The sequence below is a fragment of the Spermophilus citellus genome (genome assembly GCF_964194105.1).
Source record: "Spermophilus citellus genome assembly, chromosome: 7".
Lineage (NCBI taxonomy): Eukaryota > Metazoa > Chordata > Mammalia > Rodentia > Sciuridae > Spermophilus > Spermophilus citellus.
In genome coordinates this window covers 2,412,448-2,484,536 of record NC_138188.1, presented here as the reverse complement: position 1 = coordinate 2,484,536, position 72,089 = coordinate 2,412,448, and positions in this window count along the sequence as shown.

Below are 72,089 nucleotides of genomic sequence, written 5' to 3'. Positions count from 1 at the left end.
TTCACTCTGTTTTCTCCTATATTGATAGATGTATTTGGAACTCTGAATCCAACAAGGTTTGTGCTAGGTTCTTGAAACTTGACACAATAAAGTAGTTTCACGTTCTATCTCTATGTTTTGTTTCCTCTTGATGTAGCCCTAACAGTGACTGGCGAGAAACACTTTCATGGAAAGGGGTTGCCAGGCTTCCCAAATATATGAATCTCCAGAAATCTCAGGAAATATTTTTTTCACCCAAACAGGATGATACTTTCAGGTAATGATCAGTACACTAAGGCGACTTGGTTCACCAAATTTCGTTTTTCTATGTTAAAGCGTTCGTTTCCAGTAACAGTTTGAATTTTTAGGTTTCACTCTGTTTTCTCCTATATTGATATATGTATTTGGAAGTCTAAATCCAACACGGTTTGTGCTAGCTTCTTGAAACTTGACACAATAAAGTAGTTTCACGTTCTATCTCTATGTTTTGTTTCCTCTTGATGTAGCCCTAAGCAGTGAATGGCGAGAAACACTTTCATGGAAAGGGGTTGCCAGGCTTCCCAAAAGTACGAATCTCCTGAAATCTCAGCAAATATTTTTTCACCCAAACAGGATGATACTTTCAGGTACTGATCAGTACACTAAGGCGACTTGGTTCCCCAAATTTCGTTCTTCTATGTTGAAGCGTTCCTTTCCAGTAACAGTTTGAATTTTAGGTTTCACTCAGTTTTCTCCTATATTGATAGATGTATTTAAAACTCTGAATCCAACAAGGTTTGTGCTAGGTTCTTGAAACTTGACACAATAAAGTAGTTTCACGTTCTATCTCTATGTTTTGTTTCCTCTTGATGTAGCCCTAACAGTGACTGGCGAGAAACACTTCCATGGAAAGGGGTTGCCAGGCTTCCCAAATATATGAATCTCCAGAAATCTCAGGAAATATTTTTTCACCCAAACAAGATGATACTTTCAGGTAATGATCAGTGCACTAAGGCGACTTGGTTCCCCAAATTTCGTTTTTCTATGTTAAAGCGTTCGTTTCCAGTAACAGTTTGAATTTTTAGGTTTCACTCTGTTTTCTCCTATATTGATAGATGTATTTGGAACTCTAAATCCAACACGGTTTGTGCTAGCTTCTTGAAACTTGACACAATAAAGTAGTTTCACGTTCTATCTCTATGTTTTGTTTCCTCTTGATGTAGCCCTAAGCAGTGACTGGAGAGAAACACTTTCATGGAAAGGGGTTGCCAGGCTTCCCAAAATTACGAATCTCCAGAAATCTCAGCAAATATTTTTTCACCCAAACTGGATGATACTTTCAGGTAATGATCAGTACACTAAGGCGACTTGGTTCCCTAAATTTCGTTCTTCTATGTTGAAGCGTTCGTTTCCAGTAACAGTTTGAATTTTAGGTTTCACTCTGTTTTCTCCTATATTGATAGATATATTTGGAACTCTGAATCCAACAAGGTTTGTGCTAGGTTCTTGAAACTTGACACAATAAAGTAGTTTCACGTTCTATCTCTATGTTTTGTTTCCTCTTGATGTAGCCCTAACAGTGACTGGCGAGAAACACTTTCATGGAAAGGGGTTGCCAGGCTTCCCAAATATATGAATCTCCAGAAATCTCAGGAGATTTTTTCACCCAAACAGGATGATACTTTCAGGTAATGATCAGTACACTAAGGTGACTTGGTTCCCCAAATTTCGTTTTTCTATGTTAAAGCGTTCGTTTCCAGTAACAGTTTGAATTTTTAGGTTTCACTCTGTTTTCTCCTATATTGATAGATATATTTGGAAGTCTAAATCCAACACAGTTTGTGCTAGCTTCTTGAAACTTGACACAATAAAGTAGTTTCACGTTCTATCTCTATGTTTTGTTTCCTCTTGATGTACCCTAAGCAGTGACTGGCGAGAAACACTTTCATTGAAAGGGGTTGCCAGGCTTCCCAAAATTACGAATCTCCAGAAATCTCAGCAAATGTTTTTTCACCCAAACTGGATGATACTTTCAGGTAATGATCAGTACACTAAGGCAACTTGGTTCCCCAAATTTCGTTCTTCTATGTTGAAGCGTTCGTTTCCAGTAACAGTTAGAATTTTAGGTTTCTCTCTGTTTTCTCCTATATTGATAGATGTATTTGGAACTCTGAATCCAACAAGGTTTGTGCTAGGTTCTTGAAACTTGACACAATAAAGTAGTTTCACGTTCTATCTCTATGTTTTGTTTCCTCTTGATGTAGCCCTAACAGTGACTGGCGAGAAACACTTTCATGGAAAGGGGTTGCCAGGCTTCCCAAATATATGAATCTCCAGAAATCTCAGGAAATATTTTTTCACCCAAAGAGGATGATACTTTCAGGTAATGATCAGTGCACTAAGGCAACTTGGTTCCCCAAATTTCGTTTTTCTATGTTTTCAGCGTTCGTTTCCAGTAAGAGTTTGAATTTTTAGGTTTCACTCTGTTTTCTCCTATATTGATAGATGTATTTGGAAGTCTAAATCCAACACGGTTTGTGCTAGCTTCTTGAAACTTGACACAATAAAGTAGTTTCACGTTCTATCTCTATGTTTTGTTTCCTCTTGATGTAGCCCTAAGCAGTGACTGGCGAGAAACACTTTCATGGAAAGGGGTTGCCAGGCTTCCCAAAATTACGAATCTCCAGAAATCTCAGCAAATATTTTTTCACCCAAACTGGATGATACTTTCAGGTAATGATCAGTACACTAAGGCGACTTGGTTCCCCAAATTTCGTTCTTCTATGTTGAAGCATTCGTTTCCAGTAACAGTTTGAATTTTTAGGTTTCACTCTGTTTTCTCCTATATTGATAGAAGCATTTGGAACTCTAAATCCAACACGGTTTGTGCTAGCTTCTTGAAACTTGACACAATAAAGTAGTTTCACGTTCTATCTCTATGTTTTGTTTCCTCTTGATGTTGCCCTAAGCAGTGACTGGCGAGAAACACTTTCATGGAAAGGGGTTGCCAGGCTTCCCAAAATTACGAATCTCCAGAAATCTCAGCAAATATTTTTTCACCCAAACAGGATGATACTTTCAGGTAATGATCAGTACACTAAGGCGACTTGGTTCCCCAAATTTCGTTCTTCTATGTTGAAGCGTTCGTTTCCAGTAACAGTTTGAATTTTAGGTTTCACTCTGTTTTCTCCTATATTGATAGATGTTTTTGGAACTCTGAATCCAACAAGGTTTGTGCTAGGTTCTTGAAACTTGACACAATAAAGTAGTTTCACGTTCTATCTCTATGTTTTGTTTCCTCTTGATGTAGCCCTAACAGTGACTGGCGAGAAACACTTTCATGGAAAGGGTTTGCCAGGCTTCCCAAATATATGAATCTCCAGAAATCTCAGGAAATATTTTTTCACCCAAACAGGATGATACTTTCAGGTAATGATCAGTACACTAAGGCGACTTGGTTCCCCAAATTTCGTTTTTCTATGTTAAAGCGTTCGTTTCCAGTAACAGTTTGAATTTTTAGGTTTCACTCTGTTTTCTCCTATATTGATAGATGTATTTGGAAGTCTAAATCCTACACGGTTTGGGCTAGCTTCTTGAAACTTGACACAATAAAGTAGTTTCACGTTCTATCTCTATGTTTTGTTTCCTCTTGATGTAGCCCTAAGCAGTGACTGGCGAGAAACACTTTCATGGAAAGGGGTTGCCAGGCTTCCCAAAATTACGAATCTCCAGAAATCTCAGCAAATATTTTTTCACCCAAACAGGATGATACTTTCAGGTAATGATCAGTACACTAAGGCGACTTGGTTCCCCAAATTCGTTCTTCTATGTTGAAGCGTTCGTTTCCAGTAACAGTTTGAATTTTAGGTTTTACTCTGTTTTCTCCTATATTGATAGATGTATTTGGAACTCTGAATCCAACAAGGTTTGTGCTAGCTTCTTGAAACTTGACACAATAAAGTAGTTTCACGTTCTATCTCTATGTTTTGTTTCCTCTTGATGTAGCCCTAAGCAGTGACTGGCGAGAAACACTTTCATGGAAAGGGGTTGCCAGGCTTCCCAAAATTATGAATCTCCAGAAATCTCAGCAAATATTTTTTCACCCAAACTGGATGATACTTTCAGGTAATGATCAGTACACTAAGGCGACTTGGTTCCCCAAATTTCGTTCTTCTATGTTGAAGCGTTCGTTTCCAGTAACAGTTTGAATTTTAGGTTTCACTCTGTTTTCTCCTATATTGATAGATGTATTTGGAACTCTGAATCCAACAATGTTTGTGCTAGGTTCTTGAAACTTGACACAATAAAGTAGTTTCACGTTCTATCTCTATGTTTTTTATCGTCTTGATGTAGCCCTAACAGTGACTGGCGAGAAACACTTTCATGGAAAGGGGTTGCCAGGCTTCCCAAATATATGAATCTCCAGAAATCTCAGGAAATATTTTTTCACCCAAACAGGATGATACTTTCAGGTAATGATCAGTACACTAAGGCGACTTGGTTCCCCAAATTTCGTTTTTCTATGTTAAAGCGTTCGTTTCCAGTAACAGTTTGAATTTTTAGGTTTCACTCTGTTTTCTCCTATATTGATAGATGTATTTGGAACTCTAAATCCAACACGGTTTGTGCTAGCTTCTTGAAACTTGACAAAATAAAGTAGTTTCACGTTCTATCTCTATGTTTGGTTTCCACTTGATGTAGCCCTAACAGTGACTGGCGAGAAACACTTTCATGGAAAGGGGTTGCCAGGCTTCCCAAATATACGAATCTGCAGAAATCTCAGGAAATATTTTTTCACCCAAACTGGATGATACTTTCAGGTAATGATCACTAAACTAACGCGACTTGGTTCCCCAAATTTCGTTCTTCTATGTTGAAGCGTTCTTTTCCAGTAACAGTTTGAATTTTAGGTTTCACTCTGTTTTCTCGTATATTGATAGATGTATTTGGAACTCTGAATCCAACAAGGTTTGTGCTAGGTTCTTGAAACTTGACACAATAAAGTAGTTTCACGTTCTATCTCTATGTTTTGTTTCCTCTTGATGTAGCCCTAACAGTGACTGGCGAGAAACACTTTCATGGAAAGGGGTTGCCAGGCTTCCCAAATATATGAATCTCCAGAAATCTCAGGAAATATTTTTTCACCCAAACAGGATGATACTTTCAGGTAATGATCAGTACACTAAGGCGACTTTGTTTCCCAAATTTCGTTTTTCTATGTTAAAGCGTTCGTTTCCAGTAACAGTTTGAATTTTTAGGTTTCACTCTGTTTTCGCCTATATTGATAGATGTATTTGGAACTCTAAATACAACACGGTTTGTCCTAGCTTCTTGAAACTTGACACAATAAAGTAGTTTCAAGTTCTATCTCTATGTTTTGTTTCCTCTTGATATAGCCCTAAGCAGTGACTGGCGAGAAACACTTTCATGGAAAGGGGTTGCCAGGCTTCCCAAATATACGAATCTCCAGAAATCTCAGCAAGTATTTTTTCACCCAAACTGGATGATACTTTCAGGTAATGATCAGTACACTAAGGCGACTTGGTTCCCCAAATTTCGTTCTTCTATGTTGAAGCGTTCGTTTCCAGTAACAGTTTGAATTTTTAGGTTTCACTCTGTTTTCTCCTATATTGATAGATGTATTTGGAACTCTAAATCCAACACGGTTTGTGCTAGCTTCTTGAAACTTGACACAATAAAGTAGTTTCACGTTCTATCTCTATGTTTTGTTTCCTCTTGATGTAGCCCTAAGCAGTGACTGGCGAGAAACACTTTCATGGAAAGTGGTTGCCAGGCTTCCCAAATATATGAATCTCCAGAAATCTCAGGAGATTTTTTCACCCAAACAGGATGATACTTTCAGGTAATGATCAGTACACTAAGGTGACTTGGTTCCCCAAATTTCGTTTTTCTATGTTAAAGCGTTCGTTTCCAGTAACAGTTTGAATTTTTAGGTTTCACTCTGTTTTCTCCTATATTGATAGATGTATTTGGAAGTCTAAATCCAACACGGTTTGTGCTAGCTTCTTGAAACTTGACACAATAAAGTAGTTTCACGTTCTATCTCTATGTTTTGTTTCCTCTTGATGTACCCTAAGCAGTGACTGGCGAGAAACACTTTCATGGAAAGGGGTTGCCAGGCTTCCCAAAATTACGAATCTCCAGAAATCTCAGCAAATATTTTTTCACCCAAACTGGATGATACTTTCAGGTAATGATCAGTACACTAAGGCGACTTGGTTCCCCAAATTTCGTTCTTCTATGTTGAAGCATTCGTTTCCAGTAACAGTTTGAATTTTTAGGTTTCACTCTGTTTTCTCCTATATTGATAGATGTATTTGGAAGTCTAAATCCTACACGGTTTGTGCTAGCTTCTTTTAACTTGACACAATAAAGTAGTTTCACGTTCTATCTCTATATTTTGTTTCCTCTTGATATAGCCCTAAGCAGTGACTGGCGAGAAACACTTTCATGGAAAGGGGTTGCCAGGCTTCCCAAAATTACGAAACTCCAGAAATCTCAGCAAATATTTTTTCACCCAAACAGGATGATACTTTCAGGTAATGATCAGTACACTAAGGCGACTTGTTTCCCCAAATTTCGTTCTTCTATGTTGAAGCGTTCGTTTCCAGTAACAGTTTGAATTTTAGGTTTCACTCTGTTTTCTCCTATATTGATAGATGTATTTGGAACTCTGAATCCAACAAGGTTTGTGCTAGGTTCTTGAAACTTGACACAATAAAGTAGTTTCACGTTCTATCTCTATGTTTTGTTTCCTCTTGATGTAGCCCTAACAGTGACTGGCGAGAAACACTTTCATGGAAAGGGGTTGCCAGGCTTCCCAAATATATGAATCTCCAGAAATCTCAGGAAATATTTTTTCACCCAAACAGGATGATACTTTCAGGTAATGATCAGTACACTAAGGCGACTTGGTTCACCAAATTTCGTTTTTCTATGTTAAAGCGTTCGTTTCCAGTAACAGTTTGAATTTTTAGGTTTCACTCTGTTTTCTCCTATATTGATATATGTATTTGGAAGTCTAAATCCAACACGGTTTGTGCTAGCTTCTTGAAACTTGACACAATAAAGTAGTTTCACGTTCTATCTCTATGTTTTGTTTCATCTTGATGTAGCCCTAAGCAGTGACTGGCGAGAAACACTTTCATGGAAAGGGGTTGCCAGGCTTCCCAAAAGTACGAATCTCCTGAAATCTCAGCAAATATTTTTTCACCCAAACAGGATGATACTTTCAGGTACTGATCAGTACACTAAGGCGACTTGGTTCCCCAAATTTCGTTCTTCTATGTTGAAGCGTTCCTTTCCAGTAACAGTTTGAATTTTAGGTTTCACTCTGTTTTCTCCTATATTGATAGATGTATTTAAAACTCTGAATCCATCAAGGTTTGTGCTAGGTTATTGAAACTTGACACAATAAAGTAGTTTCACGTTCTATCTCTATGTTTTGTTTCCTCTTGATGTAGCCCTAACAGTGACTGGCGAGAAAAACTTTCATTGAAAGGGGTTGCCAGGCTTCCCAAATATATGAATCTCCAGAAATCTCAGGAAATATTTTTTCACCCAAACAGGATGATACTTTCAGGTAATGATCAGTGCACTAAGGCGACTTGGTTCCCCAAATTTCGTTTTTCTATGTTGAAGCGTTCGTTTCCAGTAACAGTTTGAATTTTTAGGTTTCACTCTGTTTTCTCCTATATTGATAGATGTATTTGGAACTCTAAATCCAACACGGTTTGTGCTAGCTTCTTGAAACTTGACACAATAAAGTAGTTTCACGTTCTATCTCTATGTTTTGTTTACTCTTGATGTAGCCCTAAGCAGTGACTGGCGAGAAACACTTTCATGGAAAGGGGTTGCCAGGCTTCCCAAAATTACGAATCTCCAGAAATCTCAGCAAATATTTTTTCACCCAAACTGGATGATACTTTCAGGTAATGATCAGTACACTAAGGCGACTTGGTTCCCCAAATTTCGTTCTTCTATGTTGAAGCATTCGTTTCCAGTAACAGTTTGAATTTTTAGGTTTCACTCTGTTTTCTCCTATATTGATAGATGTATTTGGAAGTCTAAATCCTACATGGTTTGTGCTAGCTTCTTTTAACTTGACACAATAAAGTAGTTTCACGTTCTATCTCTATATTTTGTTTCCTCTTGATGTAGCCCTAAGCAGTGACTGGCGAGAAACACTTTCATGGAAAGGGGTTGCCAGGCTTCCCAAAATTACGAAACTCCAGAAATCTCAGCAAATATTTTTTCACCCAAACAGGATGATACTTTCAGGTAATGATCAGTACACTAAGGCGACTTGTTTCCCCAAATTTCGTTCTTCTATGTTGAAGCGTTCGTTTCCAGTAACAGTTTGAATTTTAGGTTTCACTCTGTTTTCTCCTATATTGATAGATGTATTTGGAACTCTGAATCCAACAAGGTTTGTGCTAGGTTCTTGAAACTTGACACAATAAAGTAGTTTCACGTTCTATCTCTATGTTTTGTTTCCTCTTGATGTAGCCCTAACAGTGACTGGCGAGAAACACTTTCATGGAAAGGGGTTGCCAGGCTTCCCAAATATATGAATCTCCAGAAATCTCAGGAAATATTTTTTTCACCCAAACAGGATGATACTTTCAGGTAATGATCAGTACACTAAGGCGACTTGGTTCACCAAATTTCGTTTTTCTATGTTAAAGCGTTCGTTTCCAGTAACAGTTTGAATTTTTAGGTTTCACTCTGTTTTCTCCTATATTGATATATGTATTTGGAAGTCTAAATCCAACACGGTTTGTGCTAGCTTCTTGAAACTTGACACAATAAAGTAGTTTCACGTTCTATCTCTATGTTTTGTTTCCTCTTGATGTAGCCCTAAGCAGTGAATGGCGAGAAACACTTTCATGGAAAGGGGTTGCCAGGCTTCCCAAAAGTACGAATCTCCTGAAATCTCAGCAAATATTTTTTCACCCAAACAGGATGATACTTTCAGGTACTGATCAGTACACTAAGGCGACTTGGTTCCCCAAATTTCGTTCTTCTATGTTGAAGCGTTCATTTCCAGTAACAGTTTGAATTTTAGGTTTCACTCTGTTTTCTCCTATATTGATAGATGTATTTAAAACTCTGAATCCAACAAGGTTTGTGCTAGGTTCTTGAAACTTGACACAATAAAGTAGTTTCACGTTCTATCTCTATGTTTTGTTTCCTCTTGATGTAGCCCTAACAGTGACTGGCGAGAAACACTTCCATGGAAAGGGGTTGCCAGGCTTCCCAAATATATGAATCTCCAGAAATCTCAGGAAATATTTTTTCACCCAAACAAGATGATACTTTCAGGTAATGATCAGTGCACTAAGGCGACTTGGTTCCCCAAATTTCGTTTTTCTATGTTAAAGCGTTCGTTTCCAGTAACAGTTTGAATTTTTAGGTTTCACTCTGTTTTCTCCTATATTGATAGATGTATTTGGAACTCTAAATCCAACACGGTTTGTGCTAGCTTCTTGAAACTTGACACAATAAAGTAGTTTCACGTTCTATCTCTATGTTTTGTTTCCTCTTGATGTAGCCCTAAGCAGTGACTGGCGAGAAACACTTTCATGGAAAGGGGTTGCCAGGCTTCCCAAAATTACGAATCTCCAGAAATCTCAGCAAATATTTTTTCACCCAAACTGGATGATACTTTCAGGTAATGATCAGTACACTAAGGCGACTTGGTTCCCTAAATTTCGTTCTTCTATGTTGAAGCGTTCGTTTCCAGTAACAGTTTGAATTTTAGGTTTCACTCTGTTTTCTCCTATATTGATAGATATATTTGGAACTCTGAATCCAACAAGGTTTGTGCTAGGTTCTTGAAACTTGACACAATAAAGTAGTTTCACGTTCTATCTCTATGTTTTGTTTCCTCTTGATGTAGCCCTAACAGTGACTGGCGAGAAACACTTTCATGGAAAGGGGTTGCCAGGCTTCCCAAATATATGAATCTCCAGAAATCTCAGGAGATTTTTTCACCCAAACAGGATGATACTTTCAGGTAATGATCAGTACACTAAGGTGACTTGGTTCCCCAAATTTCGTTTTTCTATGTTAAAGCGTTCGTTTCCAGTAACAGTTTGAATTTTTAGGTTTCACTCTGTTTTCTCCTATATTGATAGATATATTTGGAAGTCTAAATCCAACACAGTTTGTGCTAGCTTCTTGAAACTTGACACAATAAAGTAGTTTCACGTTCTATCTCTATGTTTTGTTTCCTCTTGATGTACCCTAAGCAGTGACTGGCGAGAAACACTTTCATTGAAAGGGGTTGCCAGGCTTCCCAAAATTACGAATCTCCAGAAATCTCAGCAAATGTTTTTTCACCCAAACTGGATGATACTTTCAGGTAATGATCAGTACACTAAGGCAACTTGGTTCCCCAAATTTCGTTCTTCTATGTTGAAGCGTTCGTTTCCAGTAACAGTTAGAATTTTAGGTTTCTCTCTGTTTTCTCCTATATTGATAGATGTATTTGGAACTCTGAATCCAACAAGGTTTGTGCTAGGTTCTTGAAACTTGACACAATAAAGTAGTTTCACGTTCTATCTCTATGTTTTGTTTCCTCTTGATGTAGCCCTAACAGTGACTGGCGAGAAACACTTTCATGGAAAGGGGTTGCCAGGCTTCCCAAATATATGAATCTCCAGAAATCTCAGGAAATATTTTTTCACCCAAAGAGGATGATACTTTCAGGTAATGATCAGTGCACTAAGGCAACTTGGTTCCCCAAATTTCGTTTTTCTATGTTTTCAGCGTTCGTTTCCAGTAAGAGTTTGAATTTTTAGGTTTCACTCTGTTTTCTCCTATATTGATAGATGTATTTGGAAGTCTAAATCCAACACGGTTTGTGCTAGCTTCTTGAAACTTGACACAATAAAGTAGTTTCACGTTCTATCTCTATGTTTTGTTTCCTCTTGATGTAGCCCTAAGCAGTGACTGGCGAGAAACACTTTCATGGAAAGGGGTTGCCAGGCTTCCCAAAATTACGAATCTCCAGAAATCTCAGCAAATATTTTTTCACCCAAACTGGATGATACTTTCAGGTAATGATCAGTACACTAAGGCGACTTGGTTCCCCAAATTTCGTTCTTCTATGTTGAAGCATTCGTTTCCAGTAACAGTTTGAATTTTTAGGTTTCACTCTGTTTTCTCCTATATTGATAGAAGCATTTGGAACTCTAAATCCAACACGGTTTGTGCTAGCTTCTTGAAACTTGACACAATAAAGTAGTTTCACGTTCTATCTCTATGTTTTGTTTCCTCTTGATGTTGCCCTAAGCAGTGACTGGCGAGAAACACTTTCATGGAAAGGGGTTGCCAGGCTTCCCAAAATTACGAATCTCCAGAAATCTCAGCAAATATTTTTTCACCCAAACAGGATGATACTTTCAGGTAATGATCAGTACACTAAGGCGACTTGGTTCCCCAAATTTCGTTCTTCTATGTTGAAGCGTTCGTTTCCAGTAACAGTTTGAATTTTAGGTTTCACTCTGTTTTCTCCTATATTGATAGATGTTTTTGGAACTCTGAATCCAACAAGGTTTGTGCTAGGTTCTTGAAACTTGACACAATAAAGTAGTTTCACGTTCTATCTCTATGTTTTGTTTCCTCTTGATGTAGCCCTAACAGTGACTGGCGAGAAACACTTTCATGGAAAGGGTTTGCCAGGCTTCCCAAATATATGAATCTCCAGAAATCTCAGGAAATATTTTTTCACCCAAACAGGATGATACTTTCAGGTAATGATCAGTACACTAAGGCGACTTGGTTCCCCAAATTTCGTTTTTCTATGTTAAAGCGTTCGTTTCCAGTAACAGTTTGAATTTTTAGGTTTCACTCTGTTTTCTCCTATATTGATAGATGTATTTGGAAGTCTAAATCCTACACGGTTTGGGCTAGCTTCTTGAAACTTGACACAATAAAGTAGTTTCACGTTCTATCTCTATGTTTTGTTTCCTCTTGATGTAGCCCTAAGCAGTGACTGGCGAGAAACACTTTCATGGAAAGGGGTTGCCAGGCTTCCCAAAATTACGAATCTCCAGAAATCTCAGCAAATATTTTTTCACCCAAACAGGATGATACTTTCAGGTAATGATCAGTACACTAAGGCGACTTGGTTCCCCAAATTCGTTCTTCTATGTTGAAGCGTTCGTTTCCAGTAACAGTTTGAATTTTAGGTTTTACTCTGTTTTCTCCTATATTGATAGATGTATTTGGAACTCTGAATCCAACAAGGTTTGTGCTAGCTTCTTGAAACTTGACACAATAAAGTAGTTTCACGTTCTATCTCTATGTTTTGTTTCCTCTTGATGTAGCCCTAAGCAGTGACTGGCGAGAAACACTTTCATGGAAAGGGGTTGCCAGGCTTCCCAAAATTATGAATCTCCAGAAATCTCAGCAAATATTTTTTCACCCAAACTGGATGATACTTTCAGGTAATGATCAGTACACTAAGGCGACTTGGTTCCCCAAATTTCGTTCTTCTATGTTGAAGCGTTCGTTTCCAGTAACAGTTTGAATTTTAGGTTTCACTCTGTTTTCTCCTATATTGATAGATGTATTTGGAACTCTGAATCCAACAATGTTTGTGCTAGGTTCTTGAAACTTGACACAATAAAGTAGTTTCACGTTCTATCTCTATGTTTTTTATCGTCTTGATGTAGCCCTAACAGTGACTGGCGAGAAACACTTTCATGGAAAGGGGTTGCCAGGCTTCCCAAATATATGAATCTCCAGAAATCTCAGGAAATATTTTTTCACCCAAACAGGATGATACTTTCAGGTAATGATCAGTACACTAAGGCGACTTGGTTCCCCAAATTTCGTTTTTCTATGTTAAAGCGTTCGTTTCCAGTAACAGTTTGAATTTTTAGGTTTCACTCTGTTTTCTCCTATATTGATAGATGTATTTGGAACTCTAAATCCAACACGGTTTGTGCTAGCTTCTTGAAACTTGACAAAATAAAGTAGTTTCACGTTCTATCTCTATGTTTGGTTTCCACTTGATGTAGCCCTAACAGTGACTGGCGAGAAACACTTTCATGGAAAGGGGTTGCCAGGCTTCCCAAATATACGAATCTGCAGAAATCTCAGGAAATATTTTTTCACCCAAACTGGATGATACTTTCAGGTAATGATCACTAAACTAACGCGACTTGGTTCCCCAAATTTCGTTCTTCTATGTTGAAGCGTTCTTTTCCAGTAACAGTTTGAATTTTAGGTTTCACTCTGTTTTCTCCTATATTGATAGATGTATTTGGAACTCTGAATCCAACAAGGTTTGTGCTAGGTTCTTGAAACTTGACACAATAAAGTAGTTTCACGTTCTATCTATATGTTTTGTTTCCTCTTGATGTAGCCCTAACAGTGACTGGCGAGAAACACTTTCATGGAAAGGGGTTGCCAGGCTTCCCAAATATATGAATCTCCAGAAATCTCAGGAAATATTTTTTCACCCAAACAGGATGATACTTTCAGGTAATGATCAGTACACTAAGGCGACTTTGTTTCCCAAATTTCGTTTTTCTATGTTAAAGCGTTCGTTTCCAGTAACAGTTTGAATTTTTAGGTTTCACTCTGTTTTCGCCTATATTGATAGATGTATTTGGAACTCTAAATACAACACGGTTTGTCCTAGCTTCTTGAAACTTGACACAATAAAGTAGTTTCAAGTTCTATCTCTATGTTTTGTTTCCTCTTGATATAGCCCTAAGCAGTGACTGGCGAGAAACACTTTCATGGAAAGGGGTTGCCAGGCTTCCCAAATATACAAATCTCCAGAAATCTCAGCAAGTATTTTTTCACCCAAACTGGATGATACTTTCAGGTAATGATCAGTACACTAAGGCGACTTGGTTCCCCAAATTTCGTTCTTCTATGTTGAAGCGTTCGTTTCCAGTAACAGTTTGAATTTTTAGGTTTCACTCTGTTTTCTCCTATATTGATAGATGTATTTGGAACTCTAAATCCAACACGGTTTGTGCTATCTTCTTGAAACTTGACACAATAAAGTAGTTTCACGTTCTATCTCTATGTTTTGTTTCCTCTTGATGTAGCCCTAAGCAGTGACTGGCGAGAAACACTTTCATGGAAAGGGGTTGCCAGGCTTCCCAAAATTACGAATCTCCAGAAATCTCAGGAAATATTTTTTCACCCAAACAGGATGATACTTTCAGGTAATGATCAGTACACTAAGGCGACTTGGTTCCCCAAATTTCTTTCTTCTATGTTGAAGCGTTTGTTTCCAGTAACAGTATGAATTTTAGGTTTCACTCTGTTTTTTCCTATATTGATAGATGTATTTGGAACTCTCAATCCAACAAGGTTTGTGCTAGGTTCTTGAAACTTTTCACAATAAAGTAGTTTCACGTTCTATCTCTATGTTTTGTTTCCTCTTGATGTCGCCCTAACAGTGACTGGCGAGAAACACTTTCATGTAAAGGGGTTGCCAGGATTCCCAAATATATGAATCTCCAGAAATCTCAGGAAATATTTTTCACCCAAACAGGATGATACTTTCAGGTAATGATCAGTACACTAAGGCGACTTGGTTCCCCAAATTTCGATTTTCTATGTTGAAGCGTTCGTTTCCAGTAACAGTTTGAATTTTTAGGTTTCACTCTGTTTTCTCCTATATTGATAGATGTATTTGGAAGTCTAAATCCAACACGGTTTGTGCTAGCTTCTTGAAACTTGACACAATAAAGTAGTTTCACGTTCTATCTCTATGTTTTGTTTCCTCTTGATGTAGCCCTAAGCAGTGACTGGCGAGAAACACTTTCATGGAAAGGGGTTGCCAGGCTTCCCAAATATATGAATCTCCAGAAATCTCAGGAAATATTTTTTCACCCAAACAGGATGATACTTTCAGGTAATGATCAGTACACTAAGGCGACTTGGTTCCCCAAATTTCGTTCTTCTATGTTAAAGCGTTCGTTTCCAGTAACAGTTTGAATTTTTAGGTTTCACTCTGTTTTCTCCTATATTGATAGATGTATTTGGAAGTCTAAATCCAACACGGTTTGTGCTAGCTTCTTGAAACTTGACACAATAAAGTAGTTTCACGTTCTATCTCTATGTTTTGTTTCCTCTTGATGTAGCCCTAAGCAGTGACTGGCGAGAAACACTTTCATGGAAAGGGGTTGCCAGGCTTCCCAAAATTACGAATCTCCAGAAATCTCAGCAAATATTTTTTCACCCAAACTGGATGATACTTTCAGGTAATGATCAGTACACTAAGGCGACTTGGTTCCCCAAATTTCGTTCTTCTATGTTGAAGCGTTCGTTTCCAGTATCAGTTTGAATTTTTAGGTTTCACTCTGTTTTCTCCTATATTGATAGATGTATTTGGAACTCTAAATCCAACACGGTTTGTGCTAGCTTCTTGAAACTTGACACAATAAAGTAGTTTCATGTTCTATCTCTATGTTTTGTTTCCTCTTGATGTAGTCCTAACAGTGACTTGCGAGAAACACTTTCATGGAAAGGGGTTGCCAGGCTTCCCAAATATACGAATCTCCAGAAATCTCAGGAAATATTTTTTCACCCAAACAGGATGATACTTTCAGGTAATGATCAGTACACTAAGGCGACTTGGTTCCCCAAATTTTGTTTTTTTATGTTGAAGAGTTCCTTTCCAGTAACAGTTTGAATTTTTAGGTTTCACTCTGTTTTCTCCTATATTGATAGATGTATTTGGAACTCTAAATCAGACACGGTTTGTGCTAGGTTCTTGAAACTTGACACAATAAAGTAGTTTCACGTTCTATCTCTATGTTTTTTATCGTCTTGATGTAGCCCTAACAGTGACTGGCGAGAAACACTTTCATGGAAAGGGTTTGCCAGGCTTCCCAAATATATGAATCTCCAGAAATCTCAGGAAATATTTTTTCACCCAAACAGGATGATACTTTCAGGTAATGATCAGTACACTAAGGCGACTTGGTTCCCCAAATTTCGTTTTTCTATGTTAAAGCGTTCGTTTCCAGTAACAGTTTGAATTTTTAGGTTTCACTCTGTTTTCTCCTATATTGATAGATGTATTTGGAAGTCTAAATCCTACACGGTTTGGGCTAGCTTCTTGAAACTTGACACAATAAAGTAGTTTCACGTTCTATCTCTATGTTTTGTTTCCTCTTGATGTAGCCCTAAGCAGTGACTGGCGAGAAACACTTTCATGGAAAGGGGTTGCCAGGCTTCCCAAAATTACGAATCTCCAGAAATCTCAGCAAATATTTTTTCACCCAAACAGGATGATACTTTCAGGTAATGATCAGTACACTAAGGCGACTTGGTTCCCCAAATTCGTTCTTCTATGTTGAAGCGTTCGTTTCCAGTAACAGTTTGAATTTTAGGTTTTACTCTGTTTTCTCCTATATTGATAGATGTATTTGGAACTCTGAATCCAACAAGGTTTGTGCTAGCTTCTTGAAACTTGACACAATAAAGTAGTTTCACGTTCTATCTCTATGTTTTGTTTCCTCTTGATGTAGCCCTAAGCAGTGACTGGCGAGAAACACTTTCATGGAAAGGGGTTGCCAGGCTTCCCAAAATTACGAATCTCCAGAAATCTCAGGAAATATTTTTTCACCCAAACAGGATGATACTTTCAGGTAATGATCAGTACACTAAGGCGACTTGGTTCCCCAAATTTCTTTCTTCTATGTTGAAGCGTTTGTTTCCAGTAACAGTATGAATTTTAGGTTTCACTCTGTTTTTTCCTATATTGATAGATGTATTTGGAACTCTCAATCCAACAAGGTTTGTGCTAGGTTCTTGAAACTTTTCACAATAAAGTAGTTTCACGTTCTATCTCTATGTTTTGTTTCCTCTTGATGTCGCCCTAACAGTGACTGGCGAGAAACACTTTCATGTAAAGGGGTTGCCAGGATTCCCAAATATATGAATCTCCAGAAATCTCAGGAAATATTTTTCACCCAAACAGGATGATACTTTCAGGTAATGATCAGTACACTAAGGCGACTTGGTTCCCCAAATTTCGATTTTCTATGTTGAAGCGTTCGTTTCCAGTAACAGTTTGAATTTTTAGGTTTCACTCTGTTTTCTCCTATATTGATAGATGTATTTGGAAGTCTAAATCCAACACGGTTTGTGCTAGCTTCTTGAAACTTGACACAATAAAGTAGTTTCACGTTCTATCTCTATGTTTTGTTTCCTCTTGATGTAGCCCTAAGCAGTGACTGGCGAGAAACACTTTCATGGAAAGGGGTTGCCAGGCTTCCCAAATATATGAATCTCCAGAAATCTCAGGAAATATTTTTTCACCCAAACAGGATGATACTTTCAGGTAATGATCAGTACACTAAGGCGACTTGGTTCCCCAAATTTCGTTCTTCTATGTTAAAGCGTTCGTTTCCAGTAACAGTTTGAATTTTTAGGTTTCACTCTGTTTTCTCCTATATTGATAGATGTATTTGGAAGTCTAAATCCAACACGGTTTGTGCTAGCTTCTTGAAACTTGACACAATAAAGTAGTTTCACGTTCTATCTCTATGTTTTGTTTCCTCTTGATGTAGCCCTAAGCAGTGACTGGCGAGAAACACTTTCATGGAAAGGGGTTGCCAGGCTTCCCAAAATTACGAATCTCCAGAAATCTCAGCAAATATTTTTTCACCCAAACTGGATGATACTTTCAGGTAATGATCAGTACACTAAGGCGACTTGGTTCCCCAAATTTCGTTCTTCTATGTTGAAGCGTTCGTTTCCAGTATCAGTTTGAATTTTTAGGTTTCACTCTGTTTTCTCCTATATTGATAGATGTATTTGGAACTCTAAATCCAACACGGTTTGTGCTAGCTTCTTGAAACTTGACACAATAAAGTAGTTTCACGTTCTATCTCTATGTTTTGTTTCCTCTTGATGTAGTCCTAACAGTGACTTGCGAGAAACACTTTCATGGAAAGGGGTTGCCAGGCTTCCCAAAATTACGAATCTCCAGAAATCTCAGCAAATATTTTTTCACCCAAACTGGATGATACTTTCAGGTAATGATCAGTACACTAAGGCGACTTGGTTCCCCAAATTTTGTTTTTTTATGTTGAAGAGTTCCTTTCCAGTAACAGTTTGAATTTTTAGGTTTCACTCTGTTTTCTCCTATATTGATAGATGTATTTGGAACTCTAAATCAGACACGGTTTGTGCTAGGTTCTTGAAACTTGACACAATAAAGTAGTTTCACGTTCTATCTCTATGTTTTTTATCGTCTTGATGTAGCCCTAACAGTGACTGGCGAGAAACACTTTCATGGAAAGGGTTTGCCAGGCTTCCCAAATATATGAATCTCCAGAAATCTCAGGAAATATTTTTTCACCCAAACAGGATGATACTTTCAGGTAATGATCAGTACACTAAGGCGACTTGGTTCCCCAAATTTCGTTTTTCTATGTTAAAGCGTTCGTTTCCAGTAACAGTTTGAATTTTTAGGTTTCACTCTGTTTTCTCCTATATTGATAGATGTATTTGGAAGTCTAAATCCTACACGGTTTGGGCTAGCTTCTTGAAACTTGACACAATAAAGTAGTTTCACGTTCTATCTCTATGTTTTGTTTCCTCTTGATGTAGCCCTAAGCAGTGACTGGCGAGAAACACTTTCATGGAAAGGGGTTGCCAGGCTTCCCAAAATTACGAATCTCCAGAAATCTCAGCAAATATTTTTTCACCCAAACAGGATGATACTTTCAGGTAATGATCAGTACACTAAGGCGACTTGGTTCCCCAAATTCGTTCTTCTATGTTGAAGCGTTCGTTTCCAGTAACAGTTTGAATTTTAGGTTTTACTCTGTTTTCTCCTATATTGATAGATGTATTTGGAACTCTGAATCCAACAAGGTTTGTGCTAGCTTCTTGAAACTTGACACAATAAAGTAGTTTCACGTTCTATCTCTATGTTTTGTTTCCTCTTGATGTAGCCCTAAGCAGTGACTGGCGAGAAACACTTTCATGGAAAGGGGTTGCCAGGCTTCCCAAAATTATGAATCTCCAGAAATCTCAGCAAATATTTTTTCACCCAAACTGGATGATACTTTCAGGTAATGATCAGTACACTAAGGCGACTTGGTTCCCCAAATTTCGTTCTTCTATGTTGAAGCGTTCGTTTCCAGTAACAGTTTGAATTTTAGGTTTCACTCTGTTTTCTCCTATATTGATAGATGTATTTGGAACTCTGAATCCAACAATGTTTGTGCTAGGTTCTTGAAACTTGACACAATAAAGTAGTTTCACGTTCTATCTCTATGTTTTTTATCGTCTTGATGTAGCCCTAACAGTGACTGGCGAGAAACACTTTCATGGAAAGGGGTTGCCAGGCTTCCCAAATATATGAATCTCCAGAAATCTCAGGAAATATTTTTTCACCCAAACAGGATGATACTTTCAGGTAATGATCAGTACACTAAGGCGACTTGGTTCCCCAAATTTCGTTTTTCTATGTTAAAGCGTTCGTTTCCAGTAACAGTTTGAATTTTTAGGTTTCACTCTGTTTTCTCCTATATTGATAGATGTATTTGGAACTCTAAATCCAACACGGTTTGTGCTAGCTTCTTGAAACTTGACAAAATAAAGTAGTTTCACGTTCTATCTCTATGTTTTGTTTCCACTTGATGTAGCCCTAACAGTGACTGGCGAGAAACACTTTCATGGAAAGGGGTTGCCAGGCTTCCCAAATATACGAATCTGCAGAAATCTCAGGAAATATTTTTTCACCCAAACTGGATGATACTTTCAGGTAATGATCACTAAACTAACGCGACTTGGTTCCCCAAATTTCGTTCTTCTATGTTGAAGCGTTCTTTTCCAGTAACAGTTTGAATTTTAGGTTTCACTCTGTTTTCTCCTATATTGATAGATGTATTTGGAACTCTGAATCCAACAAGGTTTGTGCTAGGTTCTTGAAACTTGACACAATAAAGTAGTTTCACGTTCTATCTATATGTTTTGTTTCCTCTTGATGTAGCCCTAACAGTGACTGGCGAGAAACACTTTCATGGAAAGGGGTTGCCAGGCTTCCCAAATATATGAATCTCCAGAAATCTCAGGAAATATTTTTTCACCCAAACAGGATGATACTTTCAGGTAATGATCAGTACACTAAGGCGACTTTGTTTCCCAAATTTCGTTTTTCTATGTTAAAGCGTTCGTTTCCAGTAACAGTTTGAATTTTTAGGTTTCACTCTGTTTTCGCCTATATTGATAGATGTATTTGGAACTCTAAATACAACACGGTTTGTCCTAGCTTCTTGAAACTTGACACAATAAAGTAGTTTCAAGTTCTATCTCTATGTTTTGTTTCCTCTTGATATAGCCCTAAGCAGTGACTGGCGAGAAACACTTTCATGGAAAGGGGTTGCCAGGCTTCCCAAATATACGAATCTCCAGAAATCTCAGCAAGTATTTTTTCACCCAAACTGGATGATACTTTCAGGTAATGATCAGTACACTAAGGCGACTTGGTTCCCCAAATTTCGTTCTTCTATGTTGAAGCGTTCGTTTCCAGTAACAGTTTGAATTTTTAGGTTTCACTCTGTTTTCTCCTATATTGATAGATGTATTTGGAACTCTAAATCCAACACGGTTTGTGCTAGCTTCTTGAAACTTGACACAATAAAGTAGTTTCACGTTCTATCTCTATGTTTTGTTTCCTCTTGATGTAGCCCTAAGCAGTGACTGGCGAGAAACACTTTCATGGAAAGGGGTTGCCAGGCTTCCCAAAATTACGAATCTCCAGAAATCTCAGGAAATGTTTTTTCACCCAAACAGGATGATACTTTCAGGTAATGATCAGTACACTAAGGCGACTTGGTTCCCCAAATTTCGTTCTTCTATGTTGAAGCGTTCGTTTCCAGTAACAGTTTGAATTTTTAGGTTTCACTCTGTTTTCTCCTATATTGATAGATGTATTTGGAACACTAAATCCAACACGGTTTGTGCTAGCTTCTTGAAACTTGACACAATAAAGTAGTTTCACGTTCTATCTCTATGTTTTGTTTCCTCTTGATGTAGCCCTAAGCAGTGACTGGCGAGAAACACTTTCATGGAAAGGGGTTGCCAGGCTTCCCAAAATTACGAATCTCCAGAAATCTCAGCAAATATTTTTTCAACCAAACTGGATGATACTTTCAGGTAATGATCAGTACACTAAGGCGACTTGGTTCCCCAAATTTCTTTCTTCTATGTTGAAGCGTTTGTTTCCAGTAACAGTATGAATTTTAGGTTTCACTCTGTTTTTTCCTATATTGATAGATGTATTTGGAACTCTCAATCCAACAAGGTTTGTGCTAGGTTCTTGAAACTTTTCACAATAAAGTAGTTTCACGTTCTATCTCTATGTTTTGTTTCCTCTTGATGTCGCCCTAACAGTGACTGGCGAGAAACACTTTCATGTAAAGGGGTTGCCAGGCTTCCCAAATATATGAATCTCCAGAAATCTCAGGAAGTATTTTTCACCCAAACAGGATGATACTTTCAGGTAATGATCAGTACACTAAGGCGACTTGGTTCCCCAAATTTCGATTTTCTATGTTGAAGCGTTCGTTTCCAGTAACAGTTTGAATTTTTAGGTTTCACTCTGTTTTCTCCTATATTGATAGATGTATTTGGAAGTCTAAATCCAACACGGTTTGTGCTAGCTTCTTGAAACTTGACACAATAAAGTAGTTTCACGTTCTATCTCTATGTTTTGTTTCCTCTTGATGTAGCCCTAAGCAGTGACTGGCGAGAAACACTTTCATGGAAAGGGGTTGCCAGGCTTCCCAAATATATGAATCTCCAGAAATCTCAGGAAATATTTTTTCACCCAAACAGGATGATACTTTCAGGTAATGATCAGTACACTAAGGCGACTTGGTTCCCCAAATTTCGTTCTTCTATGTTAAAGCGTTCGTTTCCAGTAACAGTTTGAATTTTTAGGTTTCACTCTGTTTTCTCCTATATTGATAGATGTATTTGGAAGTCTAAATCCAACACGGTTTGTGCTAGCTTCTTGAAACTTGACACAATAAAGTAGTTTCACGTTCTATCTCTATGTTTTGTTTCCTCTTGATGTAGCCCTAAGCAGTGACTGGCGAGAAACACTTTCATGGAAAGGGGTTGCCAGGCTTCCCAAAATTACGAATCTCCAGAAATCTCAGCAAATATTTTTTCACCCAAACTGGATGATACTTTCAGGTAATGATCAGTACACTAAGGCGACTTGGTTCCCCAAATTTCGTTCTTCTATGTTGAAGCGTTCGTTTCCAGTATCAGTTTGAATTTTTAGGTTTCACTCTGTTTTCTCCTATATTGATAGATGTATTTGGAACTCTAAATCCAACACGGTTTGTGCTAGCTTCTTGAAACTTGACACAATAAAGTAGTTTCACGTTCTATCTCTATGTTTTGTTTCCTCTTGATGTAGTCCTAACAGTGACTTGCGAGAAACACTTTCATGGAAAGGGGTTGCCAGGCTTCCCAAATATACGAATCTCCAGAAATCTCAGGAAATATTTTTTCACCCAAACAGGATGATACTTTCAGGTAATGATCAGTACACTAAGGCGACTTGGTTCCCCAAATTTTGTTTTTTTATGTTGAAGAGTTCCTTTCCAGTAACAGTTTGAATTTTTAGGTTTCACTCTGTTTTCTCCTATATTGATAGATGTATTTGGAACTCTAAATCAGACACGGTTTGTGCTAGGTTCTTGAAACTTGACACAATAAAGTAGTTTCACGTTCTATCTCTATGTTTTTTATCGTCTTGATGTAGCCCTAACAGTGACTGGCGAGAAACACTTTCATGGAAAGGGGTTGCCAGGCTTCCCAAATATATGAATCTCCAGAAATCTCAGGAAATATTTTTTCACCCAAACAGGATGATACTTTCAGGTAATGATCAGTACACTAAGGCGACTTGGTTCCCCAAATTTCGTTTTTCTATGTTAAAGCGTTCGCTTCCAGTAACAGTTTGAATTTTTAGGTTTCACTCTGTTTTCTCCTATATTGATAGATGTATTTGGAACTCTAAATCCAACACGGTTTGTGCTAGCTTCTTGAAACTTGACAAAATAAAGTAGTTTCACGTTCGATCTCTATGTTTTGTTTCCACTTGATGTAGCCCTAACAGTGACTGGCGAGAAACACTTTCATGGAAAGGGGTTGCCAGGCTTCCCAAATATACGAATCTGCAGAAATCTCAGGAAATATTTTTTCACCCAAACTGGATGATACTTTCAGGTAATGATCAGTACACTAAGGCGACTTGGTTCCCCAAATTTCGTTCTTCTATGTTGAAGCGTTCGTTTCCAGTAACAGTTTGAATTTTAGGTTTCACTCTCTTTTCTCCTATATTGATAGATGTATTTGGAACTCTCAATCCAACAAGGTTTGTGCTAGGTTCTTGAAACTTTTCACAATAAAGTAGTTTCACGTTCTATCTCTATGTTTTGTTTCCTCTTGATGTAGCCCTAAGCAGTGACTGGTGAGAAACACTTTCATGGAAAGGGGTTGCCAGGCTTCCCAAAATTACGAATCTCCAGAATTCTCAGCAAATATTTTTTCACCCAAACAGGATGATACTTTCAGGTAATGATCAGTACACTAAGGCGACTTGGTTCCCCAAATTTCGATTTTCTATGTTAAAGCGTTCGTTTCCAGTAACAGTTTGAATTTTTAGGTTTCACTCTGTTTTCTCCTATATTGATAGATGTATTTGGAAGTCTAAATCCAACACGGTTTGTGCTAGCTTCTTGAAACTTGACACAATAAAGTAGTTTCACGTTCTATCTCTATGTTTTGTTTCCTCTTGATGTAGCCCTAAGCAGTGACTGGCGAGAAACACTTTCATGGAAAGGGGTTGCCAGGCTTCCCAAAGTACGAATCTCCAGAAATCTCAGCAAATATTTTTTCACCGAAACTGGATGATACTTTCAGGTAATGATCAGTACACTAAGGCGACTTGGTTCCCCAAATTTCGTTCTTCTATGTTGAAGCGTTCGTTTCCAGTAACAGTTTGAATTTTTAGGTTTCACTCTGTTTTCTCCTATATTGATAGATGTATTTGGAAGTCTAAATCCAACACGGGTGTGCTAGCTTCTTGAAACTTGACACAATAAAGTAGTTTCACGTTCTATCTCTATGTTTTGTTTCCTCTTGATGTAGCCCTAACAGTGACTGGCGAGAAACACTTTCATGGAAAGGGGTTGCCAGGCTTCCCAAATATACGAATCTCCAGAAATCTCAGGAAATATTTTTTAACCCAAACAGGATGATACTTTCAGATAATGATCAGTACACTAAGGCGACTTGGTTCCCCAAATTTCGTTTTTTTATGTTGAAGAGTTCCTTTCCAGTAACAGTTTGAATTTTTAGGTTTCACTCTGTTTTCTCCTATATTGATAGATGTATTTGGAACTCTAAATCAGACACGGTTTGTGCTAGCTTCTTGAAACTTGACACAATAAAGTAGTTTCACGTTCTATCTCTATGTTTTGTTTCCTCTTGATGTAGCCCTAAGCAGTGACTGGCGAGAAACACTTTCATGGAAAGGGGTTGCCAGGCTTCCCAAAATTACGAATCTCCAGAAATCTCAGGAAATATTTTTTCACCCAAACAGGATGATACTTTCAGGTAATGATCAGTACACTAAGGCGACTTGGTTCCCCAAATTTCGTTCTTCTATGTTGAAGCGTTCGTTTCCAGTAACAGTTTGAATTTTTAGGTTTCACTCTGTTTTCTCCTATATTGATAGATGTATTTGGAACTCTAAATCCAACACGGTTTGTGCTAGCTTCTTGAAACTTGACACAATAAAGTAGTTTCACGTTCTATCTCTATGTTTTGTTTCCTCTTGATGTAGCCCTAAGCAGTGACTGGCGAGAAACACTTTCATGGAAAGGGGTTGCCAGGCTTCCCAAAATTACGAATCTCCAGAAATCTCAGCAAATATTTTTTCAACCAAACTGGATGATACTTTCAGGTAATGATCAGTACACTAAGGCGACTTGGTTCCCCAAATTTCTTTCTTCTATGTTGAAGCGTTTGTTTCCAGTAACAGTATGAATTTTAGGTTTCACTCTGTTTTTTCCTATATTGATAGATGTATTTGGAACTCTCAATCCAACAAGGTTTGTGCTAGGTTCTTGAAACTTTTCACAATAAAGTAGTTTCACGTTCTATCTCTATGTTTTGTTTCCTCTTGATGTCGCCCTAACAGTGACTGGCGAGAAACACTTTCATGTAAAGGGGTTGCAAGGCTTCCCAAATATATGAATCTCCAGAAATCTCAGGAAATATTTTTCACCCAAACAGGATGATACTTTCAGGTAATGATCAGTACACTAAGGCGACTTGGTTCCCCAAATTTCGATTTTCTATGTTGAAGCGTACGTTTCCAGTAACAGTTTGAATTTTTAGGTTTCACTCTGTTTTCTCCTATATTGATAGATGTATTTGGAAGTCTAAATCCAACACGGTTTGTGCTAGCTTCTTGAAACTTGACACAATAAAGTAGTTTCACGTTCTATCTCTATGTTTTGTTTCCTCTTGATGTAGCCCTAAGCAGTGACTGGCGAGAAACACTTTCATGGAAAGGGGTTGCCAGGCTTCCCAAATATATGAATCTCCAGAAATCTCAGGAAATATTTTTTCACCCAAACAGGATGATACTTTCAGGTAATCATCAGTACACTAAGGCGACTTGGTTCCCCAAATTTCGTTCTTCTATGTTAAAGCGTTCGTTTCCAGTAACAGTTTGAATTTTTAGGTTTCACTCTGTTTTCTCCTATATTGATAGATGTATTTGGAAGTCTAAATCCAACACGGTTTGTGCTAGCTTCTTGAAACTTGACACAATAAAGTAGTTTCACGTTCTATCTCTATGTTTTGTTTCCTCTTGATGTAGCCCTAAGCAGTGACTGGCGAGAAACACTTTCATGGAAAGGGGTTGCCAGGCTTCCCAAAATTACGAATCTCCAGAAATCTCAGCAAATATTTTTTCACCCAAACTGGATGATACTTTCAGGTAATGATCAGTACACTAAGGCGACTTGGTTCCCCAAATTTCGTTCTTCTATGTTGAAGCGTTCGTTTCCAGTATCAGTTTGAATTTTAAGGTTTCACTCTGTTTTCTCCTATATTGATAGATGTATTTGGAACTCTAAATCCAACACGGTTTGTGCTAGCTTCTTGAAACTTGACACAATAAAGTAGTTTCACGTTCTATCTCTATGTTTTGTTTCCTCTTGATGTAGTCCTAACAGTGACTTGCGAGAAACACTTTCATGGAAAGGGGTTGCCAGGCTTCCCAAATATACGAATCTCCAGAAATCTCAGGAAATATTTTTTCACCCAAACAGGATGATACTTTCAGGTAATGATCAGTACACTAAGGCGACTTGGTTCCCCAAATTTTGTTTTTTTATGTTGAAGAGTTCCTTTCCAGTAACAGTTTGAATTTTTAGGTTTCACTCTGTTTTCTCCTATATTGATAGATGTATTTGGAACTCTAAATCAGACACGGTTTGTGCTAGGTTCTTGAAACTTGACACAATAAAGTAGTTTCACGTTCTATCTCTATGTTTTTTATCGTCTTGATGTAGCCCTAACAGTGACTGGCGAGAAACACTTTCATGGAAAGGGGTTGCCAGGCTTCCCAAATATATGAATCTCCAGAAATCTCAGGAAATATTTTTTCACCCAAACAGGATGATACTTTCAGGTAATGATCAGTACACTAAGGCGACTTGGTTCCCCAAATTTCGTTTTTCTATGTTAAAGCGTTCGCTTCCAGTAACAGTTTGAATTTTTAGGTTTCACTCTGTTTTCTCCTATATTGATAGATGTATTTGGAACTCTAAATCCAACACGGTTTGTGCTAGCTTCTTGAAACTTGACAAAATAAAGTAGTTTCACGTTCGATCTCTATGTTTTGTTTCCACTTGATGTAGCCCTAACAGTGACTGGCGAGAAACACTTTCATGGAAAGGGGTTGCCAGGCTTCCCAAATATACGAATCTGCAGAAATCTCAGGAAATATTTTTTCACCCAAACTGGATGATACTTTCAGGTAATGATCAGTACACTAAGGCGACTTGGTTCCCCAAATTTCGTTCTTCTATGTTGAAGCGTTCGTTTCCAGTAACAGTTTGAATTTTAGGTTTCACTCTCTTTTCTCCTATATTGATAGATGTATTTGGAACTCTCAATCCAACAAGGTTTGTGCTAGGTTCTTGAAACTTTTCACAATAAAGTAGTTTCACGTTCTATCTCTATGTTTTGTTTCCTCTTGATGTAGCCCTAAGCAGTGACTGGTGAGAAACACTTTCATGGAAAGGGGTTGCCAGGCATCCCAAAATTACGAATCTCCAGAATTCTCAGCAAATATTTTTTCACCCAAACAGGATGATACTTTCAGGTAATGATCAGTACACTAAGGCGACTTGGTTCCCCAAATTTCGATTTTCTATGTTAAAGCGTTTGTTTCCAGTAACAGTTTGAATTTTTAGGTTTCACTCTGTTTTCTCCTATATTGATAGATGTATTTGGAAGTCTAAATCCAACACGGTTTGTGCTAGCTTCTTGAAACTTGACACAATAAAGTAGTTTCACGTTCTATCTCTATGTTTTGTTTCCTCTTGATGTAGCCCTAAGCAGTGACTGGCGAGAAACACTTTCATGGAAAGGGGTTGCCAGGCTTCCCAAAGTACGAATCTCCAGAAATCTCAGCAAATATTTTTTCACCGAAACTGGATGATACTTTCAGGTAATGATCAGTACACTAAGGCGACTTGGTTCCCCAAATTTCGTTCTTCTATGTTGAAGCGTTCGTTTCCAGTAACAGTTTGAATTTTTAGGTTTCACTCTGTTTTCTCCTATATTGATAGATGTATTTGGAAGTCTAAATCCAACACGGGTGTGCTAGCTTCTTGAAACTTGACACAATAAAGTAGTTTCACGTTCTATCTCTATGTTTTGTTTCCTCTTGATGTAGCCCTAACAGTGACTGGCGAGAAACACTTTCATGGAAAGGGGTTGCCAGGCTTCCCAAATATACGAATCTCCAGAAATCTCAGGAAATATTTTTTCACCCAAACAGGATGATACTTTCAGATAATGATCAGTACACTAAGGCGACTTGGTTCCCCAAATTTCGTTTTTTTATGTTGAAGAGTTCCTTTCCAGTAACAGTTTGAATTTTTAGGTTTCACTCTGTTTTCTCCTATATTGATAGATGTATTTGGAACTCTAAATCAGACACGGTTTGTGCTAGCTTCTTGAAACTTGACACAATAAAGTAGTTTCACGTTCTATCTCTATGTTTTGTTTCCTCTTGATGTAGCCCTAAGCAGTGACTGGCGAGAAACACTTTCATGGAAAGGGGTTGCCAGGCTTCCCAAAATTACGAATCTCCAGAAATCTCAGCAAATATTTTTTCACCCAAACAGGATGATACATTCAGGTAATGATCAGTACACTAAGGCGACTTGGTTCCCCAAATTTCGTTCTTCTATGTTGAAGCGTTCGTTTCCAGTAACAGTTTGAATTTTTAGGTTTCACTCTGTTTTCTCCTATATTGATAGATGTATTTGGAACACTAAATCCAACAAGGTTTGTGCTAGCTTCTTGAAATTTGACACAATAAAGTAGTTTCACGTTCTATCTCTATGTTTTGTTTCCTCTTGATGTAGCCCTAAGCAGTGACTGGCGAGAAACACTTTCATGGAAAGGGGTTGCCAGGCTTCCCAAAATTACGAATCTCCAGAAATCTCAGCAAATATTTTTTCACCCAAACAGGATGATACTTTCAGGTAATGATCAGTACACTAAGGCGACTTGGTTCCCCAAATTCGTTCTTCTATGTTGAAGCGTTCGTTTCCAGTAACAGTTTGAATTTTAGGTTTTACTCTGTTTTCTCCTATATTGATAGATGTATTTGGAACTCTGAATCCAACAAGGTTTGTGCTAGCTTCTTGAAACTTGACACAATAAAGTAGTTTCACGTTCTATCTCTATGTTTTGTTTCCTCTTGATGTAGCCCTAAGCAGTGACTGGCGAGAAACACTTTCATGGAAAGGGGTTGCCAGGCTTCCCAAAATTATGAATCTCCAGAAATCTCAGCAAATATTTTTTCACCCAAACTGGATGATACTTTCAGGTAATGATCAGTACACTAAGGCGACTTGGTTCCCCAAATTTCGTTCTTCTATGTTGAAGCATTTGTTTCCAGTAACAGTTTGAATTTTAGGTTTCACTCTGTTTTCTCCTATATTGATAGATGTATTTGGAACTCTGAATCCAACAATGTTTGTGCTAGGTTCTTGAAACTTGACACAATAAAGTAGTTTCACGTTCTATCTCTATGTTTTTTATCGTCTTGATGTAGCCCTAACAGTGACTGGCGAGAAACACTTTCATGGAAAGGGGTTGCCAGGCTTCCCAAATATATGAATCTCCAGAAATCTCAGGAAATATTTTTTCACCCAAACAGGATGATACTTTCAGGTAATGATCAGTACACTAAGGCGACTTGGTTCCCCAAATTTCGTTTTTCTATGTTAAAGCGTTCGTTTCCAGTAACAGTTTGAATTTTTAGGTTTCACTCTGTTTTCTCCTATATTGATAGATGTATTTGGAACTCTAAATCCAACACGGTTTGTGCTAGCTTCTTGAAACTTGACAAAATAAAGTAGTTTCACGTTCTATCTCTATGTTTTGTTTCCACTTGATGTAGCCCTAACAGTGACTGGCGAGAAACACTTTCATGGAAAGGGGTTGCCAGGCTTCCCAAATATACGAATCTGCAGAAATCTCAGGAAATATTTTTTCACCCAAACTGGATGATACTTTCAGGTAATGATCACTAAACTAACGCAACTTGGTTCCCCAAATTTCGTTCTTCTATGTTGAAGCGTTCTTTTCCAGTAACAGTTTGAATTTTAGGTTTCACTCTGTTTTCTCCTATATTGATAGATGTATTTGGAACTCTGAATCCAACAAGGTTTGTGCTAGGTTCTTGAAACTTGACACAATAAAGTAGTTTCACGTTCTATCTATATGTTTTGTTTCCTCTTGATGTAGCCCTAACAGTGACTGGCGAGAAACACTTTCATGGAAAGGGGTTGCCAGGCTTCCCAAATATATGAATCTCCAGAAATCTCAGGAAATATTTTTTCACCCAAACAGGATGATACTTTCAGGTAATGATCAGTACACTAAGGCGACTTTGTTTCCCAAATTTCGTTTTTCTATGTTAAAGCGTTCGTTTCCAGTAACAGTTTGAATTTTTAGGTTTCACTCTGTTTTCGCCTATATTGATAGATGTATTTGGAACTCTAAATACAACACGGTTTGTCCTAGCTTCTTGAAACTTGACACAATAAAGTAGTTTCAAGTTCTATCTCTATGTTTTGTTTCCTCTTGATGTAGCCCTAAGCAGTGACTGGCGAGAAACACTTTCATGGAAAGGGGTTGCCAGGCTTCCCAAATATACGAATCTCCAGAAATCTCAGCAAGTATTTTTTCACCCAAACTGGATGATACTTTCAGGTAATGATCAGTACACTAAGGCGACTTGGTTCCCCAAATTTCGTTCTTCTATGTTGAAGCGTTCGTTTCCAGTAACAGTTTGAATTTTTAGGTTTCACTCTGTTTTCTCCTATATTGATAGATGTATTTGGAACTCTAAATCCAACACGGTTTGTGCTAGCTTCTTGAAACTTGACACAATAAAGTAGTTTCACGTTCTATCTCTATGTTTTGTTTCCTCTTGATGTAGCCCTAAGCAGTGACTGGCGAGAAACACTTTCATGGAAAGGGGTTGCCAGGCTTCCCAAAATTACGAATCTCCAGAAATCTCAGGAAATATTTTTTCACCCAAACAGGATGATACTTTCAGGTAATGATCAGTACACTAAGGCGACTTGGTTCCCCAAATTTCGTTCTTCTATGTTGAAGCGTTCGTTTCCAGTAACAGTTTGAATTTTTAGGTTTCACTCTGTTTTCTCCTATATTGATAGATGTATTTGGAACTCTAAATCCAACACGGTTTGTGCTAGCTTCTTGAAACTTGACACAATAAAGTAGTTTCACGTTCTATCTCTATGTTTTGTTTCCTCTTGATGTAGCCCTAAGCAGTGACTGGCGAGAAACACTTTCATGGAAAGGGGTTGCCAGGCTTCCCAAAATTACGAATCTCCAGAAATCTCAGCAAATATTTTTTCAACCAAACTGGATGATACTTTCAGGTAATGATCAGTACACTAAGGCGACTTGGTTCCCCAAATTTCGTTCTTCTATGTTGAAGCGTTCGTTTCCAGTAACAGTTTGAATTTTTAGGTTTCACTCTGTTTTCTCCTATATTGATAGATGTATTTGGAACACTAAATCCAACAAGGTTTGTGCTAGCTTCTTGAAATTTGACACAATAAAGTAGTTTCACGTTCTATCTCTATGTTTTGTTTCCTCTTGATGTAGCCCTAAGCAGTGACTGGCGAGAAACACTTTCATGGAAAGGGGTTGCCAGGCTTCCCAAAATTACGAATCTCCAGAAATCTCAGCAAATATTTTTTCACCCAAACAGGATGATACTTTCAGGTAATGATCAGTACACTAAGGCGACTTGGTTCCCCAAATTCGTTCTTCTATGTTGAAGCGTTCGTTTCCAGTAACAGTTTGAATTTTAGGTTTTACTCTGTTTTCTCCTATATTGATAGATGTATTTGGAACTCTGAATCCAACAAGGTTTGTGCTAGCTTCTTGAAACTTGACACAATAAAGTAGTTTCACGTTCTATCTCTATGTTTTGTTTCCTCTTGATGTAGCCCTAAGCAGTGACTGGCGAGAAACACTTTCATGGAAAGGGGTTGCCAGGCTTCCCAAAATTATGAATCTCCAGAAATCTCAGCAAATATTTTTTCACCCAAACTGGATGATACTTTCAGGTAATGATCAGTACACTAAGGCGACTTGGTTCCCCAAATTTCGTTCTTCTATGTTGAAGCGTTTGTTTCCAGTAACAGTTTGAATTTTAGGTTTCACTCTGTTTTCTCCTATATTGATAGATGTATTTGGAACTCTGAATCCAACAATGTTTGTGCTAGGTTCTTGAAACTTGACACAATAAAGTAGTTTCACGTTCTATCTCTATGTTTTTTATCGTCTTGATGTAGCCCTAACAGTGACTGGCGAGAAACACTTTCATGGAAAGGGGTTGCCAGGCTTCCCAAATATATGAATCTCCAGAAATCTCAGGAAATATTTTTTCACCCAAACAGGATGATACTTTCAGGTAATGATCAGTACACTAAGGCGACTTGGTTCCCCAAATTTCGTTTTTCTATGTTAAAGCGTTCGTTTCCAGTAACAGTTTGAATTTTTAGGTTTCACTCTGTTTTCTCCTATATTGATAGATGTATTTGGAACTCTAAATCCAACACGGTTTGTGCTAGCTTCTTGAAACTTGACAAAATAAAGTAGTTTCACGTTCTATCTCTATGTTTTGTTTCCACTTGATGTAGCCCTAACAGTGACTGGCGAGAAACACTTTCATGGAAAGGGGTTGCCAGGCTTCCCAAATATACGAATCTGCAGAAATCTCAGGAAATATTTTTTCACCCAAACTGGATGATACTTTCAGGTAATGATCACTAAACTAACGCGACTTGGTTCCCCAAATTTCGTTCTTCTATGTTGAAGCGTTCTTTTCCAGTAACAGTTTGAATTTTAGGTTTCACTCTGTTTTCTCCTATATTGATAGATGTATTTGGAACTCTGAATCCAACAAGGTTTGTGCTAGGTTCTTGAAACTTGACACAATAAAGTAGTTTCACGTTCTATCTATATGTTTTGTTTCCTCTTGATGTAGCCCTAACAGTGACTGGCGAGAAACACTTTCATGGAAAGGGGTTGCCAGGCTTCCCAAATATATGAATCTCCAGAAATCTCAGGAAATATTTTTTCACCCAAACAGGATGATACTTTCAGGTAATGATCAGTACACTAAGGCGACTTTGTTTCCCAAATTTCGTTTTTCTATGTTAAAGCGTTCGTTTCCAGTAACAGTTTGAATTTTTAGGTTTCACTCTGTTTTCGCCTATATTGATAGATGTATTTGGAACTCTAAATACAACACGGTTTGTCCTAGCTTCTTGAAACTTGACACAATAAAGTAGTTTCAAGTTCTATCTCTATGTTTTGTTTCCTCTTGATGTAGCCCTAAGCAGTGACTGGCGAGAAACACTTTCATGGAAAGGGGTTGCCAGGCTTCCCAAATATACGAATCTCCAGAAATCTCAGCAAGTATTTTTTCACCCAAACTGGATGATACTTTCAGGTAATGATCAGTACACTAAGGCGACTTGGTTCCCCAAATTTCGTTCTTCTATGTTGAAGCGTTCGTTTCCAGTAACAGTTTGAATTTTTAGGTTTCACTCTGTTTTCTCCTATATTGATAGATGTATTTGGAACTCTAAATCCAACACGGTTTGTGCTAGCTTCTTGAAACTTGACACAATAAAGTAGTTTCACGTTCTATCTCTATGTTTTGTTTCCTCTTGATGTAGCCCTAAGCAGTGACTGGCGAGAAACACTTTCATGGAAAGGGGTTGCCAGGCTTCCCAAATATATGAATCTCCAGAAATCTCAGGAAATATTTTTTCACCCAAACAGGATGATACTTTCAGGTAATCATCAGTACACTAAGGCGACTTGGTTCCCCAAATTTCGTTCTTCTATGTTAAAGCGTTCGTTTCCAGTAACAGTTTGAATTTTTAGGTTTCACTCTGTTTTCTCCTATATTGATAGATGTATTTGGAAGTCTAAATCCAACACGGTTTGTGCTAGCTTCTTGAAACTTGACACAATAAAGTAGTTTCACGTTCTATCTCTATGTTTTGTTTCCTCTTGATGTAGCCCTAAGCAGTGACTGGCGAGAAACACTTTCATGGAAAGGGGTTGCCAGGCTTCCCAAAATTACGAATCTCCAGAAATCTCAGCAAATATTTTTTCACCCAAACTGGATGATACTTTCAGGTAATGATCAGTACACTAAGGCGACTTGGTTCCCCAAATTTCGTTCTTCTATGTTGAAGCGTTCGTTTCCAGTATCAGTTTGAATTTTAAGGTTTCACTCTGTTTTCTCCTATATTGATAGATGTATTTGGAACTCTAAATCCAACACGGTTTGTGCTAGCTTCTTGAAACTTGACACAATAAAGTAGTTTCACGTTCTATCTCTATGTTTTGTTTCCTCTTGATGTAGTCCTAACAGTGACTTGCGAGAAACACTTTCAAGGAAAGGGGTTGCCAGGCTTCCCAAATATACGAATCTCCAGAAATCTCAGGAAATATTTTTTCACCCAAACAGGATGATACTTTCAGGTAATGATCAGTACACTAAGGCGACTTGGTTCCCCAAATTTTGTTTTTTTATGTTGAAGAGTTCCTTTCCAGTAACAGTTTGAATTTTTAGGTTTCACTCTGTTTTCTCCTATATTGATAGATGTATTTGGAACTCTAAATCAGACACGGTTTGTGCTAGGTTCTTGAAACTTGACACAATAAAGTAGTTTCACGTTCTATCTCTATGTTTTTTATCGTCTTGATGTAGCCCTAACAGTGACTGGCGAGAAACACTTTCATGGAAAGGGGTTGCCAGGCTTCCCAAAATTACGAATCTCCAGAAATCTCAGGAAATATTTTTTCACCCAAACAGGATGATACTTTCAGGTAATGATCAGTACACTAAGGCGACTTGGTTCCCCAAATTTCGTTTTTCTATGTTAAAGCGTTCGCTTCCAGTAACAGTTTGAATTTTTAGGTTTCACTCTGTTTTCTCCTATATTGATAGATGTATTTGGAACTCTAAATCCAACACGGTTTGTGCTAGCTTCTTGAAACTTGACAAAATAAAGTAGTTTCACGTTCGATCTCTATGTTTTGTTTCCACTTGATGTAGCCCTAACAGTGACTGGCGAGAAACACTTTCATGGAAAGGGGTTGCCAGGCTTCCCAAATATACGAATCTGCAGAAATCTCAGGAAATATTTTTTCACCCAAACTGGATGATACTTTCAGGTAATGATCAGTACACTAAGGCGACTTGGTTCCCCAAATTTCGTTCTTCTATGTTGAAGCGTTCGTTTCCAGTAACAGTTTGAATTTTAGGTTTCACTCTCTTTTCTCCTATATTGATAGATGTATTTGGAACTCTCAATCCAACAAGGTTTGTGCTAGGTTCTTGAAACTTTTCACAATAAAGTAGTTTCACGTTCTATCTCTATGTTTTGTTTCCTCTTGATGTAGCCCTAAGCAGTGACTGGTGAGAAACACTTTCATGGAAAGGGGTTGCCAGGCATCCCAAAATTACGAATCTCCAGAATTCTCAGCAAATATTTTTTCACCCAAACAGGATGATACTTTCAGGTAATGATCAGTACACTAAGGCGACTTGGTTCCCCAAATTTCGATTTTCTATGTTAAAGCGTTCGTTTCCAGTAACAGTTTGAATTTTTAGGTTTCACTCTGTTTTCTCCTATATTGATAGATGTATTTGGAAGTCTAAATCCAACACGGTTTGTGCTAGCTTCTTGAAACTTGACACAATAAAGTAGTTTCACGTTCTATCTCTATGTTTTGTTTCCTCTTGATGTAGCCCTAAGCAGTGACTGGCGAGAAACACTTTCATGGAAAGGGGTTGCCAGGCTTCCCAAAGTACGAATCTCCAGAAATCTCAGCAAATATTTTTTCACCGAAACTGGATGATACTTTCAGGTAATGATCAGTACACTAAGGCGACTTGGTTCCCCAAATTTCGTTCTTCTATGTTGAAGCGTTCGTTTCCAGTAACAGTTTGAATTTTTAGGTTTCACTCTGTTTTCTCCTATATTGATAGATGTATTTGGAAGTCTAAATCCAACACGGGTGTGCTAGCTTCTTGAAACTTGACACAATAAAGTAGTTTCACGTTCTATCTCTATGTTTTGTTTCCTCTTGATGTAGCCCTAACAGTGACTGGCGAGAAACACTTTCATGGAAAGGGGTTGCCAGGCTTCCCAAATATACGAATCTCCAGAAATCTCAGGAAATATTTTTTCACCCAAACAGGATGATACTTTCAGATAATGATCAGTACACTAAGGCGACTTGGTTCCCCAAATTTCGTTCTTCTATGTTGAAGCGTTCGTTTCCAGTAACAGTTTGAATTTTTAGGTTTCACTCTGTTTTCTCCTATATTGATAGATGTATTTGGAAGTCTAAATCCAACACGGGTGTGCTAGCTTCTTGAAACTTGACACAATAAAGTAGTTTCACGTTCTATCTCTATGTTTTGTTTCCTCTTGATGTAGCCCTAACAGTGACTGGCGAGAAACACTTTCATGGAAAGGGGTTGCCAGGCTTCCCAAATATACGAATCTCCAGAAATCTCAGGAAATATTTTTTCACCCAAACAGGATGATACTTTCAGATAATGATCAGTACACTAAGGCGACTTGGTTCCCCAAATTTCGTTTTTTTATGTTGAAGAGTTCCTTTCCAGTAACAGTTTGAATTTTTAGGTTTCACTCTGTTTTCTCCTATATTGATAGATGTATTTGGAACTCTAAATCAGACACGGTTTGTGCTAGCTTCTTGAAACTTGACACAATAAAGTAGTTTCACGTTCTATCTCTATGTTTTGTTTCCTCTTGATGTAGCCCTAAGCAGTGACTGGCGAGAAACACTTTCATGGAAAGGGGTTGCCAGGCTTCCCAAAATTACGAATCTCCAGAAATCTCAGCAAATATTTTTTCACCCAAACAGGATGATACATTCAGGTAATGATCAGTACACTAAGGCGACTTGGTTCCCCAAATTTCGTTCTTCTATGTTGAAGCGTTCGTTTCCAGTAACAGTTTGAATTTTTAGGTTTCACTCTGTTTTCTCCCATATTGATAGATGTATTTGGAACACTAAATCCAACAAGGTTTGTGCTAGCTTCTTGAAACTTGACACAATAAAGTAGTTTCACGTTCTATCTCTATGTTTTGTTTCCTCTTGATGTAGCCCTAAGCAGTGACTGGCGAGAAACACTTTCATGGAAAGGGGTTGCCAGGCTTCCCAAAATTACGAATCTCCAGAAATCTCAGCAAATATTTTTTCAACCAAACTGGATGATACTTTCAGGTAATGATCAGTACACTAAGGCGACTTGGTTCCCCAAATTTCGTTCTTCTATGTTGAAGCGTTCGTTTCCAGTAACAGTTTGAATTTTAGGTTTCACTCTGTTTTCTCCTATATTGATAGATGTATTTGGAACTCTGAATCCAACAAGGTTTGTGCTAGGTTCATGAAACTTGACACAATAAAGTAGTTTCAAGTTCTATCTCTATGTTTTGTATCCTCTTGATGAAGCCCTAACAGTGACTTGCGAGAAACATTCATGGAAAGGGGTTGCCAGGCTTCCCAAATATATGAATCTCCAGAAATCTCAGGAAATATTTTTTCACCCAAACAGGATGATACTTTCAGGTAATGATCAGTACACTAAGGCGACTTGGTTCCCCAAATTTCGTTTTTCTATATTAAAGCGTTCGTTTCCAGTAACAGTTTGAATTTTTAGGTTTCACTCTGTTTTCTCCTATATTGATAGATGTATTTGGAAGTCTAAATCCAACACGGTTTGTGCTAGCTTCTTGAAACTTGACACAATAAAGAAGTTTCACGTTCTATCTCTATGTTTTGTTTCCTCTTGATGTAGCCCTAAGCAGTGACTGGCGAGAAACACTTTCATGGAAAGGGGTTGCCAGGCTTCCCAAAATTACGAATCTCCAGAAATCTCAGCAAATATTTTTTCACCCAAACAGGATGATACTTTCATGTAATGATCAGTACACTAAGGCGACTTGGTTCCCCAAATTTCGTTCTTCTATGTTGAAGCGTTCGTTTCCAGTAACAGTTTGAATTTTAGGTTTCACTCTGTTTTCTCCTATATTGATAGATGTATTTGGAACTCTGAATCCAACAAGGTTTTTGCTAGGTTCTTGAAACTTGACACAATAAAGTAGTTTCACGTTCTATCTCTATGTTTTGTTTCCTCTTGATGTAGCCCTAACAGTGACTGGCGAGAAACACTTTCATGGAAAGGGGTTGCCAGGCTTCCCAAATATATGAATCTCCAGAAATCTCAGGAAATATTTTTTCACCCAAACAGGATGATACTTTCAGGTAATGATCAGTACACTAAGGCGACTTGGTTCCCCAAATTTCGTTTTTATGTTAAAGCGTTCGTTTCCAGTAAGAGTTTGAATTTTTAGGTTTCACTCTGTTTTCTCCTATATTGATAGATGTATTTGGAAGTCTAAATCCAACACGGTTTGTGCTAGCTTCTTGAAACTTGACACAATAAAGTAGTTTCACGTTCTATCTCTATGTTTTGTTTCCTCTTGATGTAGCCCTAACAGTGACTGGCGAGAAACACTTTCATGGAAAGGGGTTGCCAGGCTTCCCAAAATTACGAATCTCCTGAAATCTCAGCAAATATTTTTTCACCCAAACTGGATGATACTTTCAGGTAATGATCAGTACACTAAGGCGACTTGGTTCCCCAAATTTCGTTCTTCTATGTTGAAGCGTTCGTTTCCAGTAACAGTTTGAATTTTTAGGTTTCACTCTGTTTTCTCCTATATTGATAGATGTATTTGGAAGTCTAAATCCAACACGGTTTGTGCTAGCTTCTTGAAACTTGACACAATAAAGTAGTTTCACGTTCTATCTCTGTGTTTTGTTTCCTCTTGATGTAGCCCTAAGCAGTGACTGGCGAGAAACACTTTCATGGAAAGGGGTTGCCAGGCTTCCTAAAATTACGAATCTCCAGAAATCTCAGCAAATATTTTTTCACCCAAACAGGATGATACTTTCAGGTAATGATCAGTACATTAAGGCGACTTGGTGTCCCAAATTTCGTTCTTCTATGTTGAAGCGTTCGTTTCCAGTAACAGTTTGAATTTTTAGGTTTCACTCTCTTTTCTCCTATATTGATAGATGTATTTGGAACTCTAAATCCAACACGGTTTGTGCTAGCTTCTTGAAACTTGACACAATAAAGTAGTTTCACGTTCTATCCCTATGTTTTGTTTCCTCTTGATGTAGCCCTAAGCAGTGACTGGCGAGAAACACTTTCATGGAAAGGGGTTGCCAGGCTTCCCAAAATTACGAATCTCCAGAAATCTCAGCAAATATTTTTTCAACCAAATTGGATGATACTTTCAGGTAATGATCAGTACACTAAGGTGACTTGGTTCCCCAAATTTCGTTCTTCTATGTTGAAGCGTTCGTTTCCAGTAACAGTTTGAATTTTAGGTTTCACTCTGTTTTCTCCTATATTGATAGATGTATTTGGAACTCTGAATCCAACAAGGTTTGTGCTAGGTTCTTGAAACATGACACAATAAAGTAGTTTCACGTTCTATCTCTATGTTTTGTATCATCTTGATGTAGCCCTAACAGTGACTGGCGAGAAACACTTTCATGGAAAGGGGTTGCCAGGCTTCCCAAATATATGAATCTCCAGAAATCTCAGGAAATATTTTTTCACCCAAACAGGATGATACTTTCACGTAATGATCAGTACACTAAGGCGTCTTGGTTCCCCAAATTTCGTTTTTCTATGTTAAAGCGTTCGTTTCCAGTAACAGTTTGAATTTTTAGGTTTCACTCTGTTTTCTCCTATATTGATAGATGTATTTGGAAGTCTAAATCCAACACGGTTTGTGCTAGCTTCTTGAAACTTGACACAATAAAGTAGTTTCACGTTCTATCTCTATGTTTTGTTTCCTCTTGATGTAGCCCTAAGCAGTGACTGGCGAGAAACACTTTCATGGAAAGGGGTTGCCAGGCTTCCCAAAATTACGAATCTCCAGAAATCTCAGCAAATATTTTTTCACCCAAACTGGATGATACTTTCAGGTAATGATCAGTACACTAAGGCGACTTGGTTCCCCAAATTTCGTTCTTCTATGTTGAAGCGTTCGTTTCCAGTAACAGTTTGAATTTTTAGGCTTCACTCTGTTTTCTCCTATATTGATAGATGTATTTGGAACTCTAAATCCAACACGGTTTGTGCTAGCTTCTTAAAACTTGAAACAATAAAGTAGTTTCACGTTCTATCTCTATGTTTTGTTTCCTCTTGATGTAGCCCTAACAGTGACTGGCGAGAAACACTTTCATGGAAAGGGGTTGCCAGGCTTCCCAAAATTACGAATCTCCAGAAATCTCAGGAAATATTTTTTCACCCAAACAGGATGATACTTTCAGGTAATGATCAGTACACTAAGGCGACTTGGTTCCCCAAATTTCGTTCTTCTATGTTGAAGCGTTCGTTTCCAGTAACAGTTTGAATTTTAGGTTTCACTCTGTTTTCTCCTATATTGATAGATGTATTTGGAACTCTGAATCCAACAAGGTTTGTGCTAGGTTCTTGAAACTTGACACAATAAAGTAGTTTCACGTTCTATCTCTTTGTTTTGTATCCTCTTGATGTAGCCCTAAGCAGTGACTGGCGAGAAACACTTTCATGGAAAGGGGTTGCCAGGCTTCCCAAAATTACGAATCTCCAGAAATCTCAGCAAATATTTTTTCAACCAAACTGGATGATACTTTCAGGTAATGATCAGTACTCTAAGGCAACTTGGTTCCCCAAATTTCGTTTTTCTATATTAAAGCGTTCGTTCCAGTAACAGTTTGAATTTTTAGGTTTCACTCTCTTTTCTCCTATATTGATAGATGTATTTGGAACTCTAAATCCAACACGGTTTGTGCTAGCTTCTTGAAACTTGACACAATAAAGTAGTTTCACGTTCTATCCCTATGTTTTGTTTCCTCTTGATGTAGCCCTAAGCAGTGACTGGCGAGAAACACTTTCATGGAAAGGGGTTGCCAGGCTTCCCAAAATTACGAATCTCCAGAAATCTCAGCAAATATTTTTTCACCCAAACAGGATGATACTTTCAGGTAATGATCAGTACACTAAGGCGACTTGGTTCCCCAAATTTCGTTCTTCTATGTTGAAGCGTTCGTTTCCAGTAACAGTTTGAATTTTAGGTTTCACTCTGTTTTCTCCTACATTGATAGATGTATTTGGAACTCTGAATCCAACAAGGTTTGTGCTAGGTTCTTGAAACTTGACAAAATAAAGTAGTTTCAAGTTCTATCTCTATGTTTTGTTTCCTCTTGATGTAGCCCTAACAGTGACTGGCGAGAAACACTTTCATGGAAAGGGGTTGCCAGGCTTCCCAAATATATGAATCTCCAGAAATCTCAGGAAATATTTTTTCACCCAAACAGGATGATCCTTTCAGGTAATGATCAGTACACTAAGGCGACTTGGTTCCCCAAATTTCATTCTTCTATGTTGAAGCGTTCGTTTCCAGTAACAGTTTGAATTTTTAGGTTTCACTCTGTTTTCTCCTATATTGATAGATGTATTTGGAAGTCTAAATCCAACACGGTTTGTGCTAGCTTCTTGAAACTTGACACAATAAAGTAGTTTCACGTTCTATCTCTATGTTTTGTTTCCTCTTGATGTAGCCCTAAGCAGTGACTGGCGAGAAACACTTTCATGGAAAGGGGTTGCCAGGCTTCCCAAAATTACGAATCTCCAGAAATCTCCGCAAATATTTTTTCACCCAAACTGGATGATACTTTCAGGTAATGATCAGTACACGAAGGCGACTTGGTTCCCCAAATTTCGTTCTTCTATGTTGAAGCGTTCGTTTCCAGTAACAGTTTGAATTTTAGGTTTCACTCTGTTTTCTCCTATATTGATAGATGTATTTGGAACTCTCAATCCAACATGGTTTGTGCTAGGTTCTTGAAACTTGACACAATAAAGTATTTTTACGTTCTATCTCTAAGTTTTGTATCCTCTTGATGTAGCCCTAACAGTGACTGGCGAGAAACACTTTTATGGAAAGGGGTTGCCAGGCTTCCCAAATATATGAATCTCCAGAAATCTCAGGAAATATTTTTTCACCCAAACAGGATGATACTTTCAGGTAATGATCAGTACACTAAGGCGACTTGGTTCCCCAAATTTCGTTTTTCTATGTTAAAGCGTTCGTTTCCAGTAACAGTTTGAATTTTTAGGTTTCACTCTGTTTTCTCCTATATTGATAGATGTATTTGGAAGTCCATATCCAACACGGTTTGTGCTAGCTTCTTGAAACTTGAAACAATAAAGTAGTTTCACGTTCTATCTCTATGTTTTGTTTCCTCTTGATGTAGCCCTAAGCAGTGACTGGCGAGAAACACTTTCATGGAAAGGGGTTGCCAGGCTTCCCAAAATTACGAATCTCCAGAAATCTCAGCAAATATTTTTTCACCCAAACAGGATGATACTTTCATGTAATGATCAGTACACTAAGGCGACTTGGTTCCCCAAATTTCGTTCTTCTATGTTGAAGCGTTCGTTTCCAGTAACAGTTTGAATTTTAGGTTTCACTCTGTTTTCTCCTATATTGATAGATGTATTTGGAACTCTGAATCCAACAAGGTTTGTGCTAGGTTCTTGAAACTTGACACAATAAAGTAGTTTCACGTTCTTTCTCTATGTTTTGTTTCCTCTTGATGTAGCCCTAACAGTGACTGGCGAGAAACACTTTCATGGAAAGGGGTTGCCAGGCTTCTCAAATATATGAATCTCCAGAAATCTCATTAAATATTTTTCACCCAAACAGGATGATACTTTCAGGTAATGATCAGTACACTAAGGCGACTTGGTTCCCCAAATTTCGTTTTTATGTTAAAGCGTTCGTTTCCAGTAACAGTTTGAATTTTTAGGTTTCACTCTGTTTTCTCCTATATTGATAGATGTATTTGGAAGTCTAAATCCAACACGGTTTGTGCTAGCTTCTTGAAACTTGACACAATAAAGTAGTTTCACGTTCTATCTCTATGTTTTGTTTCCTCTTGATGTAGCCCTAAGCAGTGACTGGCGAGAAACACTTTCATGGAAAGGGGTTGCCAGGCTTCCCAAAATTACGAATCTCCAGAAATCTCAGCAAATATTTTTTCACCCAAACTGGATGATACTTTCAGGTAATGATCAGTACACTAAGGCGACTTGGTTCCCCAAATTTCGTTCTTCTATGTTGAAGCGTTCGTTTCCAGTAACAGTTTGAATTTTTAGGTTTCACTCTGTTTTCTCCTATATTGATAGATGTATTTGGAAGTCTAAATCCAACACGGTTTGTGCTAGCTTCTTGAAACTTGACACAATAAAGTAGTTTCACGTTCTATCTCTATGTTTTGTTTCCCCTTGATGTAGCCCTAAGCAGTGACTGGCGAGAAACACTTTCATGGAAAGGGGTTGCCAGGCTTCCCAAAATTACGAATCTCCAGAATTCTCAGCAAATATTTTTTCACCCCAACTGGATGATACTTTCAGGTAATGATCAGTACACTAAGGCGACTTGGTTCCCCAAATTTCGTTCTTCTATGTTGAAGCGTTCGTTTCCAGTAACAGTTTGAATTTTAGGTTTCACTCTGTTTTCTCCTATATTGATAGATGTATTTGGAACTCTGAATCCAACAAGGTTTGTGCTAGGTTCTTGAAACTTGACACAATAAAGTAGTTTCACGTTCTATCTCTATGTTTTGTTTCCTCTTGATGTAGCCCTAACAGTGACTGGCGAGAAACACTTTCATGGAAAGGGGTTGCCAGGCTTCCCAAATATATGAATCTCCAGAAATCTCAGGAAATATTTTTCACCCAAACAGGATGATACTTTCAGGTAATGATCAGTACACTAAGGCGACTTGGTTCCCCAAATTTCGTTTTTATGTTAAAGCGTTCGTTTCCAGTAACAGTTTGAATTTTAGGTTTCACTCTGTTTTCTCCTATATTGATAGATGTATTTGGAACTCTGAATCCAACAAGGTTTGTGCTAGGTTCTTGAAACTTGACACAATAAAGTAGTTTCACGTTCAATCTCTATGTTTTGTTTCCTCTTGATGTAGCCCTAACAGTGACTGGCGAGAAACACTTTCATGGAAAGGGGTTGCCAGGCTTCCCAAAATTACGAATCTCCAGAAATCTCAGAAAATATTTTTTCACCCAAACTGGATGATACTTTCAGGTAATGATCAGTACTCTAAGGCGACTTGGTTCCCCAAATGTCGTTCTTCTATGTTGAAGCGTTCGTTTCCAGTAACAGTTTGAATTTTTAGGTTTCACTCTGTTTTCTCCTATATTGATAGATGTATTTGGAACTCTAAATCCAACACGGTTTGTGCTAGCTTCTTGAAACTTGACACAGTAAAGTAGTTTCACGTTCTATCTCTATGTTTTGTTTCCTCTTGATGTAGCCCTAAGCAGTGACTGGCGAGAAACACTTTCATGGAAAGGGGTTGCCAGGCTTCCCAAAATTACGAATCTCCAGAAATCTCAGCAAATTTTTTTCACCCAAACAGGATGATACTTTCAGGTAATGATCAGTACACTAAGTCGACTTGGTTCCCCAAATTTCGTTCTTCTATGTTGAAGCGTTCGTTTCCAGTAACAGTTTGAATTTTTAGGTTTCACTCTGTTTTCTCCTATATTGATAGATGTATTTGGAACGCTAAATCCAACACGGTTTGTGCTAGCTTCTTGAAACTTGACACAATAATGTAGTTTCACGTTCTATCTCTATGTTTTGTTTCCTCTTGATGTAGCCCTAAGCAGTGACTGGCGAGAAACACTTTCATGGAAAGGGGTTGCCAGGCTTCCCAAAATTACGAATCTCCAGAAATCTCAGCAAATATTTTTTCACCCAAACAGGATGATACTTTCAGGTAATGATCAGTACACTAAGGCGACTTGGTTCCCCAAATTTCGTTCTTCTATGTTGAAGCGTCCATTTCCAGTAACAGTTTGAATTTTTAGGTTTCACTCTGTTTTCTCCTATATTGATAGATGTATTTGGAACTCTAAATCCAACACGGTTTGTGCTAGCTTCTTGAAACTTGAAACAATAAAGTAGTTTCACGTTCTATCTCTATGTTTTGTTTCCTCTTGATGTAGCCCTAAGCAGTGACTGGCGAGAAACACTTTCATGGAAAGGGGTTGCCAGGCTTCCCAAAATTACGAATCTCCAGAAATCTCAGCAAATATTTTTTCACCCAAACTGGATGATACTTTCAGGTAATGATCAGTACACTAAGGCGACTTGGTTCCCCAAATGTCGTTCTTCTATGTTGAAGCGTTCGTTTCCAGTAACAGTTTGATTTTTAGGCTTCACTCTGTTTTCTCCTATATTGATAGATGTATTTGGAACTCTAAATCCAACACGGTTTGTGCTAGCTTCTTGAAACTTGACACAATAAAGTAGTTTCACGTTCTATCTCTATGTTTTGTTTCCTCTTGATGTAGCCCTAAGCAGTGACTGGCGAGAAACACTTTCATGGAAAGGGGTTGCCAGGCTTCCCAAATATATGAATCTCCAGAAATCTCAGGAAATATTTTTCACCCAAACAGGATGATACTTTCAGGTAATGATCAGTACACTAAGGCGACTTGGTTCCCCTAATTTCGTTTTTATGTTAAAGCGTTCGTTTCCAGTAACAGTTTGAATTTTAGGTTTCACTCTGTTTTCTCCTATATTGATAGATGTATTTGGAACTCTGAATCCAACAAGGTTTGTGCTAGGTTCTTGAAACTTGACACAATAAAGTAGTTTCACGTTCTATCTCTATGTTTTGTTTCCTCTTGATGTAGCCCTAACAGTGACTGGCGAGAAACACTTTCATGGAAAGGGGTTGCCAGGCTTCCCAAAATTACGAATCTCCAGAAATCTCAGAAATATTTTTTCACCCAAACTGGATGATACTTTCAGGTAATGATCAGTACACTAAGGCGACTTGGTTCCCCAAATGTCGTTCTTCTATGTTGAAGCGTTCGTTTCCAGTAACAGTTTGAATTTTTAGGTTTCACTCTGTTTTCTCCTATATTGATAGATGTATTTGGAACTCTAAATCCAACACGGTTTGTGCTAGCTTCTTGAAACTTGACACAGTAAAGTAGTTTCACGTTCTATCTCTATGTTTTGTTTCCTCTTGATGTAGCCCTAAGCAGTGACTGGCGAGAAACACTTTCATGGAAAGGGGTTGCCAGGCTTCCCAAAATTACGAATCTCCAGAAATCTCAGCAAATTTTTTTCACCCAAACAGGATGATACTTTCAGGTAATGATCAGTACACTAAGGCGACTTGGTTCCCCAAATTTCGTTCTTCTATGTTGAAGCGTTCGTTTCCAGTAACAGTTTGAATTTTTAGGTTTCACTCTGTTTTCTCCTATATTGATAGATGTATTTGGAACTCTAAATCTAACACGGTTTGTGCTAGCTTCTTGAAACTTGACACAATAAAGTAGTTTCACGTTCTATCTCTATGTTTTGTGTCCTCTTGATGTAGCCCTAAGCAGTGACTGGCGAGAAACACTTTCATGGAAAGGGGTTGCCAGGCTTCCCAAAATTACGAATCTCCAAAAATCTCAGCAAATATTTTTTCAACCAAACTGGATAATACTTTCAGGTAATGATCAGTACACTAAGGCGACTTGGTTCCCCAAATTTCGTTCTTCTATGTTGAAGCGTTCGTTTCCAGTAACAGTTTGAATTTTAGGTTTCACTCTGTTTTCTCCTATATTGATAGATGTATTTGGAACTCTGAATCCAACAAGGTTTGTGCTAGGTTCTTCAAACTTGACACAATAAAGTAGTTTCACGTTCTATCTCTATGTTTTGTATCCTCTTGATGTAGCCCTAACAGTGACTGGCGAGAAACACTTTCATGGAAAGGGGTTGTAAGGCTTCCCAAATATATGAATCTCCAGAAATCTCAGGAAATATTTTTTCACCCAAACAGGATGATACTTTCAGGTAATGATCAGTGCACTAAGGCGACTTGGTTCCCCAAATTTCGTTTTTCTATGTTAAAGCGTTCGTTTCCAGTAACAGTTTGAATTTTTAGGTTTCACTGTTTTCTCCTATATTGATAGATGTATTTGGAACACTAAATCCAACACGGTTTGTGCTAGGTTCTTCAAACTTGACACAATAAAGTAGTTTCACGTTCTATCTCTATGTTCTTTTTCCTCTTGATGTAGCCCTAAGCAGTGACTGGTGAGAAACACTTTCATGGAAAGGGGTTGCCAGGCTTCCCAAAATTACGAATCTCCAGAATTCTCAGCAAATTTTTTTTCACCCAAACTGGATGATACTTTCAGGTAATGATCAGTACACTAAGGCGACTTGGTTCCCCAAATTTCGTTTTTCTATGTTGAAGCGTTCGTTTCCAGTAACAGTTTGAATTTTTAGGTTTCACTCTGTTTTCTCCTATATTGATAGATGTATTTGGAACTCTAAATCCAACACGGTTTGTGCTAGCTTCTTGAAACTTGACACAATAAAGTTGTTTCACGTTCTATCTCTATGTTTTGTTTCCTCTTGATGTAGCCCTAAGCAGTGACTGGCGAGAAACACTTTCATGGAAAGGGGTTGCCAGGCTTCCCAAAATTACGAATCTCCTGAAATCTCAGCAAATATTTTTTCACCCAAACCGGATGATACTTTCAGGTAATGATCAGTACACTAAGGCGACTTGGTTCCCCAAATTTCGTTCTTCTATGTTGAAGCGTTCGTTTCCAGTAACAGTTTGAATTTTAGGTTTCACTCTGTTTTCTCCTATATTGATAGATGTATTTGGAACTCTGAATCCAACAAGGTTTGTGCTAGGTTCTTGAAACTTGACACAATAAAGTAGTTTCACGTTCTATCTCTATGTTTTGTTTCCTCTTGATGTAGCCCTAACAGTGACTGGCGAGAAACACTTTCATGGAAAGGGGTTGCCAGGCTTCCCAAATATATGAATCTCCAGAAATCTCAGGAAATATTTTTCACCCAAACAGGATGATACTTTCAGGTAATGATCAGTACACTAAGGCGACTTGGTTCCCCAAATTTCGTTTTTATGTTAAAGCGTTCGTTTCCAGTAACAGTTTGAATTTTAGGTTTCACTCTGTTTTCTCCTATATTGATAGATGTATTTGGAACTCTGAATCCAACAAGGTTTGTGCTAGGTTCTTGAAACTTGACACAATAAAGTAGTTTCACGTTCAATCTCTATGTTTTGTTTCCTCTTGATGTAGCCCTAACAGTGACTGGCGAGAAACTCTTTCATGGAAAGGGGTTGCCAGGCTTCCCAAAATTACGAATCTCCAGAAATCTCAGAAAATATTTTTTCACCCAAACTGGATGATACTTTCAGGTAATGATCAGTACACTAAGGCGACTTGGTTCCCCAAATGTCGTTCTTCTATGTTGAAGCGTTCGTTTCCAGTAACAGTTTGAATTTTTAGGTTTCACTCTGTTTTCTCCTATATTGATAGATGTATTTGGAACTCTAAATCCAACACGGTTTGTGCTAGCTTCTTGAAACTTGACACAGTAAAGTAGTTTCACGTTCTATCTCTATGTTTTGTTTCCTCTTGATGTAGCCCTAAGCAGTGACTGGCGAGAAACACTCATGGAAAGGGGTTGCCAGGCTTCCCAAAATTACGAATCTCCAGAAATCTCAGCAAATTTTTTTCACCCAAACAGGATGATACTTTCAGGTAATGATCAGTACACTAAGTCGACTTGGTTCCCCAAATTTCGTTCTTCTATGTTGAAGCGTTCGTTTCCAGTAACAGTTTGAATTTTTAGGTTTCACTCTGTTTTCTCCTATATTGATAGATGTATTTGGAACGCTAAATCCAACACGGTTTGTGCTAGCTTCTTGAAACTTGACACAATAATGTAGTTTCACGTTCTATCTCTATGTTTTGTTTCCTCTTGATGTAGCCCTAAGCAGTGACTGGCGAGAAACACTTTCATGGAAAGGGGTTGCCAGGCTTCCCAAAATTACGAATCTCCAGAAATCTCAGCAAATATTTTTTCACCCAAACAGGATGATACTTTCAGGTAATGATCAGTACACTAAGGCGACTTGGTTCCCCAAATTTCGTTCTTCTATGTTGAAGCGTCCATTTCCAGTAACAGTTTGAATTTTTAGGTTTCACTCTGTTTTCTCCTATATTGATAGATGTATTTGGAACTCTAAATCCAACACGGTTTGTGCTAGCTTCTTGAAACTTGAAACAATAAAGTAGTTTCAGGTTCTATCTCTATGTTTTGTTTCCTCTTGATGTAGCCCTAAGCAGTGACTGGCGAGAAACACTTTCATGGAAAGGGGTTGCCAGGCTTCCCAAAATTACGAATCTCCAGAAATCTCAGCAAATATTTTTTCACCCAAACTGGATGATACTTTCAGGTAATGATCAGTACACTAAGGCGACTTGGTTCCCCAAATGTCGTTCTTCTATGTTGAAGCGTTCGTTTCCAGTAACAGTTTGATTTTTAGGCTTCACTCTGTTTTCTCCTATATTGATAGATGTATTTGGAACTCTAAATCCAACACGGTTTGTGCTAGCTTCTTGAAACTTGAAACAATAAAGTAGTTTCACGTTCTATCTCTATGTTTTGTTTCCTCTTGATGTAGCCCTAACAGTGACTGGCGAGAAACACTTTCATGGAAAGGGGTTTGCCAGGCTTCCCAAATATATGAATCTCCAGAAATCTCAGGAAATATTTTTCACCCAAACAGGATGATACTTTCAGGTAATGATCAGTACACTAAGGCGACTTGGTTCCCCAAATTTCGTTTTTATGTTAAAGCGTTCGTTTCCAGTAAGAGTTTGAATTTTAGGTTTCACTCTGTTTTCTCCTATATTGATAGATGTATTTGGAACTCTGAATCCAACAAGGTTTGTGCTAGGTTCTTGAAACTTGACACAATAAAGTAGTTTCACGTTCTATCTCTATGTTTTGTTTCCTCTTGATGTAGCCCTAACAGTGACTGGCGAGAAACACTTTCATGGAAAGGGGTTGCCAGGCTTCCCAAAATTACGAATCTCCAGAAATCTCAGAAAATATTTTTTCACCCAAACTGGATGATACTTTCAGGTAATGATCAGTACACTAAGGCGACTTGGTTCCCCAAATGTCGTTCTTCTATGTTGAAGCGTTCGTTTCCAGTAACAGTTTGAATTTTTAGGTTTCACTCTGTTTTCTCCTATATTGATAGATGTATTTGGAACTCTAAATCCAACACGGTTTGTGCTAGCTTCTTGAAACTTGACACAGTAAAGTAGTTTCACGTTCTATCTCTATGTTTTGTTTCCTCTTGATGTAGCCCTAAGCAGTGACTGGCGAGAAACACTTTCATGGAAAGGGGTTGCCAGGCTTCCCAAATATATGAATCTCCAGAAATCTCAGGAAATATTTTTCACCCAAACAGGATGATACTTTCAGGTAATGATCAGTACACTAAGGCGACTTGGTTCCCCTAATTTCGTTTTTATGTTAAAGCGTTCGTTTCCAGTAACAGTTTGAATTTTAGGTTTCACTCTGTTTTCTCCTATATTGATAGATGTATTTGGAACTCTGAATCCAACAAGGTTTGTGCTAGGTTCTTGAAACTTGACACAATAAAGTAGTTTCACGTTCTATCTCTATGTTTTGTTTCCTCTTGATGTAGCCCTAACAGTGACTGGCGAGAAACACTTTCATGGAAAGGGGTTGCCAGGCTTCCCAAAATTACGAATCTCCAGAAATCTCAGAAATATTTTTTCACCCAAACTGGATGATACTTTCAGGTAATGATCAGTACACTAAGGCGACTTGGTTCCCCAAATGTCGTTCTTCTATGTTGAAGCGTTCGTTTCCAGTAACAGTTTGAATTTTTAGGTTTCACTCTGTTTTCTCCTATATTGATAGATGTATTTGGAACTCTAAATCTAACACGGTTTGTGCTAGCTTCTTGAAACTTGACACAATAAAGTAGTTTCACGTTCTATCTCTATGTTTTATGTCCTCTTGATGTAGCCCTAAGCAGTGACTGGCGAGAAACACTTTCATGGAAAGGGGTTGCCAGGCTTCCCAAAATTACGAATCTCCAAAAATCTCAGCAAATATTTTTTCAACCAAACTGGATAATACTTTCAGGTAATGATCAGTACACTAAGGCGACTTGGTTCCCCAAATTTCGTTCTTCCATGTTGAAGCGTTCGTTTCCAGTAACAGTTTGAATTTTAGGTTTCACTCTGTTTTCTCCTATATTGATAGATGTATTTGGAACTCTGAATCCAACAAGGTTTGTGCTAGGTTCTTCAAACTTGACACAATAAAGTAGTTTCACGTTCTATCTCTATGTTTTGTATCTTCTTGATGTAGCCCTAACAGTGACTGGCGAGAAACACTTTCATGGAAAGGGGTTGTAAGGCTTCCCAAATATATGAATCTCCAGAAATCTCAGGAAATATTTTTTCACCCAAACAGGATGATACTTTCAGGTAATGATCAGTGCACTAAGGCGACTTGGTTCCCCAAATTTCGTTTTTCTATGTTAAAGCGTTCGTTTCCAGTAACAGTTTGAATTTTTAGGTTTCACTCTGTTTTCTCCTATATTGATAGATGTATTTGGAACACTAAATCCAACACGGTTTGTGCTAGGTTCTTCAAACTTGACACAATAAAGTAGTTTCACGTTCTATCTCTATGTTCTTTTTCCTCTTGATGTAGCCCTAAGCAGTGACTGGCGAGAAACACTTTCATGGAAAGGGGTTGCCAGGCTTCCCAAAATTACGAATCTCCAGAATTCTCAGCAAATTTTTTTTCACCCAAACTGGATGATACTTTCAGGTAATGATCAGTACACTAAGGCGACTTGGTTCCCCAAATTTCGTTTTTCTATGTTGAAGCGTTCGTTTCCAGTAACAGTTTGAATTTTTAGGTTTCACTCTGTTTTCTCCTATATTGATAGATGTATTTGGAACTCTAAATCCAACACGGTTTGTGCTAGCTTCTTGAAACTTGACACAATAAAGTTGTTTCACGTTCTATCTCTATGTTTTGTTTCCTCTTGATGTATCCCTAAGCAGTGACTGGCGAGAAACACTTTCATGGAAAGGGGTTGCCAGGCTTCCCAAAATTACGAATCTCCAGAAATCTCAGCAAATTTTTTTCACCCAAACAGGATGATACTTTCAGATAATGATCAGTACACTAAGGCGACTTGGTTCCCCAAATTTCGTTCTTCTATGTTGAAGCGTTCGTTTCCAGTAACAGTTTGAATTTTTAGGTTTCACTCTGTTTTCTCCTATATTGATAGATGTATTTGGAACTCTAAATCCAACACGGTTTGTGCTAGCTTCTTGAAACTTGACACAATAAAGTAGTTTCACGTTCTATCTCTAAGTTTTGTTTCCTTTTGATGTAGCCCTAAGCAGTGACTGGCGAGAAACACTTTCATGGAAAGGGGTTGCCAGGCTTCCCAAAATTACGAATCTCCTGAAATCTCAGCAAATATTTTTTCACCCAAACTGGATGATACTTTCAGGTAATGATCAGTACACTAAGGCGACTTGGTTCCCCAAATTTCGTTCTTCTATGTTGAAGCGTTCGTTTCCAGTAACAGTTTGAATTTTAGGTTTCACTCTGTTTTCTCCTATATTGATAGATGTATTTGGAACTCTGAATCCAACAAGGTTTGTGCTAGGTTCTTGAAACTTGACACAATAAAGTAGTTTCACGTTCAATCTCTATGTTTTGTTTCCTCTTGATGTAGCCCTAACAGTGACTGGCGAGAAACACTTTCATGGAAAGGGGTTGCCAGGCTTCCCAAAATTACGAATCTCCAGAAATCTCAGAAATATTTTTTCACCCAAACTGGATGATACTTTCAGGTAATGATCAGTACACTAAGGCGACTTGGTTCCCCAAATGTCGTTCTTCTATGTTGAAGCGTTCGTTTCCAGTAACAGTTTGAATTTTTAGGTTTCACTCTGTTTTCTCCTATATTGATAGATGTATTTGGAACTCTAAATCTAACACGGTTTGTGCTAGCTTCTTGAAACTTGACACAATAAAGTAGTTTCACGTTCTATCTCTATGTTTTGTGTCCTCTTGATGTAGCCCTAAGCAGTGACTGGCGAGAAACACTTTCATGGAAAGGGGTTGCCAGGCTTCCCAAAATTACGAATCTCCAAAAATCTCAGCAAATATTTTTTCAACCAAACTGGATAATACTTTCAGGTAATGATCAGTACACTAAGGCGACTTGGTTCCCCAAATTTCGTTCTTCCATGTTGAAGCGTTCGTTTCCAGTAACAGTTTGAATTTTAGGTTTCACTCTGTTTTCTCCTATATTGATAGATGTATTTGGAACTCTGAATCCAACAAGGTTTGTGCTAGGTTCTTCAAACTTGACACAATAAAGTAGTTTCACGTTCTATCTCTATGTTTTGTATCTTCTTGATGTAGCCCTAACAGTGACTGGCGAGAAACACTTTCATGGAAAGGGGTTGTAAGGCTTCCCAAATATATGAATCTCCAGAAATCTCAGGAAATATTTTTTCACCCAAACAGGATGATACTTTCAGGTAATGATCAGTGCACTAAGGCGACTTGGTTCCCCAAATTTCGTTTTTCTATGTTAAAGCGTTCGTTTCCAGTAACAGTTTGAATTTTTAGGTTTCACTCTGTTTTCTCCTATATTGATAGATGTATTTGGAACACTAAATCCAACACGGTTTGTGCTAGGTTCTTCAAACTTGACACAATAAAGTAGTTTCACGTTCTATCTCTATGTTCTTTTTCCTCTTGATGTAGCCCTAAGCAGTGACTGGCGAGAAACACTTTCATGGAAAGGGGTTGCCAGGCTTCCCAAAATTACGAATCTCCAGAATTCTCAGCAAATTTTTTTTCACCCAAACTGGATGATACTTTCAGGTAATGATCAGTACACTAAGGCGACTTGGTTCCCCAAATTTCGTTTTTCTATGTTGAAGCGTTCGTTTCCAGTAACAGTTTGAATTTTTAGGTTTCACTCTGTTTTCTCCTATATTGATAGATGTATTTGGAACTCTAAATCCAACACGGTTTGTGCTAGCTTCTTGAAACTTGACACAATAAAGTTGTTTCACGTTCTATCTCTATGTTTTGTTTCCTCTTGATGTAGCCCTAAGCAGTGACTGGCGAGAAACACTTTCATGGAAAGGGGTTGCCAGGCTTCCCAAAATTACGAATCTCCAGAAATCTCAGCAAATTTTTTTCACCCAAACAGGATGATACTTTCAGATAATGATCAGTACACTAAGGCGACTTGGTTCCCCAAATTTCGTTCTTCTATGTTGAAGCGTTCGTTTCCAGTAACAGTTTGAATTTTTAGGTTTCACTCTGTTTTCTCCTATATTGATAGATGTATTTGGAACTCTAAATCCAACACGGTTTGTGCTAGCTTCTTGAAACTTGACACAATAAAGTAGTTTCACGTTCTATCTCTATGTTTTGTTTCCTTTTGATGTAGCCCTAAGCAGTGACTGGCGAGAAACACTTTCATGGAAAGGGGTTGCCAGGCTTCCCAAAATTACGAATCTCCTGAAATCTCAGCAAATATTTTTTCACCCAAACTGGATGATACTTTCAGGTAATGATCAGTACACTAAGGCGACTTGGTTCCCCAAATTTCGTTCTTCTATGTTGAAGCGTTCGTTTCCAGTAACAGTTTGAATTTTAGGTTTCACTCTGTTTTCTCCTATATTGATAGATGTATTTGGAACTCTGAATCCAACAAGGTTTGTGCTAGGTTCTTGAAACTTGACACAATAAAGTAGTTTCACGTTCAATCTCTATGTTTTGTTTCCTCTTGATGTAGCCCTAACAGTGACTGGCGAGAAACACTTTCATGGAAAGGGGTTGCCAGGCTTCCCAAAATTACGAATCTCCAGAAATCTCAGAAAATATTTTTTCACCCAAACTGGATGATACTTTCAGGTAATGATCAGTACACTAAGGCGACTTGGTTCCCCAAATGTCGTTCTTCTATGTTGAAGCGTTCGTTTCCAGTAACAGTTTGAATTTTTAGGTTTCACTCTGTTTTCTCCTATATTGATAGATGTATTTGGAACTCTAAATCCAACACGGTTTGTGCTAGCTTCTTGAAACTTGACACAGTAAAGTAGTTTCACGTTCTATCTCTATGTTTTGTTTCCTCTTGATGTAGCCCTAAGCAGTGACTGGCGAGAAACACTTTCATGGAAAGGGGTTGCCAGGCTTCCCAAAATTACGAATCTCCAGAAATCTCAGCAAATTTTTTTCACCCAAACAGGATGATACTTTCAGGTAATGATCAGTACACTAAGTCGACTTGGTTCCCCAAATTTCGTTCTTCTATGTTGAAGCGTTCGTTTCCAGTAACAGTTTGAATTTTTAGGTTTCACTCTGTTTTCTCCTATATTGATAGATGTATTTGGAACGCTAAATCCAACACGGTTTGTGCTAGCTTCTTGAAACTTGACACAATAAAGTAGTTTCACGTTCTATCTCTATGTTTTGTTTCCTCTTGATGTAGCCCTAACAGTGACTGGCGAGAAACACTTTCATGGAAAGGGGTTGCCAGGCTTCCCAAAATTACGAATCTCCAGAAATCTCAGAAAATATTTTTTCACCCAAACTGGATGATACTTTCAGGTAATGATCAGTACACTAAGGCGACTTGGTTCCCCAAATGTCGTTCTTCTATGTTGAAGCGTTCGTTTCCAGTAACAGTTTGAATTTTTAGGTTTCACTCTGTTTTCTCCTATATTGATAGATGTATTTGGAACGCTAAATCCAACACGGTTTGTGCTAGCTTCTTGAAACTTGACACAATAAAGTAGTTTCACGTTCTATCTCTATGTTTTGTTTCCTCTTGATGTAGCCCTAACAGTGACTGGCGAGAAACACTTTCATGGAAAGGGGTTGCCAGGCTTCCCAAAATTACGAATCTCCAGAAATCTCAGAAAATATTTTTTCACCCAAACTGGATGATACTTTCAGGTAATGATCAGTACACTAAGGCGACTTGGTTCCCCAAATGTCGTTCTTCTATGTTGAAGCGTTCGTTTCCAGTAACAGTTTGAATTTTTAGGTTTCACTCTGTTTTCTCCTATATTGATAGATGTATTTGGAACTCTAAATCCAACACGGTTTGTGCTAGCTTCTTGAAACTTGACACAATAAAGTAGTTTCACGTTCTATCTCTATGTTTTGTTTCCTCTTGATGTAGCCCTAACAGTGACTGGCGAGAAACACTTTCATGGAAAGGGGTTGCCAGGCTTCCCAAAATTACGAATCTCCAGAAATCTCAGAAATATTTTTTCACCCAAACTGGATGATACTTTCAGGTAATGATCAGTACACTAAGGCGACTTGGTTCCCCAAATGTCGTTCTTCTATGTTGAAGCGTTCGTTTCCAGTAACAGTTTGAATTTTTAGGTTTCACTCTGTTTTCACCTATATTGATAGATGTATTTGGAACTCTAAATCCAACACGGTTTGTGCTAGCTTCTTGAAACTTGACACAGTAAAGTAGTTTCACGTTCTATCTCTATGTTCTTTTTCCTCTTGATGTAGCCCTAAGCAGTGACTGGCGAGAAACACTTTCATGGAAAGGGGTTGCCAGGCTTCCCAAAATTACGAATCTCCAGAATTCTCAGCAAATTTTTTTTCACCCAAACTGGATGATACTTTCAGGTAATGATCAGTACACTAAGGCGACTTGGTTCCCCAAATGTCGTTCTTCTATGTTGAAGCGTTCGTTTCCAGTAACAGTTTGAATTTTTAGGTTTCACTCTGTTTTCTCCTATATTGATAGATGTATTTGGAACTCTAAATCCAACACGGTTTGTGCTAGCTTCTTGAAACTTGACACAATAAAGTAGTTTCACGTTCTATCTCTATGTTTTGTTTCCTCTTGATGTAGCCCTAAGCAGTGACTGGCGAGAAACACTTTCATGGAAAGGGGTTGCCAGGCTTCCCAAAATTACGAATCTCCAGAAATCTCAGCAAATTTTTTTCACCCAAACAGGATGATACTTTCAGATAATGATCAGTACACTAAGGCGACTTGGTTCCCCAAATTTCGTTCTTCTATGTTGAAGCGTTCGTTTCCAGTAACAGTTTGAATTTTTAGGTTTCACTCTGTTTTCTCCTATATTGATAGATGTATTTGGAACTCTAAATCCAACACAGTTTGTGCTAGCTTCTTGAAACTTGACACAATAAAGTAGTTTCACGTTCTATCTCTATGTTTTGTTTCCTCTTGATGTAGCCCTAAGCAGTGACTGGCGAGAAACACTTTCATGGAAAGGGGTTGCCAGGCTTCCCAAAATTACTAATCTCCTGAAATCTCAGCAAATATTTTTTCACCCAAACTGGATGATACTTTCAGGTAATGATCAGTACACTAAGGCGACTTGGTTCCCCAAATTTCGTTCTTCTATGTTGAAGCGTTCGTTTCCAGTAACAGTTTGAATTTTAGGTTTCACTCTGTTTTCTCCTATATTGATAGATGTATTTGGAACTCTGAATCCAACAAGGTTTGTGCTAGGTTCTTGAAACTTGACACAATAAAGTAGTTTCACGTTCAATCTCTATGTTTTGTTTCCTCTTGATGTAGCCCTAACAGTGACTGGCGAGAAACACTTTCATGGAAAGGGGTTGCCAGGCTTCCCAAAATTACGAATCTCCAGAAATCTCAGAAAATATTTTTTCACCCAAACTGGATGATACTTTCAGGTAATGATCAGTACACTAAGGCGACTTGGTTCCCCAAATGTCGTTCTTCTATGTTGAAGCGTTCGTTTCCAGTAACAGTTTGAATTTTTAGGTTTCACTCTGTTTTCTCCTATATTGATAGATGTATTTGGAACTCTAAATCCAACACGGTTTGTGCTAGCTTCTTGAAACTTGACACAGTAAAGTAGTTTCACGTTCTATCTCTATGTTTTGTTTCCTCTTGATGTAGCCCTAAGCAGTGACAGGCGAGAAACACTTTCATGGAAAGGGGTTGCCAGGCTTCCCAAAATTACGAATCTCCAGAAATCTCAGCAAATTTTTTTCACCCAAACAGGATGATACTTTCAGGTAATGATCAGTACACTAAGTCGACTTGGTTCCCCAAATTTCGTTCTTCTATGTTGAAGCGTTCGTTTCCAGTAACAGTTTGAATTTTTAGGTTTCACTCTGTTTTCTCCTATATTGATAGATGTATTTGGAACGCTAAATCCAACACGGTTTGTGCTAGCTTCTTGAAACTTGACACAATAATGTAGTTTCACGTTCTATCTCTATGTTTTGTTTCCTCTTGATGTAGCCCTAAGCAGTGACTGGCGAGAAACACTTTCATGGAAAGGGGTTGCCAGGCTTCCCAAAATTACGAATCTCCAGAAATCTCAGCAAATATTTTTTCACCCAAACAGGATGATACTTTCAGGTAATGATCAGTACACTAAGGCGACTTGGTTCCCCAAATTTCGTTCTTCTATGTTGAAATTTCGTTTCCAGTAACAGTTTGAATTTTTAGGTTTCACTCTGTTTTCTCCTATATTGATAGATGTATTTGGAACTCTGAATCCAACACAGTTTGTGCTAGCTTCTTGAAACTTGACACAATAAAGTAGTTTCACGTTCTATCTCTATGTTTTGTTTCCTCTTGATGTAGCACTAACAGTGACTGGCGAGAAACACTTTCATGGAAAGGGGTTGCCAGGCTTCCCAAATATACGAATCTCCAGAAATCTCAGGAAATATTTTTTCAACCAAACTGGATGATACTTTCAGGTAATGATCAGTACACTAAGGCGTCTTGGTTCCCCAAATTTCGTTTTTCTATGTTAAAGCGTTCGTTTCCAGTAACAGTTTGAATTTTTAGGTTTCACTCTGTTTTCTCCTATATTGATAGATGTATTTGGAAGTCTAAATCCAACACGGTTTGTGCTAGCTTCTTGAAACTTGACACAATAAAGTAGTTTCACGTTCTATCTCTATGTTTTGTTTCCTCTTGATGTAGCCCTTAGCAGTGACTGGCGAGAAACACTTTCATGGAAAGGGGTTGCCAGGCTTCCCAAAATTACGAATCTCCAGAAATCTCAGCAAATATTTTTTCACCCAAACTGGATGATACTTTCAGGTAATGATCAGTACACTAAGGCGACTTGGTTCCCCAAATGTCGTTCTTCTATGTTGAAGCGTTCGTTTCCAGTAACAGTTTGATTTTTAGGCTTCACTCTGTTTTCTCCTATATTGATAGATGTATTTGGAACTCTAAATCCAACACGGTTTGTGCTAGCTTCTTGAAACTTGAAACAATAAAGTAGTTTCACGTTCTATCTCTATGTTTTGTTTCCTCTTGATGTAGCCCTAACAGTGACTGGCGAGAAACACTTTCATGGAAAGGGGTTTGCCAGGCTTCCCAAATATATGAATCTCCAGAAATCTCAGGAAATATTTTTCACCCAAACAGGATGATACTTTCAGGTAATGATCAGTACACTAAGGCGACTTGGTTCCCCAAATTTCGTTTTTATGTTAAAGCGTTCGTTTCCAGTAAGAGTTTGAATTTTAGGTTTCACTCTGTTTTCTCCTATATTGATAGATGTATTTGGAACTCTGAATCCAACAAGGTTTGTGCTAGGTTCTTGAAACTTGACACAATAAAGTAGTTTCACGTTCTATCTCTATGTTTTGTTTCCTCTTGATGTAGCCCTAACAGTGACTGGCGAGAAACACTTTCATGGAAAGGGGTTGCCAGGCTTCCCAAAATTACGAATCTCCAGAAATCTCAGAAAATATTTTTTCACCCAAACTGGATGATACTTTCAGGTAATGATCAGTACACTAAGGCGACTTGGTTCCCCAAATGTCGTTCTTCCATGTTGAAGCGTTCGTTTCCAGTAACAGTTTGAATTTTTAGGTTTCACTCTGTTTTCTCCTATATTGATAGATGTATTTGGAACTCAAAATCCAACACGGTTTGTGCTAGCTTCTTGAAACTTGACACAGTAAAGTAGTTTCACGTTCTATCTCTATGTTTTGTTTCCTCTTGATGTAGCCCTAAGCAGTGACTGGCGAGAAACACTTTCATGGAAAGGGGTTGCCAGGCTTCCCAAAATTACGAATCTCCAGAAATCTCAGCAAATTTTTTTCACCCAAACAGGATGATACTTTCAGGTAATGATCAGTACACTATGGCGACTTGGTTCCCCAAATTTCGTTCTTCTATGTTGAAGCGTTCGTTTCCAGTAACAGTTTGAATTTTTAGGTTTCACTCTGTTTTCTCCTATATTGATAGATGTATTTGGAAGTCTAAATCCAACACGGTTTGTGCTAGCTTCTTGAAACTTGACACAATAAAGTAGTTTCACGTTCTATCTCTATGTTTTGTTTCCTCTTGATGTAGCCCTAAGCAGTGACTGGCGAGAAACACTTTCATGGAAAGGTGTTGCCAGGCTTCCCAAAATTACGAATCTCCAAAAATCTCAGCAAATATTTTTTCAACCAAACTGGATGATACTTTCAGGTAATGATCAGTACACTAAGGCGACTTGGTTCCCCAAATTTCGTTCTTCTATGTTGAAGCGTTCGTTTCCAGTAACAGTTTGAATTTTAGGTTTCACTCTGTTTTCTCCTATATTGATAGATGTATTTGGAACTCTAAATCCAACACGGTTTGTGCTAGCTTCTTGAAACTTGACACAGTAAAGTAGTTTCACGTTCTATCTCTATGTTCTTTTTCCTCTTGATGTAGCCCTAAGCAGTGACTGGCGAGAAACACTTTCATGGAAAGGGGTTGCCAGGCTTCCCAAAATTACGAATCTCCAGAATTCTCAGCAAATTTTTTTTCACCCAAACTGGATGATACTTTCAGGTAATGATCAGTACACTAAGGCGACTTGGTTCCCCAAATGTCGTTCTTCTATGTTGAAGCGTTCGTTTCCAGTAACAGTTTGAATTTTTAGGTTTCACTCTGTTTTCTCCTATATTGATAGATGTATTTGGAACTCTAAATCCAACACGGTTTGTGCTAGCTTCTTGAAACTTGACACAATAAAGTAGTTTCACGTTCTATCTCTATGTTTTGTTTCCTCTTGATGTAGCCCTAAGCAGTGACTGGCGAGAAACACTTTCATGGAAAGGGGTTGCCAGGCTTCCCAAAATTACGAATCTCCAGAAATCTCAGCAAATTTTTTTCACCCAAACAGGATGATACTTTCAGATAATGATCAGTACACTAAGGCGACTTGGTTCCCCAAATTTCGTTCTTCTATGTTGAAGCGTTCGTTTCCAGTAACAGTTTGAATTTTTAGGTTTCACTCTGTTTTCTCCTATATTGATAGATGTATTTGGAACTCTAAATCCAACACAGTTTGTGCTAGCTTCTTGAAACTTGACACAATAAAGTAGTTTCACGTTCTATCTCTATGTTTTGTTTCCTCTTGATGTAGCCCTAAGCAGTGACTGGCGAGAAACACTTTCATGGAAAGGGGTTGCCAGGCTTCCCAAAATTACTAATCTCCTGAAATCTCAGCAAATATTTTTTCACCCAAACTGGATGATACTTTCAGGTAATGATCAGTACACTAAGGCGACTTGGTTCCCCAAATTTCGTTCTTCTATGTTGAAGCGTTCGTTTCCAGTAACAGTTTGAATTTTAGGTTTCACTCTGTTTTCTCCTATATTGATAGATGTATTTGGAACTCTGAATCCAACAAGGTTTGTGCTAGGTTCTTGAAACTTGACACAATAAAGTAGTTTCACGTTCAATCTCTATGTTTTGTTTCCTCTTGATGTAGCCCTAACAGTGACTGGCGAGAAACACTTTCATGGAAAGGGGTTGCCAGGCTTCCCAAAATTACGAATCTCCAGAAATCTCAGAAAATATTTTTTCACCCAAACTGGATGATACTTTCAGGTAATGATCAGTACACTAAGGCGACTTGGTTCCCCAAATGTCGTTCTTCTATGTTGAAGCGTTCGTTTCCAGTAACAGTTTGAATTTTTAGGTTTCACTCTGTTTTCTCCTATATTGATAGATGTATTTGGAACTCTAAATCCAACACGGTTTGTGCTAGCTTCTTGAAACTTGACACAGTAAAGTAGTTTCACGTTCTATCTCTATGTTTTGTTTCCTCTTGATGTAGCCCTAAGCAGTGACAGGCGAGAAACACTTTCATGGAAAGGGGTTGCCAGGCTTCCCAAAATTACGAATCTCCAGAAATCTCAGCAAATTTTTTTCACCCAAACAGGATGATACTTTCAGGTAATGATCAGTACACTAAGTCGACTTGGTTCCCCAAATTTCGTTCTTCTATGTTGAAGCGTTCGTTTCCAGTAACAGTTTGAATTTTTAGGTTTCACTCTGTTTTCTCCTATATTGATAGATGTATTTGGAACGCTAAATCCAACACGGTTTGTGCTAGCTTCTTGAAACTTGACACAATAATGTAGTTTCACGTTCTATCTCTATGTTTTGTTTCCTCTTGATGTAGCCCTAAGCAGTGACTGGCGAGAAACACTTTCATGGAAAGGGGTTGCCAGGCTTCCCAAAATTACGAATCTCCAGAAATCTCAGCAAATATTTTTTCACCCAAACAGGATGATACTTTCAGGTAATGATCAGTACACTAAGGCGACTTGGTTCCCCAAATTTCGTTCTTCTATGTTGAAATTTCGTTTCCAGTAACAGTTTGAATTTTTAGGTTTCACTCTGTTTTCTCCTATATTGATAGATGTATTTGGAACTCTGAATCCAACACAGTTTGTGCTAGCTTCTTGAAACTTGACACAATAAAGTAGTTTCACGTTCTATCTCTATGTTTTGTTTCCTCTTGATGTAGCACTAACAGTGACTGGCGAGAAACACTTTCATGGAAAGGGGTTGCCAGGCTTCCCAAATATACGAATCTCCAGAAATCTCAGGAAATATTTTTTCAACCAAACTGGATGATACTTTCAGGTAATGATCAGTACACTAAGGCGTCTTGGTTCCCCAAATTTCGTTTTTCTATGTTAAAGCGTTCGTTTCCAGTAACAGTTTGAATTTTTAGGTTTCACTCTGTTTTCTCCTATATTGATAGATGTATTTGGAAGTCTAAATCCAACACGGTTTGTGCTAGCTTCTTGAAACTTGACACAATAAAGTAGTTTCACGTTCTATCTCTATGTTTTGTTTCCTCTTGATGTAGCCCTTAGCAGTGACTGGCGAGAAACACTTTCATGGAAAGGGGTTGCCAGGCTTCCCAAAATTACGAATCTCCAGAAATCTCAGCAAATATTTTTTCACCCAAACTGGATGATACTTTCAGGTAATGATCAGTACACTAAGGCGACTTGGTTCCCCAAATGTCGTTCTTCTATGTTGAAGCGTTCGTTTCCAGTAACAGTTTGATTTTTAGGCTTCACTCTGTTTTCTCCTATATTGATAGATGTATTTGGAACTCTAAATCCAACACGGTTTGTGCTAGCTTCTTGAAACTTGAAACAATAAAGTAGTTTCACGTTCTATCTCTATGTTTTGTTTCCTCTTGATGTAGCCCTAACAGTGACTGGCGAGAAACACTTTCATGGAAAGGGGTTTGCCAGGCTTCCCAAATATATGAATCTCCAGAAATCTCAGGAAATATTTTTCACCCAAACAGGATGATACTTTCAGGTAATGATCAGTACACTAAGGCGACTTGGTTCCCCAAATTTCGTTTTTATGTTAAAGCGTTCGTTTCCAGTAAGAGTTTGAATTTTAGGTTTCACTCTGTTTTCTCCTATATTGATAGATGTATTTGGAACTCTGAATCCAACAAGGTTTGTGCTAGGTTCTTGAAACTTGACACAATAAAGTAGTTTCACGTTCTATCTCTATGTTTTGTTTCCTCTTGATGTAGCCCTAACAGTGACTGGCGAGAAACACTTTCATGGAAAGGGGTTGCCAGGCTTCCCAAAATTACGAATCTCCAGAAATCTCAGAAAATATTTTTTCACCCAAACTGGATGATACTTTCAGGTAATGATCAGTACACTAAGGCGACTTGGTTCCCCAAATGTCGTTCTTCCATGTTGAAGCGTTCGTTTCCAGTAACAGTTTGAATTTTTAGGTTTCACTCTGTTTTCTCCTATATTGATAGATGTATTTGGAACTCAAAATCCAACACGGTTTGTGCTAGCTTCTTGAAACTTGACACAGTAAAGTAGTTTCACGTTCTATCTCTATGTTTTGTTTCCTCTTGATGTAGCCCTAAGCAGTGACTGGCGAGAAACACTTTCATGGAAAGGGGTTGCCAGGCTTCCCAAAATTACGAATCTCCAGAAATCTCAGCAAATTTTTTTCACCCAAACAGGATGATACTTTCAGGTAATGATCAGTACACTATGGCGACTTGGTTCCCCAAATTTCGTTCTTCTATGTTGAAGCGTTCGTTTCCAGTAACAGTTTGAATTTTTAGGTTTCACTCTGTTTTCTCCTATATTGATAGATGTATTTGGAAGTCTAAATCCAACACGGTTTGTGCTAGCTTCTTGAAACTTGACACAATAAAGTAGTTTCACGTTCTATCTCTATGTTTTGTTTCCTCTTGATGTAGCCCTAAGCAGTGACTGGCGAGAAACACTTTCATGGAAAGGTGTTGCCAGGCTTCCCAAAATTACGAATCTCCAAAAATCTCAGCAAATATTTTTTCAACCAAACTGGATGATACTTTCAGGTAATGATCAGTACACTAAGGCGACTTGGTTCCCCAAATTTCGTTCTTCTATGTTGAAGCGTTCGTTTCCAGTAACAGTTTGAATTTTAGGTTTCACTCTGTTTTCTCCTATATTGATAGATGTATTTGGAACTCTGAATCCAACAAGGTTTGTGCTAGGTTCTTCAAACTTGACACAATAAAGTAGTTTCACGTTCTATCTCTATGTTTTGTATCCTCTTGATGTAGCCCTAACAGTGACTGGCGAGAAACACTTTCATGGAAAGGGGTTGCCAGGCTTCCCAAATATATGAATCTCCAGAAATCTCAGGAAATATTTTTTCACCCAAACAGGATGATACTTTCAGGTAATGATCAGTGCACTAAGGCGACTTGGTACCCCAAATTTCGTTTTTCTATGTTAAAGCGTTCGTTTCCAGTAACAGTTTGAATTTTTAGGTTTCACTCTGTTTTCTCCTATATTGATAGATGTATTTGGAAGTCTAAATCCAACACGGTTTGTGCTAGGTTCTTCAAACTTGACACAATAAAGTAGTTTCACGTTCTATCTCTATGTTTTGTTTCCTCTTGATGTAGCCCTAAGCAGTGACTGGCGAGAAACACTTTCATGGAAAGGGGTTGCCACGCTTCCCAAAATTACGAATCTCCAGAAATCTCAGCAAATATTTTTTCAACCAAACTGGATGATACTTTCAGGTAATGATCAGTACACTAAGGCGACTTGGTTCCCCAAATTTCGTTCTTCTATGTTGAAGCATTCGTTTCCAGTAACAGTTTGAATTTTAGGTTTCACTCTGTTTTCTCCTATATTGATAGATGTATTTGGAACTCTGAATCCAACAAGGTTTGTGCTAGGTTCTTGAAACTTGACACAATAAAGTAGTTTCACGTTCTTTCTCTATGTTTTGTTTCCTCTTGATGTAGCCCTAACAGTGACTGGCGAGAAACACTTTCATGGAAAGGGGTTGCCAGGCTTCTCAAATATATGAATCTCCAGAAATCTCATTAAATATTTTTCACCCAAACAGGATGATACTTTCAGGTAATGATCAGTACACTAAGGCGACTTGGTTCCCCAAATTTCGTTTTTATGTTAAAGCGTTCGTTTCCAGTAACAGTTTGAATTTTTAGGTTTCACTCTGTTTTCTCCTATATTGATAGATGTATTTGGAAGTCTAAATCCAACACGGTTTGTGCTAGCTTCTTGAAACTTGACACAATAAAGTAGTTTCACGTTCTATCTCTATGTTTTGTTTCCTCTTGATGTAGCCCTAAGCAGTGACTGGCGAGAAACACTTTCATGGAAAGGGGTTGCCAGGCTTCCCAAAATTACGAATCTCCAGAAATCTCAGCAAATATTTTTTCACCCAAACTGGATGATACTTTCAGGTAATGATCAGTACACTAAGGCGACTTGGTTCCCCAAATTTCGTTCTTCTATGTTGAAGCGTTCGTTTCCAGTAACAGTTTGAATTTTTAGGTTTCACTCTGTTTTCTCCTATATTGATAGATGTATTTGGAAGTCTAAATCCAACACGGTTTGTGCTAGCTTCTTGAAACTTGACACAATAAAGTAGTTTCACGTTCTATCTCTATGTTTTGATTCCTCTTGATGTAGCCCTAAGCAGTGACTGGCGAGAAACACTTTCATGGAAAGGGGTTGCCAGGCTTCCCAAAATTACGAATCTCCAGAAATCTCAGCAAGTATTTTTTCACCCAAACTGGATGATACTTTCAGGTAATGATCAGTACACTAAGGCGACTTGGTTCCCCAAATTTCGTTCTTATATGTTGAAGCGTTCGTTTCCAGTAACAGTTTGAATTTTAGGTTTCACTCTGTTTTCTCCTATATTGATAGATGTATTTGGAACTCTGAATCCAACAAGGTTTGTGCTAGGTTCTTCAAACTTGACACAATAAAGTAGTTTCACGTTCTATCTCTATGTTTTGTATCCTCTTGATGTAGCCCTAACAGTGACTGGCGAGAAACACTTTCATGGAAAGGGGTTGTAAGGCTTCCCAAATATATGAATCTCCAGAAATCTCAGGAAATATTTTTTCACCCAAACAGGATGATACTTTCAGGTAATGATCAGTGCACTAAGGCGACTTGGTTCCCCAAATTTCGTTTTTCTATATTAAAGCGTTCGTTTCCAGTAACAGTTTGAATTTTTAGGTTTCACTCTGTTTTCTCCTATATTGATAGATGTATTTGGAACACTAAATCCAACACGGTTTGTGCTAGGTTCTTCAAACTTGACACAATAAAGTAGTTTCACGTTCTATCTCTATGTTCTTTTTCCTCTTGATGTAGCCCTAAGCAGTGACTGGCGAGAAACACTTTCATGGAAAGGGGTTGCCAGGCTTCCCAAAATTACGAATCTCCAGAATTCTCAGCAAATTTTTTTTCACCCAAACTGGATGATACTTTCAGGTAATGATCAGTACACTAAGGCGACTTGGTTCCCCAAATTTCGTTCTTCTATGTTGAAGCGTTCGTTTCCAGTAACAGTTTGAATTTTTAGGTTTCACTCTGTTTTCTCCTATATTGATAGATGTATTTGGAACTCTAAATCCAACACGGTTTGTGCTAGCTTCTTGAAACTTGACACAATAAAGTAGTTTCACGTTCTATCTCTATGTTTTGTTTCCTCTTGATGTAGCCCTAAGCAGTGACTGGCGAGAAACACTTTCATGGAAAGGGGTTGCCAGGCTTCCCAAAATTACGAATCTCCAGAAATCTCAGCAAATTTTTTTCACCCAAACAGGATGATACTTTCAGATAATGATCAGTACACTAAGGCGACTTGGTTCCCCAAATTTCGTTCTTCTATGTTGAAGCGTTCGTTTCCAGTAACAGTTTGAATTTTTAGGTTTCACTCTGTTTTCTCCTATATTGATAGATGTATTTGGAACTCTAAATCCAACACGGTTTGTGCTAGCTTCTTGAAACTTGACACAATAAAGTAGTTTCACGTTCTATCTCTATGTTTTGTTTCCTCTTGATGTAGCCCTAAGCAGTGACTGGCGAGAAACACTTTCATGGAAAGGGGTTGCCAGGCTTCCCAAAATTACGAATCTCCTGAAATCTCAGCAAATATTTTTTTACCCAAACTGGATGATACTTTCAGGTAATGATCAGTACACTAAGGCGACTTGGTTCCCCAAATTTCGTTCTTCTATGTTGAAGCGTTCGTTTCCAGTAACAGTTTGAATTTTAGGTTTCACTCTGTTTTCTCCTATATTGATAGATGTATTTGGAACTCTGAATCCAACAAGGTTTGTGCTAGGTTCTTGAAACTTGACACAATAAAGTAGTTTCACGTTCTATCTCTATGTTTTGTATCCTCTTGATGTAGCCCTAACAGTGACTGGCGAGAAACACTTTCATGGAAAGGGGTTGCCAGGCTTTCCAAATATATGAATCTCCAGAAATCTCAGGAAATATTTTTTCACCCAAACAGGATGATACTTTCAGGTAATGATCAGTGCACTAAGGCGACTTGGTTCCCCAAATTTCGTTTTTCTATGTTAAAGCGTTCGTTTCCAGTAACAGTTTGAATTTTTAGGTTTCACTCTGTTTTCTCCTATATTGATAGATGTATTTGGAACTCTAAATCCAACACGGTTTGTGCTAGCTTCTTGAAACTTGACACAATAAAGTAGTTTCACGTTCTATCTCTATGTTTTGTTTCCTCTTGATGTAGCCCTAAGCAGTGACTGGCGAGAAACACTTTCATGGAAAGGGGTTGCCAGGCTTCCCAAAATTACGAAACTCCAGAAATCTCAGCAAATATTTTTTCAACCAAACTGGATGATACTTTCAGGTAATGATCAGTACACTAAGGCGACTTGGTTCCCCAAATTTCGTTCTTCTATGTTGAAGCGTTCGTTTCCAGTAACAGTTTGAATTTTAGGTTTCACTCTGTTTTCTCTTATATTGATAGATGTATTTGGAACTCTCAATCCAACAAGGTTTGTGCTAGGTTCTTGAAACTTGACACAATAAAGTAGTTTCACGTTCTATCTCTATGTTTTGTATCCTCTTGATGTAGCCCTAACAGTGACTGGCGAGAAACACTTTCATGGAAAGGAGTTGCCAGGCTTCCCAAATATATGAATCTCCAGAAATCTCAGGAAATATTTTTTCACCCAAACAGTATGATACTTTCTTGTAATGATCAGTACACTAAGGCGACTTGGTTCCCCAAATTTTGTTCTTCTATGTTGAAGCGTTCGTTTCCAGTAACAGTTTGAATTTTAGGTTTCACTCTGTTTTCTCCTATATTGATAGATGTATTTGGAACTCTGAATCCAACAAGGTTTGTGCTAGGTTCTTGAAACTTGACACAATAAAGTAGTTTCACGTTCTATCTCTATGTTTTGTTTCCTCTTGATGTAGCCCTAACAGTGACTGGCGAGAAACACTTTCATGGAAAGGGGTTGCCAGGCTTCCCAAATATATGAATCTCCAGAAATCTCAGGAAATATTTTTCACCCAAACAGGATGATACTTTCAGGTAATGATCAGTACACTAATGCGACTTGGTTCCCCAAATTTCGTTCTTCTATGTTGAAGCGTCCATTTCCAGTAACAGTTTGAATTTTTAGGTTTCACTCTGTTTTCTCCTATATTGATAGATGTATTTGGAACTCTAAATCCAACACGGTTTGTGCTAGCTTCTTGAAACTTGACACAATAAAGTAGTTTCACGTTCTATCTCTATGTTTTGTTTCCTGTTGATGTAGCCCTAACAGTGACTGGCGAGAAACACTTTCATGTAAAGGGGTTGCCAGGCTTCCCAAATATATGAATCTCCAGAAATCTCAGCAAATATTTTTTCAACCAAAGTGGATGATACTTTCAGGTAATGATCAGTACACTAAGGCGTCTTGGTTCCCCAAATTTCGTTTTTCTATGTTAAAGCGTTCGTTTCCAGTAAAAGTTTGAATTTTTAGGTTTCACTCTGTTTTCTCCTATATTGATAGATGTATTTGGAAGTCTAAATCCAACACGGTTTGTGCTAGCTTCTTGAAACTTGACACAATAAAGTAGTTTCACGTTCTATCTCTATGTTTTGTTTCCTCTTGATGTAGCCCTAAGCAGTGACTGGCGAGAAACACTTTCATGGAAAGGGGTTGCCAGGCTTCCCAAATATATGAATCTCCAGAAATCTCAGGAAAATTTTTCACCCAAACAGGATGATACTTTCAGGTAATGATCAGTACACTAAGGCGACTTGGTTCCCCAAATTTCGTTTTTATGTTAAAGCGTTCGTTTCCAGTAAGAGTTTGAATTTTAGGTTTCACTCTGTTTTCTCCTATATTGATAGATGTATTTGGAACTCTGAATCCAACAAGGTTTGTGCTAGGTTCTTGAAACTTGACACAATAAAGTAGTTTCACGTTCTATCTCTATGTTTTGTTTCCTCTTGATGTAGCCCTAACAGTGACTGGCGAGAAACACTTTCATGGAAAGGGGTTGCCAGGCTTCCCAAAATTACGAATCTCCAGAAATCTCAGAAAATATTTTTTCACCCAAACTGGATGATACTTTCAGGTAATGATCAGTACACTAAGGCGACTTGGTTCCCCAAATGTCGTTCTTCTATGTTGAAGCGTTCGTTTCCAGTAACAGTTTGAATTTTTAGGTTTCACTCTGTTTTCTCCTATATTGATAGATGTATTTGGAACTCAAAATCCAACACGGTTTGTGCTAGCTTCTTGAAACTTGACACAGTAAAGTAGTTTCACGTTCTATCTCTATGTTTTGTTTCCTCTTGATGTAGCCCTAAGCAGTGACTGGCGAGAAACACTTTCATGGAATGGGGTTGCCAGGCTTCCCAAAATTACGAATCTCCAGAAATCTCAGCAAATTTTTTTCACCCAAACAGGATGATACTTTCAGGTAATGATCAGTACACTATGGCGACTTGGTTCCCCAAATTTCGTTCTTCTATGTTGAAGCGTTCGTTTCCAGTAACAGTTTGAATTTTTAGGTTTCACTCTGTTTTCTCCTATATTGATAGATGTATTTGGAACTCTAAATCCAACACGGTTTGTGCTAGCTTCTTGAAACTTGACACAATAAAGTAGTTTCACGTTCTATCTCTATGTTTTGTTTCCTCTTGATGTAGCCCTAAGCAGTGACTGGCGAGAAACACTTTCATGGAAAGGGGTTGCCAGGCTTCCCAAAATTACGAATCTCCAGAAATCTCAGCAAATATTTTTTCACCCAAACTGGATGATACTTTCAGGTAATGATCAGTACACTAAGGCGACTTGGTTCCCCAAATGTCGTTCTTCTATGTTGAAGCGTTCGTTTCCAGTAACAGTTTGAATTTTTAGGTTTCACTCTGTTTTCTCCTATATTGATAGATGTATTTGGAACTCTAAATCCAACACGGTTTGTGCTAGCTTCTTGAAACTTGACACAATAAAGTAGTTTCACGTTCTATCTCTATGTTTTGTTTCCTCTTGATGTAGCCCTAAGCAGTGACTGGCGAGAAACACTTTCATGGAAAGGGGTTGCCAGGCTTCCCAAAATTACGAAACTCCAGAAATCTCAGCAAATATTTTTTCAACCAAACTGGATGATACTTTCAGGTAATGATCAGTACACTAAGGCGACTTGGTTCCCCAAATTTCGTTCTTCTATGTTGAAGCGTTCGTTTCCAGTAACAGTTTGAATTTTAGGTTTCACTCTGTTTTCTCTTATATTGATAGATGTATTTGGAACTCTCAATCCAACAAGGTTTGTGCTAGGTTCTTGAAACTTGACACAATAAAGTAGTTTCACGTTCTATCTCTATGTTTTGTATCCTCTTGATGTAGCCCTAACAGTGACTGGCGAGAAACACTTTCATGGAAAGGAGTTGCCAGGCTTCCCAAATATATGAATCTCCAGAAATCTCAGGAAATATTTTTTCACCCAAACAGTATGATACTTTCTTGTAATGATCAGTACACTAAGGCGACTTGGTTCCCCAAATTTTGTTCTTCTATGTTGAAGCGTTCGTTTCCAGTAACAGTTTGAATTTTAGGTTTCACTCTGTTTTCTCCTATATTGATAGATGTATTTGGAACTCTGAATCCAACAAGGTTTGTGCTAGGTTCTTGAAACTTGACACAATAAAGTAGTTTCACGTTCTATCTCTATGTTTTGTTTCCTCTTGATGTAGCCCTAACAGTGACTGGCGAGAAACACTTTCATGGAAAGGGGTTGCCAGGCTTCCCAAATATATGAATCTCCAGAAATCTCAGGAAATATTTTTCACCCAAACAGGATGATACTTTCAGGTAATGATCAGTACACTAAGGCGACTTGGTTCCCCAAATTTCGTTTTTATGTTAAAGCGTTCGTTTCCAGTAAGAGTTTGAATTTTAGGTTTCACTCTGTTTTCTCCTATATTGATAGATGTATTTGGAACTCTGAATCCAACAAGGTTTGTGCTAGGTTCTTGAAACTTGACACAATAAA